This window comes from Xenopus laevis, chromosome 5S (assembly GCF_017654675.1).
Source record: "Xenopus laevis strain J_2021 chromosome 5S, Xenopus_laevis_v10.1, whole genome shotgun sequence".
Taxonomy (NCBI): domain Eukaryota; kingdom Metazoa; phylum Chordata; class Amphibia; order Anura; family Pipidae; genus Xenopus; species Xenopus laevis.
Window position 1 is genome coordinate 83,382,084 of NC_054380.1, and position 72,089 is coordinate 83,454,172.

General features: G+C 38.5%; 1 protein-coding gene across 2 annotated transcripts; it reads right to left on the reverse strand.

The window, feature by feature from the left end:
- Positions 1–6,776: 6,776 nt before the first annotated feature.
- LOC108718019 (1-acyl-sn-glycerol-3-phosphate acyltransferase epsilon) lies at positions 6,777–34,917 on the reverse strand. 2 transcript variants are annotated; one of them, XM_018265562.2, is made up of 8 exons: positions 34,436–34,917; positions 28,080–28,146; positions 25,744–25,859; positions 20,076–20,165; positions 16,634–16,724; positions 15,214–15,375; positions 11,865–11,988; positions 6,777–8,745 (listed from the first exon to the last, which is right to left on the reverse strand). In XM_018265562.2, the coding sequence occupies exons 1-8, from the start codon at positions 34,652–34,654 to the stop codon at positions 8,520–8,522; spliced, it is 1,095 nt and encodes a 364-aa protein (XP_018121051.1). In that variant the 5' UTR covers positions 34,655–34,917; the 3' UTR covers positions 6,777–8,519. The 2 variants fall into 2 exon arrangements, with proteins under 2 accessions (XP_018121051.1, XP_018121052.1); XM_018265563.2 differs by lacking the exon at positions 20,076–20,165.
- Between the last annotated feature and the right edge of the window lie 37,172 nt (positions 34,918–72,089).

Consider the following 72,089-nt stretch of genomic DNA (forward strand, 5'->3'; position numbering starts at 1 on the left):
GGCAGTTTTACTGTGTGGTGATCTGAACTGGAGATGCCAGCGGGATTCCAAGCAATTTGATATGTTTTGTGAGTTATAAACAATCTTCTGACTGTCAGGAAAGTGTTTTATGAATTCTTACAGCTTGGAAAAAGTTTGGTAAATCTTAACTATTCTGTGTTTTTTTTAGCAGCAGGATCACAGCCTTTAAGCTCAGAAAAAATACATATAAAGTAAATCTGCCCCTTTAGTTTTCAGTATAAGCATGTACCCAATACTCTATGTGTATTTACAATTTACAATACAAATGAAAAGCTTGGTTCCTTTCACAGGCATCGTCTATGAATGGCCTGTTCCCTTTCCTTAAACCCTTGATTCATTCTCTCTCACACTGATATAACTGGAATTAGAGGGCAACATCTGGACTGTGTAAAACTGTATTTATGCATGACTGTAGCTAGCAAAGATATTTTGTTTCTGATGACTTTGCCTGAGGACTATATGTATGATGTATAGTACAGCAGGCTTCTGTCTGTCAGACTTACTGGAGAATCCAGCAATCATGTAGAAGGTGACTCACAGGCACTACCCACACAATACAGAGCCCACCTGAATTGTATACAGGTGGCCAGTAAAGTGAAAAGTATGTGGTGAGACTAAGGGGGAATTTTACTAAAGGGAGTAGGCGTTACTTCATTTTGCTACTTCGCCTATTTACTAACAGGCGCTGGCGTTACTACGCAAATTCACCAAGTTTTTGATTTTCCTGACTGTTAGCTCTATCGCCAGACTTGCCTTCGCCACCTCAGACCAGGCAAGTGCAATAGAGTAGATAGGAGTTCCTCAAAAAGAAAAAAAGTTGAACATTTTTCTAAGTCCCAAAAAATGCTGGCGTCTTTTCCTTTTTAAAGGGTGGTAGGCTTAAAAAGATGGAAATTTTTTGGGGTACCCTCCTTCTCACCTACATTTGATAACATATGGCACCTAAACTAAACTGTGGGCACATGTGTAGGGCATTATAACACCTCTATATAATTTTATTAAGGTTCCCTGGCTGTGTGTAGTGTAATGTATTTGCTGCAGCATATACGTCCATTGTACTTTAACTGCACCCCGCATGCAAATTAGCCAACGCTAGCGTAACTTCAAACTGCGGAGCGTATTTTCGCTAGCGCAACTTTGCCAGCGTTTGGTACTCACAACTTCGGATCTTCGTGAATTAGCGTTGTCCAGTCAAATTTACACCTGGCGAAGTGTTGCGATGTGCGCAAAGCCTGCGATGTGCGCAAAGCCAGCGCTGGCGAATTTTCGCCGGTTAATGAATTTGCCCCTAAGCCGGGGCAAGTATCAGTGGGTTCAGGCAGAACCTTGGTCAAAAAGGTTGGAGGCTTGCAGCACAGGCTCATTTTAGAGTTAAGCCAGTGGTCTGGTCAGGCAGAAAATAGCAAAGTCCAACATCCAGGCAATGGTCACAACAGAAAATCAATCAGGAGAATATGGCTAGGCCTCTGGAAACAACCAGCCAATAAACTGGCCCTTCAGTGTCCTTTAAATAGGCAGATTTGGCACCAAAAAAAGGGGGGTGCATTAGGATGCATCACTCCATCACTTGCATAATATCTGACGTCATTGTGCATGTGTCAAACTGTCCTTGAATGCTATAACATCCCTTTTCATACTCAATTTAACGTGCATGTTTAGATTTTGTGGGCTTTTATTAAATAGATTATAACAGCAAGCCTGCAGAATACTAAGCTCCCTTCATATTCCATATTTGCAGACTACCTAACATTCTGAAACTTTTACTTTGTTTTAGCAAGGCAACTGTATTACTTTTCCATAATTTATGGTACATGAAGAAATATCTGTATTCTCAGAACGGAACATTTTCTATTTGGCCATTTGCGAACATGATTATTGTATTCTTGCATGCCATTTCTTATTGTATTTTCTTTTGTAATTCTGTTTTTAAATTGTGGTTGCTCCGTGTGGTTAAAGCAGACGTTAAGACTACAATTAATCACAAACTTTCATTCATTTTCAGACTTGCTCCTTTTCTGGGCCTATTCATTGTGAGCAGCAATAATTTCCGAAGATGAAGATCTTATACAAACACATCGGAGTTGTTGACATTATAAAAATCTCCTCTTTGTCCATTTATTGGTGCATAATCTTGGAGGCAGATGTGTTTGCACATTTGTAGACCACACAATATATCATTACAGGAAAATGACCAAATTACACACTATCCAGTTTATCTGCCTTATATCGGAACTTTTTCTTTTATTATCCAATATTCCATTGATTCTTACTAATTTCTTATTATTTCCCTAACCTAAACATACATTGTGATTTGGTTATGTTTAAATTCCTAATCACTGCAATCAGGCAGAGGAAGCCAAAGAAATACTGTTCTTTCTGTCTCGTGTGAAATGTTTGCTTCTCATAAAAGGCCTAAAATGATATACAAAGGCATTCTGGCCTCCCAGCCAAATCTGTTGTCACATTCTCATGCATTAAAGCATCTTTATTGTAAAGATCATAAAAGCAAACCTATGCTATTTTCCTAAGCCTTTTAGTTGAGGAATCCTGAATGTGTTCGCTTTCATTTCTCTTATCTAGTCACTTAGCAATGTACTGTACTATTTACAATTGATGCTCATCTAAGATTTTGGAATAGAATGTGCAGTGTTCCCAATGCATTTGTGTGTAAGAAAATAAAAGCAATTTTGAGCTTTATTCACGTTTTAAACACACTGCTTTTATTCTGAACACAACTGCATGCCTGTCATTTATAAGTTTAAGAATTTAATTTGTTATATAAAGGCTAAAAATTTCACTGTTTTCTATATGGGATCCTATTAAAAAATGATAATAGCATTAATCAAAACTACAGCATGAAACATTTGAGGTTTTTTAGCACCACTTCTACTTTGCTCCACCTTTGAAAGAATGCCTGCAAAATATACTCATATTGCATCAATAGAATACTTGTGTTTGCCCCTTTATTTAGGGCAGAGGAACTTATCTTTAAGTAATAAAGAGATTACATATGGAACTTTCTACAAAACCGACATGATAAGCTATGGATGCACCCAATCCTAGCACTTTTTGCAAAATTGGATTCAACCGAATCACAAGTGTTTGTCGAACTAAACCAGAACTGATGGCACACCAGGAGGTGAATCACCCGTGATAACTCTAATCTCCTGTAAATGCTTTCGCACCAGCGATAAAGTGAATCGCAGGTGGTAAAACCCATGTGTCGTTTTGGACTGCCAAAATCACTTGCATTTGCCTCACACATGGGTTTTAGCATCAGGGATTCACTTTATCGAGGTGGAAAGCAATTACAGAGATTAGTTGCCCTCAGAAGAGAAAATTTATCGCTGGTTCTCCTTGTGGCCCATTGATAAAAGTCAAGTGATAGTGACCTAACCTGTGCCCCTAGCAATATGATATTCTACAAATCCAAAGCTTTACAGCAGGAGTGAAAAAGTGGTGACAAATGGAAACGAAACAGAATGGCAGAATGAATTTTGATTCATTTCTTTTTATTACAAACCACTTTGTATGTTAAGCACAATAAAATATGCTTGATTACTTGAATGCTAAGATATATGTGTGCATGTGAATATTTCAAGCTTGAAAAAAAGGAAATGTTATGGCACAGTGTACATAATACTATTCATCTTTGACACACGTGTAAATAGATACAAACACATTATTTCAGGATTTAACATATTCATTTTTAGCAAATTGTCTGTTTCCCAAATTATCATACAGACGCCTGAAATTATTTTATTTTTTAGAATGTACAGTAGGCAAAAGAATAGAAAGTCAGACACAATAATTGAATGAGGCATAATATAATGCAGCCAGACTTCCACAAGGTCCATAGGACCAGATATTAATATTTATCCCATTCTCTACCCTGAGTATTCTGTGTAAATAATAAGCACCCAAATTTAAAAAAATGTAATGTTCCTGTTGTGCTAATCTAATTTCTCTGTGACAGTCCCTGAACCATTATATATCAGGCAATTCCTGTACCATTTGCTCATTATGTTTCCTTGTATGCGAATGCCAATTTTTACTCTGTCCTCCCTGGGAGGCAAATGTTCAGATAATATGGAATATCTGCAAAAATATTAAAAAAACATATGTACTAAATATGTTGCAGCGCAGGTATCCATAGCAACCAGACAGCTTTTAATTGTTATTTGGTGGGTTTTCATTATGGAGAAAGGAAAGCTAAAAAAAAAATACTGATAAATCTAGACATTCATAAACACACGGCAGCAAAAAAACAAGAACCCCCCAAAATGTTATCGTCACCGCGTTTGCCAGGGTGGGTAACAGTGACATAACTTGGGCCACATATTTCAGGAACAGTTCAGTGTAAAAATAAAAACTGGGTAAATAGATAGGCTGTGCAAAATAAAAAATGTTTCCAATTTAGTTAGTTAGCGAAACATGTAATGTGTAAAGGCTGGAGTGCCTGGATGTCTAACAGAAGATAACACTACTTCCTGCTTTTCAGGAAGTCACAGATTGGCTACTGCCTGGTAACCAATCAGTGGAAACCAAGTCAGCTGCAAAGCAGGAAGTAGTGTTCTGGCTATTATGTTAGACATCCAGTCACTCCAGCCTTTATACATAACATTTTTGGCTAACTAACTATATTAGAAACATTTTTTATTTTGCACAGACTATCTATTTACCCAGTTTTTAGTTTTATACTGAACTGTTCCTTTAAGAAATCAATTTCAGTTGATTTTCTTGCATAACAGAATTTTCAGCTTTAAAGTTAAAATATGGAAGCAAAAACAGTTATAAATATATCTATATATACAGTATATCTATATAGTTATAAATATATCTTATAAACTGGATACTGTGCAAAGCTGATGAGCCCACCATTTCTGAACAGATGAGTGCATGTATTGTCAATGAGGTTCTCACATGATTACTGTATACTATCAAGATGTTTTTGGGACAGCATAGAAACCCTGTTATACATCCTACTGATTCCAGCATTGACATGAAACTATACGAATATTAAATTATCATCAGTAAGAAACGTTCTCTTTCTTTATCAGCAGTGCATTCCACAACCTCACTGTCCTGACTGTGAAGAACCACCTACGTTGCTTCAAATGAAAATTCTAGTCTAAAGGGGTGGCCTCTGGTAAGGTGATCCTCTTTATGGGTAAAAAGGTCCCCTGCTATTTGTCTATAATGTCCTCTAATGTACTTGTAAAGTGTAATCATGTCCCCTCGCAAGCGCCTTTTTCCAGAGAAAACAACCCCAACCTTGACAGTCTACCCTCATAATTTAAGTCTTCCATCCCTCTAACCAATTTAGTTGCATGTCTCTGCACTCTCTCCAGCTCATTTATATCCCTCTTAAAGGGGAAGGAAACCTAGTCGGCGCAAAAACCCTCCCCCCCTCCCGTGTGTTGCCCACCCTCACTCCTCCCCCCTGGCCTTCCCGTCCCGCTGGGCAAATGCCCCTAACTTGTTACTTACCCTTCTGCCCAGGTCCAGTCCAGGGAGTTCACAGGCGGCATCTTCTTCCACGCGATCTTCTTCCTGCTTTGACCGGCGCATGCGCAGTAGGAGCATTTCGCCGGTACGGATCTACTGCGCATGCGCCAAAAGTCGGAAAACTTCGTGACTTTTGGCGCATGCGCAGTAGATCCGTACCAGCGAAATGATCCTACTGCGCATGCGCCAAAACGCCGTTCAAAGCAGGAAGAAGATGGCGTGGAAGAAGATGTCGTCTGTGAACTCCCTGGACTGGACCTGCGCAGAAGGGTAAGTAACAAGTTAGGGGCATTTGCCCAGCGGGACGGGTGGGGGGGGTGGGGGGGTTTGCGCCGACTAGGTTTCCTTCCCCTTTAAGGAAACTCCCAAGGGTAAGTAACAAGTTAGGGGCATTTGCCCAGCGGGACGGGTAGGCCAGGGGGGAGGAGGGAGGGTGGGCAAAACACGGGGGAGGGAGGGTTTTTGCCCTGACTAGGTTTCCTTCCCCTTTAAGGACTGGAGTCCAAAACTGCACTGCATACTCCAGATGAGGCCTTACCAGGGACCTATAAAGAGGCATAATTATGTTTTCATCCCTTGAGTTAATGCCCTTTTTTATGCAAGACAGAACTTTATTTGCTTTAGTAGCCACAGAAGGACACTGCCCAGAATTAAGACAATTTGTTATCTACAAATTCTTCTAATTTAATGGGGAAGGAAACCTAGTCGGCGCAAACCCCCCACCCCCCCTCCCGTTTGTTGCCCACCCTCCCTCCTCCCCCCAGGCCTACCCGTCCCGCTGGGCAAATGCCCCTAACTTGTTACTTACCCTTCTGCGCAGGTCCAGTCCAGGGAGTTCACAGACGACATCTTCTTCCACGCGATCTTCTTCCTGCTGTGAACAGCGCATGCGCAGTAGGATCATTTGGCCGGTACGATCTACTGCGCATGCGCGTGACTTTTGGCGCATGCGCAGTAGATCCGTACCAGCGAAATGATCCTACTGCGCATGCGCCAAAACGCCGTTCAAAGCAGGAAGAAGATGGCGTGGAAGAAGATGTCGTCTGTGAACTCCCTGGACTGGACCTGCGCAGAAGGGTAAGTAACAAGTTAGGGGCATTTGCCCAGCGGGACGGGTAGGGGGGGGGTGGGGGGTTTGCGCCGACTAGGTTTCCTTCCCCTTTAAGGAAACTCCCAACACATTTAGTGTATAACTTGCATTTATATTATTTCAGTTTAGTTTCAGTTTAATCATTACAACCATCAAGAATGATAAAATGTAATTTGTATTTAACCATTAATTAATTCATTTATTAATATATTTGTAATAGAAAAGTATTCTGCTTTGGCCTATGTACTTACTTATCGCTGCAAAAATCTATGTCCAGCGTACCACAGCACTGTGCCCATGTAAACAATCAAAATTCTTTTGAGAAGAAACTCTCTCGTATATATTATATGATATACATATCCACTATCATATATATACGTGTGTTTTTGTAAATAAATAAGTGTATCTCCACTACATAGGACAATTATACCAACTCTAGAAGGATATATAAAAGATGTATCGAAACCTCATACAGTTTAACTGAACCAGGTCCTAACAATTTCATTAATGAGCTGGGGACATTTGCATGAGAAACACTAATAAAAAGGGATGATTTATCAAAAGTTTGATCCTGATGGAACAAAAATTGTGTTTCTCCTGTAGATTGAGAATTTGAGATATTTATCAAATGTTCTCAAATGTTTTTTTTGCTTTTGCTGGCCTCTTCTAGCTGAATGGAAAGCTTTCTAGCATTCAACTCATGGATTTTTCAGATCCTTTACCTTAAATGTGTAATAAATCTCAAGATGACTCTTACAATCAAGCAAATTTACACAACAAATTATAAATACCTGAGAATAAGAAAAACTTTTTCAAACTTCAATATATCTTCCCCTTAAAGTATTTTCCTCTTAATTACAGCTTAGAACTTCCAATACCTACTAATAATGTGCAAAAATGCTGCCAATTTCTGAACACTATATAAAATTTGACATAGATTATTGCCTTAAATTAAGACATGTTATCTCCTTAATGAACAAACATTGTGAAAATATAACAGGTTATATGTAAACACACAGAGGGTAATTTATATGAACTGCCATCCAATCAATCTTAATTCCTCTATAAAAAATAAACAAACAGAAAAAACCTTCACATGATGTTGAAAACTCATTTATCTGGTCCATACTTTTTCTAGTAAATGGTTTCCATTTTGATTCATCTAAAAACTCATAACTGATGTCATTATATATATGAAGAGTGAAATTGTCGCAAAGGGGCACAAGCATTTATAACTAAATCTGGATAAATTGAATACCACAAAAGGCACAGGCTTCGGTATGAATGGCAACATAACATGCTTGATCAAAAATAAAAACATTTATAAAAAAAATACCAAAGGCGGCATGAAAAGGTCTAATTGCAAGGACTAAAAGTGAAAACTGAAATCATATTCTATGTGAATTGCAAGTCAAAACAATTGTTAGCACAGTGTGCATCTCATTTTGGCAGGAATGTAGAACATTACTCTGTCTCATGGTTGGGTTTAAAATGAAAGTACACTATAGTTCAGAATTTTAATACAGGTATGGAATCTTTTATCCAGAAAGCTCTGAATTATGAGAAGGCCATCTCCATAGACTCTATATGTTCCATACCTGTACCAGAAAAACAAACCAGAGCCTTTGACAAAGTCAGGGAAAGAACCCCCTTACCACGAGACCCCATTCGATGTTCCACACACCTACTGAACAAAGATAAAGGACAGTAACTTTTTTAATAGTAATTAAAAAAAAAAAGCACTGGGAGTGAAAGCTGTCAGCAAAGCTTAACTTGTTAAGCACATTTGCATCCTGTTTTTTCTAAAACAAATTACAAAGGCTTTATGCAGAGGTACTAAATGTACAACAAAAAAAAGTTTTGGTATAATATGCAGCTGATTCAGAGGTAAACAGTTTGCTTAGGCTTTGATGCTGACCCACAGAATCCCAATAAGGGTCCCATAAATCCATGTGTTCAGATAAACTTTTCTTCCTGTTTCTGTGCAAAGCATACCGGCAGTCACTCCAGTTAAAATCAGCAACGATGGCACAGTCCTCCTTAACTCCAGTTTGGCATTATGAGCTACTCCAGGAAATGTATTGGTTTTGTCAGGGTCTGTGGATTCATAGAACTCTGTCAACACCCTGAGAAAGGAGAAATTGCATTCATTTTTGCAGGTTTTACACAGTCTGTATCAGTCAGATCCTTTGCAATTCACTTTACATCCATCATTTTAATAATATATGAGTGAATAGTGTTATTTTTCACACTATTTAGAAAATAAATGATTAAGAAAAAAATGGCCCTGCCAATGTAATATTTTCTGGATACACTCAACAGACACTGCACTCATCAAAGTAACCAAGGATCATCTCCTGGCAATGTTTAAAGATCACTATTACACCAAACTAATCCTTCTAGATCTCTCCAGAACCCTTGACAAAGTTCATCACCCACTCCTAGACATTTTGTACTTTGTTGGCTTCTGTGACACTGCTCTTGCATGGTTCAAACCTTTATCTTTCTGATCACTCTTTTAAAATGGCTTTCTCTAACTCCATCTTATTCCCTTTCTCTGTTGAAGCACTTTCACGCTCTATCTTAGACACTCAGCTTTTCTCACTCTATACTACTTCACTAGAAAAAATTATCCAAGTTTTTGGCCTCCAATACCTTTATGCGGACAATAGCATTATCTACCAGTCAACTCCTGACCTTCCTCCTTTTCAAAAATCACATTTTCTGCTATCTCCTCTTAGATGTCACAGCGACACCTGTATACCTCTCTAAAGCAGAATTCATTATATTCCTGCCATGATCTTCCCTGTACCTCAGTTTTCACTCACAGTCAACATCATCACCATTGGCAACAACAGTCAACTACAAAGGTGCATTACTTAAGATATTCTAGACTCCATATTTTACACAACATCCAAACCCTTGCTGAACCCTATTTTTAAATATGTACAATACTGGCCATATAAGAACATACCACCTCAACTAAAACACTTATTCAGTCTCTTATTATTTGCCATCTTGACAACTCAGTCCTACTCGATGCAGGCCTTCTAAAATGACATCTTTAATAACTTCATCTATCTATCCTAATCTGTTTCTAGGCTCATCCATTCATCTCTCCATATCAGCCACTCTCCTATGCAAACTCCTAATTTAATCCTAAAACAAATTCACTTTACATATACCCCACATTTAAGGTCCTTGACAAAAAACAGACCATCACTTAATCAACACTCTGTTTCTGAACATTGTCTGTCTTCTCCGCTCAACACTTCACAGGAATTCAACTTATAAAGAATCAACAATTTTTCTCAAAATCCTTATGTCTCGGCTGTTTCCCTGTTCTTAAATGTGCTCCACACAAACATAACTTAAGCTTTTTGAAAAGTAAACATAATTTCAAGCAACTTTGCAATATACATCAATTAAAAAATATGGAGACTTTTCATGTTTTTTAATGGTTTGGTACAGTTCCCTAAGCCTAGCCCCCTGCTGATCTGTCTGACTACTTTGTTGAGCTGGCTGACTACTGTTACTTTGTATCAATAGCCATCTGTCCTTAGCCTGCAACCTCCAAATCCCACAATTCCCTGCACACGTGATTTCAATAAGGAATGGAACATCACAGTGCAATGCATCGTGGGTTATGTAGTTTTTGCATGCTGTCTGTAAACTGTGAAGTTGTTTCAATTTGTAACATCAGTGTTTATTCCCTCCTTCCCTGCCAGGATTTCAAATGATGCAGAAAGATATGAACTGTTAAACAGCTGGATTTCAGCACAATGGCATTTATTCATAGTTTTTGAAATAACAGGTAACTTTAATGGATATATCAGGGGTTTCTGTGTGATTTGGGCCTCATTATCAAATTTTGGTTTGAAAAGTTCCACTTTTAGATTGTTAACAGGGCCCTCTAATCTCATTCATATTCTGTAAGTATGATATACACCAGTGTGTGTGTGTGTGTGTATATATACACAAACATACATACATACATACATACACAGACAGTGATAAAAATTATCAGAGCATAGCCCCTGACAGTGTGATGTTTCTGTGCTTAGGATACTGACTAACTAGACATCCAGCATACATGTGTTTCAGTGTGAGTGGAGTGAATGACAGCCCAAGTACCAGAGCTTGCATCCAAAACAGCTGAAATCAGTTCTTGCTAGAGTAATGTAATCCCAGCAAAAATATACAAGACACTGCTGCCTGATAACTGCATTGTGCAATCATCATACAACATGGTGTGATAGAAGGACTGCCTTTACAGACATCAGAGACAGCAATGATAACTATTGTTAGGAAAACAAATCTCTCTGGCAAACCCGGCTCCAGTTTGCTCTATCTGCACAGACAACATGGCATGTAAATCATCCAGTTTCCAAGTTTATATTTTGACAAGAATTTGAATAGAAGCTGAACAAAAGTTTCATGAATGCCAAGTCCAAGAGCTGTAGAACAAAAACAAGTGTTTCCAAAAATACAAAAGTTATTAAATGTGGGCTACTTGCAGTATATGTGGTAAACAGTAATTTTTAATACTGGGCCCCTAAATAAAATTATGCAAAATTATTTCATAGAAATTGTAATTCCTGGAAGACATAAACATGCGGTGTATGACATTTTAAAGGAATTAACTAACTAAAGCTTAACTAAAGAAGTAGGCTAGAGATGTTGTACATTATGTTTTGGGCTTCTGTACCAGCCCAATAAAACCACAGCCCTTTAGCAGTGAAGATCTGTGTCTCCAAAGATGCACACTGGCACAAGATAACAGCTCCCTGGTAGATATGAGAATAGCACTCAAAAGTAGAAATCCAAGTCCCTCTGCAACTCCTCCAGTTAAATTAAGTAGGAGGAACAATAACCTGCCTGAAAACAGTTTCATTGTGGAGTGCTGCCTTTTTCTGAAAACACAGGATCAGGCAAAATGACCTGAGATGGCTGCCTACACACCAATAGTCCAAGTAAAAAAATATACTTTGGTTCAGGAATAAAATTTTATATGGGAGAATGAATTATTTGCAGTGTAAACAATGTAATTTAGAAATAAAAACGACACCATATAAATCATGACAGTATCACTTTAATAATATGCTCCTGCATTCTGCAACAGATTAATATATAGTAACTAAGTATTGACACATAAAGACAATCTTGTCCTGAAAACAAAGACATGCATGTGAAAATACATTTATAACGGTTATATTATTGACAAAATAAAAAGAAATGTACATACTTATCTTTCACTTCAAAGCGCTCATGTAACCATCTTTTCATAAATATATGTTCCTTTGGAATGTCCTTTACACTAATTCGTTCCAGAAAAATATGAATTCTTGGACATTCCTTACACAAAAATTCTGTGAAAACATAAAATACAGATACTCCTTAAAATACATCAATTATAGCAAAATAAAACAATGGATATGTAACAACGTATACAGCACTATACACATACTAAATACAGGTATGAGACTTGTTATACATAAAGCATGGGACCTGGCATTTAATCTCTGTATATTTATTTATTATGAAGTATAGTGTGAGAGTTAGAAGAAAAAGAGAGAGAGGTTTCACATTCTGCATGTCCTAAAAAGATACAGGAACTATTGCATATTAATCTTGGTAGAGCATTTACTAGACATTATAACTTTCTATTAAATGGTTTCCTTTAATATCACTCCATATTTGCTAACGTTTGTTAAATTTGTTTGGACAGCCCCTAATTAAGTAGGTTTAAGTCCCATCCAGCAAAGAACAGGTACAGGTATGGAATCCATTATCATTACACCCAGTATCCAGAAAGCTGCGAATTACAGAAAGGCAATCGCCTACAGACTCCATCTTATCCAAATAATCCAAACTTTTAAAAATTGTTTCTTTTTCTCTGTAATAATAAAACAATAGCTTGTACATGATACAAACTGAGATATAACTAATCCTTATTGGACACAGAACCAGCCTATTGGGTTTATTTAATGTTTACATGATTTTCTAACAGATTTAAGGTATGAAGATCCAAATTATGGAAAGATCCATTATGCGGAAAACCCCAGGTCCTGAGGATTCTGGATAACAAGTCCCATATCTGTACAATACAATTTTAGTCACAGTAAAGCAAAATAGACTGGGCACACAGAAAATGCAGTCATATATTTGCCAGAAGCATTGCATGCTCCTCTTTTTCTCACTGGCTGTGGTCAGTAATCTTTCACAGTAAAATGCATAAATCCATATCGGTGCCATAACAATCCTACTGTTTTTTTAATGTTTAAATGGCTGGCTGTGGTCAGTAATCTCTCACAATAGGCAAACAAATAATAGCCTAATTTGCTTGGAGGACAAAAAGTCACACATTGGACTCATCCAAACCAATTTTTTCTTGAACTGCTATGAGAAGAGAGAATTTGGCTGTAAAGAATACGACATTACAACCCTTGTTCAGAATTGTGTTATCCAGAAAACTTCACAAATTACATGAAGGCCATCTGTCAGTATTTTAAACAAATTATTTTAAAAATAATTTCCTTTTTTTGCAATAAAGCAGTAGTTTTGTACTTGAGGGTAGATGCGGTACATGAATCCACATCAGTGCCACACATATCAGTAGTGTTTTTTTTTAATGTTTATGGGGCACATTTACCTAGGGTCAAATATCGAGTGTTGATTAACCCTCGATATTCGACCGCCGAAGTAAAATCCTTCGACTTCGAATATCGAAGTCAAAGGATTTTGCGATATTACTACGATCGAACGATCAAAGGAATAATCGTTCGATCCAACGATTAAATCCTTCGAATCAAACGATTCGAAGGATTTTAATCCATCGATCGAAGGATATTCCTTCGATCAGGAAATTGTTAGGAAGCCTATGGGCACCTTCCCCATAGGCTAACATTGGCCTCGGTAGGTTTTAGGTGGCGAACTTGGGGGTCGAATAATTTTTTAAAGAGACAGTACTTCGATTATCGAATGTTCGAATAGTCGAACGATTTTTAGTTCGAAACGTTCGATTCGAAGCTCGTAGTCGAAGGTCGAAGTAGCCCATTCGATGGTCGAAGTAGCCATTCAAAATTCGAACTTTTTTTCCTCTATTCCTTCACTCGAACTAAGTAAATGGGCCCCTAAATGTTTTTTTAGTAGCAGTATGCAGATCCAAATGATAGAAAGATCCCTTATCTGAAAAATCCCAAGTCCCTAGAATTCCAGAGATTAGATCCTAGCTATGCCTGCATGGTTATCTTTTCTGAAAATACAGTGTCTGCTAGATCAAGCATCTGCTGGATACACAGACCAAAGCTGACACAACAAAAAGGGAGGTTTATAAGGAGGTACAATACACAAAAATAATTTTTTAATTTAGAGAAAGTCAGAGAAGAAGAAATAAGCTAATAAAGGAGTTGGAAGGGTAATGAAGAAGAGGCAACAGAATGAGCCACACAGCTGTAAAATGACTACCAATAACCTTACATCTGAAAGTATTTGTTGCATTTCACAATAGCTGTGTAATGTTAAGCTGGCCATAGATGTAAAGATTTTTAAAAGATCCGATCGTCATTGTGAGACCACGATTATCTCGAAACGATCGTAGGAATTGTCCATCAACTAAAAAGACCATTTCAGGCGATATTGCCAGGAAAACAAAGGGTAGCTGCCTGCTTGTCCCTGCAAACATAGATATATTGCACTATAAAGATTTTTTAACCTGGCCGATCAGATGTCGGACAAAAAAATCGTAAGATGTACGATCGTTCGAATCCCACTAACTTCATGATAATTTCGAAGGATTGGTCGGACTTCGCTACAATCGGTTGTTCAGCAAGAAGAAGCTGCTTTGTAAATGATGGAACCTGCAGGAGTCATTGCGCAGGGCTGCCTTCAACTCCCTTGTTAGACACTTTGGTATGGACCATAACACATTGACATTTAGGTAGCACAAACGTACAAATCAATGCTATGTGATACTGCAATCCTTGAGGATTTTAACCAAGAAAAACAAAGTACTGTAACTGTACTCTAGAATTGTCTTAATGCTTAGAGACTACTGTAATTCTGAAGAGACTACATAGGTCCTAATTTTCTAACTATGAATTACACCACGATTACCTTTTTGAAAAATAAGCCCATAAAAGAACATATATATTTTTTTGAAATATAAATTATAAATATTTGAGTTTCTTAAGAACATTATAAACCTGTAAATGATATTTATATCTGTTTAAGCTGACAGTATTTCCCATATGTATATCTAATGAAATACCAAATGCCAACAAACACAAGCTGGAGCTTAACTGCAGTCCATAAATAAATGAAAAACTTGGCAGAAAAGTACACATATACATAAGAAAGACTTACAGTCAGCCAAAAAGTGTTGGTTCAACATGTTGTACAATGCAGCTTCATATAACTAATAATTCAACTGACAAGTGCAGAAGTCATGTACGATGAATTGTTTGCTCTGGGAGAAGATATCTGGCAAGCATTCATGAAGTAACATCCTAGTAGACAGCCAATTTTAAACAGTTTCAGTCTTACCCCAATTCTTGGGAAATGCGAATACAGATGGAACAGAAATGAAACGGTACCTATCATAGAGGGAGCTTCTTTTCTTTGTCCACCTTTGCCGATAGTCCTTTCATAAGCAACAGTTATGTCATAAACTGCATCAAGGTAATCTTGCATTACATCAATTGCAACATGAGTTGCCTTTACACGTGGAGTCAGCACATGCTTTAACACTGGAAGCCCTACAATAAGACATGTCATAGATTTAGTATATATTTGAACAAGTAGAATATGAACATGTAAACACTGTTTACATATATGATGCAACATCTTGAGGATATCTGAATGTACTTTTGTCAGTATTTGTTGTGTTCCATTTATAAGGCAGTAAATTACAGGCAACAAATAAATCAGTTTGAATAAAGGAATACAATCTGAATGACCATAAGGTTAAAGGATTCTATTATTTATACATAAAATTACCATTACTGACTGGGGTTTGTTTATAAACACTGGGCACATCTGCACGTGAGCAGTAACCCATAGGTACCAATAAGTGATTGCCTTTTTTCAGGAAGCTGCAGGTTGAACAATAAAAACAAACATTTGATTGGTTGGAAAGGGTTGCTATCCTGGTAGAAATTTGCCCAGTGTTTATAAATGAGCCCAAACTAAATTCAACTAAATATGAAGATGTGATTCTGCAACATTTAAATATTCATAGTATGCAATATAATTTAAAAAAAGGCTCAAAACTGAACAAAATAACACAGGATTTATTATAGTAGAGAGGAATATAATCCTCAGGAAAAAAATCTACAGGTGTGGAAATGTTGCTCTAAATCAGGGATCCCCAACCTTTTTTATCCGTGAGCCACATTCAATTATAAAAAGAGTTGGGGAGCAACACAAGCATGAAAATATCCCTTGGGGTGCCAAATAAGGTCTATAATTGGTTATTTGGTAGCCCCTATGTAGACTGGCAGCCTACAGGAGACTCTACTTGGCACTATACTTAGTTTTTATGCAATTAAAACTTGCTTTTCCAAGCTTGGAATTCAAAAATAAGCACCTACTTTGAGGACACTGAGAGCAACATCCATGGGTTGGAAAGCAACATGTTGCTCACGAGCTACTGGTTGGGGATCACTGCTCTAAATCTTCCCATGTATTTCACCATGCTATTTAATCAACTGATTGACATTTTTTTCGCTACTTTGTTAAAGTCATTTAAAGGTTGCCTAACAATAAATTTGCTTGCGTGTTAGCATTTTTGGCCATAGCACACACACACACACACACAGACCTACATATGTTTTCAGCAATTTAGGACTAGCATATTTCACAGTCATAATGTAGTTACATACACATAAACAAATCATCCCAGTGTGCATGGGAGCTAATATTCTTATACAAGGAAAGATAAAACTCCCAGGGTCATAATAAAACTGAATTGATATGCATTTATATACACACTGTACCTTGCTCATTGTAAATTACCTTCTTTCTTAGCAAATGCTTGACTGTCTGCAATAACCTTTGGGATGCTGGGATTATAACGAGTTCCTTCTGGAAATATGACAAGATACATCTGACAAGAAAAAAAAAAACATTTAGTGCAGAAACAATATTTAATAGCATTTTCAGGAGAGATTCAAGAAGAGTCAACAGCCTCATCTACTTTAAAATGTTTTAACACAGACTGTACAGAGATTTTAAGGCACTTGTACTCTCTCTGTAATTATTAAAGGAGAAGGAAAGGCATTTCGTACTTGGGGGTGCCAAAAGTTAGGCACCCCCAAGTAATTCTACCTTCTTGCCTCACACCCTGGGCTGTTGCTCCTATCAGAAGAAAACTGAACCGGTCCGGGGGTTCACCTAGTGAGCACAAAGGAGCGATCCTCTTCTTTCTTCAAATTTCCTGGGGCAGAAGCATGGACTGTACAACTAAATAGCCGGCTTTTTAGTTAAAGTTCAGCTTTTTGAATTGACATTGCAGCTAACGAAAGAATGTCTTACATGTTGCAAAATGACCTGGAGGCGTACGATAAGATTTGGTTGCCCTGGTTAATGTATGAAAACGACCCCTTGCTTTTCTCAGCATTGCATGTATAACCTGTCTCCTTTCCTTTGGGTCCCCACACTGCATGTGCCCTTGACTATGCTCATGATTATTGTTCTTGCTTACTTTGACACCTAGCCCAGCCGCCGTCTTTACTTTATTTTCTTTTTCTGTTTTCTTATTTATGTGTTTTATTTAATACTGTTACTGTATTCATGCGACAATGTGATGTTTTCTTTATTCTTTTATTTTTCATTTATTGATATTTTTGGAAAATCAATAAAACTTTCAGTTTAAAAAAAAAGTTCAGCTTTTTGCTCTAATGTGCATGAGCAGCACCAAGAAGAAAGAAGAAGCCGCTCCGTGGTGCTCTCTGGAATAACCCTAAGCCGGTGCAGTTTTCTCCTGGTAGGTTCCACCGGTACGGGGTCTCAGGTAAGGGGATGCAATCACTTGGGGGTGCCTAACTTTTGCCACCCCCAAGTACAACTTTCCTTCTCCTTTAAGACAGTACCGTGTACTTGAATGAATAATTAACAGACAAACATTTTATATCCTATTAAAGAAGAAGTAAAGTTGTTTACCATTTGGGGGTGCCAAATGTAAGGCACCCTCAAGTGAATGTATTTACTTACCTAAAACCCCTAAAAATCCTATCATGCCTGGGGTTATTCCAGCGAGCACCACAGAGAAATCCTCTTCCGGCTTCTTCTTTCTTCAAATTTCCCAGGCAGACACATGCGCAGTAGAATGAAAAAGCCGACTTTTTAGTTAAAGTTCAGCTTTTCACTCTAATGAGCATGCACACAAAGAAGAAGCCAGAAGAGAGAGGAGCACTCCATGGTGCTCGCTGGAATAACCCTGGGCCGGTGCAGTTTTCTGCTGATATTCTCTTGGGGGTGCCTAACATTTGGCACCCCCAAGTGGTAAACAACTTTCCTTCTCCTTTAAGTGGCCTATTATTTAGAATATCTGAGTTAACAAACTCAGATATAAATATCAATATATATTGCCAGTTTACATATTTTACCTTGAGCCCCTATTTTATTATATTCTCTGTGCTGCCTCAGAGATCACCTGACCAGAAATACTGCAGCTCTAACTGTAACAGGAAGAAGTGTGTGAGTAAACATTGTCCAATTCATTGGCTCAAGTGACCTAACATATGGTTTGCTTGGTTTCTTTGTGTGCACCATGAATCATAGGGTCCTAAAGGGTGGCTCTTAGTTCTTAAAATGGCAAATTTCTATGTAGCATTACCCAATGGCGCATACTACTAATAAGATATATTTTTATGAAAATGGTCTGTTTAGCTAAAGCTGTGATATAAATATGAGCTATTTGGAGGTATAGTTTTCCTTTAACATGTCAGAACTAAATAATTAAAGATCTTAGTAAAAAAAAAAAAATATGTCCCATTGCTTGCTGATCATATATCGAGGCTTTATTATAAAATACACTAAAATGTAATAATTTAGTAATGGATAATTTAATATATGGAATTAATTTACGAGGGCTTCACATTTCTGGGACACCCATAAATTCACAGAAAAAAGTAAACAACTGTAAATTATCAAACGTTCTCAAGACAAACATACAGCAACAAGTTAACAAAGCAAACAATCAGTTATTAAAATAAGAAAAAAATACAACAATCCCAAGAATTTAGCAACAATCCATTAAGAGAGTCATGGGAAAAATGCATTGGAAAAATTGGCACCAGATATTCTTTAAATGTATACTTACTGCAAATATCTTGTCAGAAGGGAAGAAAGCTTATAGTTTGTTTATATGATTGAGGTTGTAATGTGTTTGAACTAAATGAATGTAGTAAATGTCTATGTTATGTTTAGCAATAGCTAATATATAATCACACCTGCTGAGAGTCTCTGCTTATTCTAATTATTGGGTGAATATTCAGTATATTCAGTACTATGTTTGTGAAGATTTTCATTCATCCAGGTCATGTATATATATATATATATATATGTAGTAAGCCAAATTAACTGGACTTGCTGAGCTGCCAAAACAGCATCGTATGTGATAGACAATAGATTTTGCACCCATTTATGTCTTCTTTAAAAACCTCTTTTGAACCAGTCTTTCTCACGTTCTAGAATCTGGACTAGGCAGTCTTCAAACTTGTGTCCTTTTCCCTTTAGATGTAGGTACACAGGCAAACATGTACACATGGAAAAAGTTTGAATAGAGGGGGGGGATGCAACATCTATTGTCTGCCACATACAATGCTGTTTGGCACCTTAGCAAGTCCAGGTGGTTTGACATATTATTACAGATATACCATGACTTGGATGAATGAGAATATTCACAAACATAGTACTGAATATACTGAATATTTACCCAATAATTAAATTAAGCAGAGACTCACAACAGATGTGCACAATTCTGCCAGTTTATAAAGAAACAAGTTTAAGAAGAGGGAGAGAAACAAAACTAACATTGAGCGCTGTCTCTAAATACTAAGTGAGCTATGAAAAGCTACCTTAGTATTTTGCTTTAACTTGAGATGACAATTTGTTTCTCATCTTCTTTTCATTGAATTTGGCTCTTCTTTTGACATAAATTCAACAAAAAAACTGATTAGTTTATTTTTTAAATTGCCACCCACCAGTGCTAGGACACTCAAACCAGGAGGGAGCTCCCAGTGCAAGCAACCATGTCAGTCAGACCGCATGCACAAAACAAGCAAATGCCACAACTTGCTCATTATGAGCATCCCCCAACATGGCTGCTTGCAACCAGGAGCTCCTTCCCGGTGCAGGTGGCCTAGCGCTGACAGGGGAGTTTTGAGAAGAGGGAGTAAAACACAACTAACATTGAGCTTTGTCTCTAAATACGAAGTGAACTACGAAAAGTCACCTTAGTATTTGCTTTAACTTGAGACGACAATTTGTTTCTCATCTTCTCTTCATTGAATTTGGCACTTCTTTTGACATATATCCCACCATGCTGTGAAAAAATATGTACATAGTTACATAGTTAAATCGGGTTGAAAAAAGGCAAAGTCCGTCAAGTCCAACCCCTCCAAATGAAAACCCAGCATCCATACACACACCCATCCCTACTTTCACACAAATTCTATATACCCATATCTATACTAACTATAGAGTTTAGTATCACAATAGCCTTTGATATAATGTCTGTCCAAAAAATCATCCAGGCCATTCTTAAAGGCATTAACTGAATCAGCCATCACAACATCACCCGGCAGTGCATTCCACAACCTCACTGTCCTCACTGTGAAGAAACCCTACGTTGCTTCAAATGAAAGTTCTTTTCTTCTAGTCTAAAGGGGTGGCCTCTGGTACGGTGATCCTCTTTATGGGTAAAAAGGTCCCCTGCTATTTGTCTATAATGTCCTCTAATGTACTTGTGAAGATGAGAAACAAATTGTCATCTCAAGTTAAAGCAAATCATGTCCCCTCGCAAACGCCTTTTTTTCCCAGAGAAAACAACCCCGTCATAATTGAAGTCTTCCATCCCCCTAACCAGTTTAGTTGCACGTCTCTGCACTCTCTCCAGATCATTTATATCCCTCTTAAGGACTGGAGTCCAAAACTGCACTGCATATTCCAGATGAGGCCTCACCAGGGACCTATAAAGAGGCATAATTATGTTTTCATCCCTTGAGTTAATGCCTTTTTTTATGCAAGGCAGAACTTTATTTGCTTTAGTAGCCACAGAATGACACTGCCCAGAATTAGACAACTTGTTATCTACAAAAACCCCTAGATCCTTCTCATTTAAGGAAACTCCCAACACACTGCCATTTAGTGTATAACTTGCATTTATATTATTTTTGCCAAAGTGCATAACCTTGCATTTATCAACATTGAACCTCATTTTCCAGTTTGCTACCCAGTTTTCCAACTTAGACAAATCACTCTGCAAAGTGGCAGCATCCTGCATGGAACCTATAGTTCTGCACAATTTAGTATCATCTGCAAAAATAGAAACAGTCTTTCAATGCCCACCTCCAGGTCATTAATAAACAAGTTGAAAAGCAAAGGACCTAGTACAGAGCCCTGTGGTACTCCACTAACAACACTGGTCCAATTAGAAAATGTTCCATTTACCACCACTCTTTGTAGTCCATCTTTTAGCCAGTTCTCTATCCAGGTACAAATACTATGTTCCAGGCCAACATTCCTTAATTTAACCAGTAACCTTTTGTGTGGCACTGTATCAAATGCTTTATCAAAGTCTAAGTAAATCACATCCACTGCCATCCCAGAATCGAGGTCCCTGCTTATCTTCTCATAAAAAGAAATTAAGTTAGTCTGGCAAAATCTATTACGCATAAAACCATGCTGGCACAAACTCATAGTATTATGATTTGCTATAAAGTACAGTATCTTATCCTTTAATAACCCTTCAAAAAGCTTTACTACTACTCACGTCAGACTAACTGGCCTATAATTTTGAGGCTGAGAACGGGATCCTTTTTTTAATAGAGGCACCACATTAGCAATTCGCCAGTCTCTCTGCACTATGCCAGACCTCAATGAATCCTGAAAAATTAAGTAAAGAGGTTTGGCAATCACAGAGCTAAGCTCGCTAAATACCCTGGGATGAATACCATCTGGCCCCGGACCTTTGTTTATCTTAACATGTTCTAGTCTCTTTTGAATTTCATCATGTGTGAACCATGCATCATTAGTTGTATTACTAGAATTGGGACTATTAAGAAGAAAACTGTCAATAACTGGTTCCTCATTTGTGTAGACAGACGAAAAATATGAATTCAGAATCTGCACTTTTATTTTGTTTTCATCAACCAGCTGACCCCCCTCTGAAACTAAAGGTCCCACCCCTTCCTGCTTAATTTTTTTACTATTAACATATTTAAAAAATAATTCTGGATTCTTTTTACTGCTTGCTGCAATATCCTTTTCCATATCAATTTTAGCTTGCCTTATAGCTTCTTTGCATGATTTATTGGCCTCCTTGTACCTTATAAATGATACGGCTGTCCCAGCTAACTTGAAAGCCTTAAAAGCACGTCTTTTGTTACCAACCTCAACACCAACGCTTCTATTGAACCAAAAAGGTTTTGCTTTGCAACGTCGTTCCTTGTTTACAAGGGGAATATACTGACATGTATATTTATTAAGCAGCATTTTTGTTCCGTGTTTAGCCCTGTGAAAAGCATTTCCCACTTAATATGTTGCAGAGATGCCCTTATACTGTCAAAGTTTGCAAGTCTTAAATTTAGTGTTTTAGTTACTCCCTTATAGAATTGCTTCTGCAACAGAATCTCAAAGGAGACCATGTTATGATCACTATTCCCTAAATGCTCACCCACACAAATGTTAGAGATGAGTTCAGTATTATTAGTTATGACAAGGTCCAAAAGAGAGTTATTCCTAGTAGGTTCTTGAACGAGCTGGAATAAAAAGTTGTCATTCAGCATATTTACAAACCTACTAGCTTTTTCTGTCTTAGCAACCCCATTACCCCAGTCAATGTCTGGATAATTGAAGTCACCCATAGCAACAACTTGACCCAGCTGTGAAGCCGCTTGTATCTGCAAGAGTAGCTGGGCTTCATACTCGACACTTATACAAGGTGGTTTATAGCATACACCAATGATAATTCTCTTTGTAACCTTTTGCCCAGTCAAAATCTCTACCCAGAGTGATTCTACACCCTCACCAGTGCCAGCTATTGTTATTTCTTTAGCGCATGGCTTTAATTCAGGCTTTACATACAAACACACTCCTCCACCCTTTTTAATCCCTCTGTCCCTCCTAAAAAGGGTGTAACTATTTCAATTCACAGTCCAGTCACATGCACTTCTTTTGACATATATCTCACCATGCTGTGAAAAAATATATAGTTATTTATATATTTAAAATACAACCAGCAACACTATGGGGCACATTTACTATGGGTCGAATATCGAGGGTTAATTAACAAGTTCGAGAGAATATCGAAGTCAAAGGATTTACCGCATTTCCTTCGAATCGAACAATTCGAAGGATTTTAATCCATCGATCGAACGATTTTCCTTTGATCAGAAATTACTTAGAAAGCCTATGGGGAAGGTCCCCCTTTGCTAAAAAAACATCTAAAAAAGTCAGCACAGTTCTGGAAAAACATTCTTTGGACAGATGAAATAAAGATCAATCTCTACCAGAATGATGGCAAGAAAAAAGTATGGAGAAGGCGTGGAACAGCTGATGATCCAAAGCATACCACATCAACTGTAAAACGGCGGAGGCAGTGTGATGGCTTGGGCATGCATGGCTGCCAGTGGCACTGGGACACTAGTGTTTATCCATGATGTGACACAGGACAGCAGCAGCCAAATTAATTCTGAAGTGTTCAGAGACACTGTCTGCTCAAATCCAGCTAAATGCAGTCAAATTGATTGGTAGGCGTTTCATAATGACCCAAAACATACAGCCAAAGCAACCCAGGAGTTTATTAAAGCAAAGAAGTGGAATATTCTTGAATGGCAAGTCAGTCACCTGATCTGAACCCAATTGAGCAGCATTTCACGTGTTGAAGATTAAACTTGGGACAGAAAGGCCCACAAACAAACAGCAACTGAAAGCCGCAGCAGTAAAGATCTGGCAGAGCATTAAAAAGGAGGAAACCCAGAATCTGGTGATGTCCATGAGTTCAAGACTTCAGGCTGTCATTGCCAGCAAAGGGTTTTCTACCAAGTATTAGAAATGGACATTTTATTTTCATTTTTTTTTCCTAAGAAAATGCAGATCTCACAATAAAATTATAAATTTTTACACACACACAAAAACACGTCAGTAGCTTCTTTAATTCTCATATTATGGGTAGGAATAATGTCCAAAGCTACTTCATATGAATGTTTTATGGTTTGATTTAGGGTATTCACAAAGAATACTAATGACCAGGTATAACATTGCAGCTCCCGTTGGTTTTAGTTAGGAGCAAAACATTCTATTGTGCCATCAAATTCAGTCTCACCTAATACCCAGGAAGTTTAGCTTTTAATTTAATGCCCACTGATGCTTTTTGTCACCTCAGTGTTTTTCTGCACAATTAAAGAACTAGCAATGCTAAAAACAGTAAAGGCATTTCTGTGCATTTAAATATACAGTATGTTGCCCTGTTTAGCTGGCCATACAAGTACAGTTGAAAAATGACTGGTGGCCCACCAATCTGGATATTCCTGTACAATGGATATTGGTCGGTTTGGGGACTGGGCCTGTTTAAAATCTTATCTTCTAGTATATGGGGCATCAACGACTGCTGAATGACTGGAGCCATAAAAAAAAGCAGCTATAGTATACAGTACATGCCCCCTCTTACACTATCTGACCATAGGTCAATTGCCTAAGGATCAGAGAGTGAACACTGGGGGCCACCTTCACCTTTCACTAATACAAATGGTGTGTATGCTTGTAGTGTTTAGTGCACATGTTTACATAGCAAGAAATCTATTACACTACCCGCCCTTAGAGGAATGTTGTCCAGAGTGAGGCTATATACGTAAATTATGGCTGCAAACCTCGTGTATTCAGGCAGCTAAGGGCAGATTTAAAAAAACATGAGATTAGAACTCACACCATAAGAATTCACCCACTTTCTATTCATTCTTATGATATTTATCAATGGGTGAAAGTTCACCATTTAATAAATATGCTTCTAAAAATCCCATAGAAATACATAGAAAGTGGGTGAATTGTTATGGTGTGAGTGCTAATCTCACGTTTTGATAAATCTGCCCTTTAATTTCACTAAAAGAGTGACAGGAGATACGGAGGGGCTCATTTTGTGTAGAGCTCACTCTCTTCAAATCACCAAAATTCTAGTTTTCCTTCATGCAGGATTTGTTTTAAAGTTATTTTTGCTGTGTAAAATAAATGGCAATTTATCAAGGTGTGTTTTATTTTATGTTATGAGAACACCATTATTTTACACTGCTTCAGACCTTTGTAATTAAGTTTTGGTGAAAGTTATACAAAGAAAAAGCGTGTGAAAACAATTACTCCATTTTTACACTGCTTTTTACACAGCAATGTCTGACAAATTATTCTGCAGTTTTATACAAGACATAATAAATCTTTTGAAAAATTTTCATGAATCCAGAATAACATTCACATTGATTTGTATACAAGCATTTTGTGAATAATGCGCAAATATGTGCAAAATTATGAATGTAATGGTGGCTTTTAAAGTTGCAATGGCGGCTTTTAAAGTTGCACCGGCAGGAATACACAGTATGAACTAAAGTTAAAGGGGTTTGGCCCTAAGCAGTAAGGAAACTCACTCAAGATATATATATATAAAAATTGGTTAGCAGATATCTCATTATCAAATATATGGCTCATTACCCGTTTGTTATAATCATGATGTGTTGCTTGCACTTTGTATTACTGAATATTTTGAATATCAACACACTGTGCATTTGGAGGTGATATTGTATGGGTATCTGATTTATCAAGGCAGATTTTCTGCTCTGGTCATAATGGAGCCAATATGACTCTCAATGAATTAACAATATACCCATATTTCCTTTTTAGAATCCATACCAAATTACCTGTGAAAAATAAAATCCATACAGAGGAAGAAATTTCAAGCCATCCTTGAGAACATACCGTACATGACCCAAGGCATTCTGCTGAACAGCCAACATATCTGCAACTATCCAATCAACTGTGAACAGGATAAAATATTATGTTAAATTAGTATTACCTCTAACAAGAATGCTAAAATAACTATAGATTTGCAATTGTCTAGGTCATTTCATACACTAAACATAAACAGAAGCAAAGAGTTCCTTAATTCAATAACCAAAGAGTCAGATGTTTCTTATTTTAACTGTTCTAAACCAATTTTAGGTAACTTGCTATAGGTACTCAGCCAAGGATACCTGCAGATTTGCAACACTGTACTTCTTTACATTTAGAAATACTCAGCAAACTTTCACTTACATATGCAGGTGAAATTGCTGATTTATTATGTAGCCAGGGTGACATAGCATGAATCTTTATATCCCCCCTCACTTGCTAAAGCCTGTCTAGAGTTGATGACATTGGTAGTAAAACAGCTGTAGGGCCAAGGTATGGAAAAGCTATCAAAGCTATTAAAAACAAGCTAGCCACAAGTTAGGCTAGCCATACTTATTGAGTGTACTAATCAATATATGACTCCTGAATTAATGGTCTATACCAGAAGGCAGACATTCCAGTTGTTCTGGTTACATATCTGGAAGCAATTTTGGGGACACCTAAAACTTAAATGTAATTTGGGCAGTGATGATATAAATAGGATAAAGCCTGATTAAACAATTCGAAGAACCCCACATCTAGTATTTATTTGCAGTAGAATCCTCTGGAATGTGTAAGATAAAATACATTTCCCACAAATACAGGGAACAGCCCAGATGTTTAGTAAATACACAAGCCATACCATACGATTAGGGATGAGTGAAATATTTGGCCTTGTTTCACCAAGATAAAAACACCCATAGACTATAATAGATAGTAATAAAAAAATGTTGTGCGGGTTGAAATTGTTGCAGAGTTTGCCCCCCCCCATTTTGAATTCAATGCATTTGGCGACATTTTTGCAGTTTTGTTTCGCTGAAACAGCAAAAAATTCACCAAACGCATTGAAGTAAATCAGATTTGCCCATTACAATTTACTTGGCAAGTAATTTTAAATACTGCAAATGACTAAAGCCTCTACAACTAATGCCTCAGAACACCCAACTAGGGTTATGTAATAAAAGACCCAGTGGGGCTCATTTATCAACACTGGGCAAATTTGCCCATGGGCTGTTACCTATAGCAACCTATCCGTGATTAGCTTTATAAAGCCAGCTGCAAGAAGAACAATGAATGCAGCAATCTGATTGGTTGCTATAGGTAACAGCCCATGGGCAAATTTGCCCATTTGTTGATAAATGAGCCCCACTAAATTTGCCTTGGTCAAGTAACCTATAGAAAACCACTTAGGCCAATTTTACTTGTAACCTGTTTAAAACTATACATCTTATTGGCTGCTACCAATGTACCTGGGCAAACATAGTGCCTTTTTAAGATATAGGGGAATTTATTATAAATGAAGATAAAAACACAAAAATTTAAAACACACAAATATACGGATTTATAGCAACATAAAATATAAGTGAGCATTTCCTTAGGTTACAAATTACTTTCAGATGGGAGTAACATGTTTATTTAAACAAATAGTCTAACTTTCTTTTATCTATTCATGTCTTTGTTTTGCAATGCAAGGAAGATAGTAAATAATATATCTTACAGTGAGCCAGGTGGAATGTGGGGAGTGGATTCCTAGTGCAAGTGAATGAAAACAGGATTACAGTTTTTGGTTTATCTTGAAAAAGGACCTGCAGTGCTAGAAAGCTAACATATTAACATGTTCACTGGATATTAGTGATGCACTGAACTTTATGCTCCTTAAAATATAGAATATCCTACAAATCACAAGGGATGAAGAGTTAACATTAAATGGATTATGGCAGTGTGCTAGCTGTGAGTAGGATCAGGATGGGCAACAGGGTATGTAACAAGGGAGAAAGGACTTCACAATGACAACCCTATGTATGAGAAATTTATTCAAAAGGTATGTCTTTGTAAAATGAAGCAAATACTTCTGTATTTCTATGCAGATAAGGCCTACTGTACAGAAAAGACTAAATAACAATATAATTTTGCAAACTTTTATAGAAAAGCAAAATGAACATAAATCCTACTTATAAAGATCGATTAACAGCACCATTCAGCTAGAGTATTCCACTGGATATAAAAGGGTTAACAATTATAATAATGTTTCATCAAAATGCATAAGAAAGAATCCACATAAACCATATTTGTATATGTATCTTGTCTATACAGATGCCACACAAACCTGTACACTGATGATTGGAGATGTATAAGATATTCTCCTTCGTTGGCAAATCCCCATAGATGATTATCTAGGCAAAAAAATAAAAAAATCAGTAGGATGAAGAATAATTTATGCAAACAAAAAATTACATTCCATGAATCTGATGGCATGTTCGGGAGTGGGTTTGGAAGCCGTAGTATCTGTGCTGTAAGAAACCCATACAAACTCATTGTCTGGAAACAAACTTAGTACCTTCCACTGTGTCATTGTACTTCTGGTAACATTCATTTTTTATTTATTTAAAAAAAAAAGTTTGCAAAAGTTACTATGATGCAATACAGTATTTGTTAACACTTTAATTTCCACATTTATTGTAACAATGTGAGCATAACAGTGTCAATTTCAAAGGCCAAACATGTCAACACAAGATCAAATGGGAAAATGGTATGCATTTGTTGAAAGGTTATATAGTAAGCATGAAAAGCACCCAGTTCCTCTATGATATGAAAAAAACAAATCAAAAATGGAGAAGCAATCATTAATAGTGGGATAAGAAAACCATGTGAAGGATGTGTGAGCAAAGCCAGTTTTTTGTGTAGCAGTGGTTCCATGGGTATTTATAATCAGGTAAATAGCCATTATGCATATGCCCAAACTCCCCAAACTGTGGGCTGCTCAATACAGCTAAAAGGGTCCCAAGTCCAAAGGCCAATGAGATTAAGATTTTTGGTATAAAGGTGATTTGTTCTTATAGTGTATGGAACAATAGAAGGATGGTTGTTATTATTGTATTTTCATTTCTGTAAACATCAATGATGCTGGAAAAGAAATCTGAGGCTTAACCCTGTACTGCCAGAAGGTTTGAACTTTTATTGCCAGACCGTTTTTGAGCATTTTCGCTTTAAAGGCCTTTCCTGAGGGGGGCGCTTTTAGTTAACCCCGGAAAACAATATATCGTTTTTTTTAAGGATAACCCAAGCTTTCAAAATATGCTAGAAACTTGGTGTAATTCCACTTTTGTAACAAAATATAGGCTTCACCACAGAAAAACTCACTCACTTGAGTGCATATTTATGAAATGGTGAATTCCATTGATAAATATGATTTTCTGTGGTGAGTTCTAATCTTACATTTTGATAAATCTGCCCTTAGTGTCTAATAAATAAAAAAAAAATTAAACCTTGTTTATTATAATATAAACAAATATATCAGAAACATAATTTTTTTTATGCACGAAAACACAGCAGTTTGGAAAGTTCCATGTCTCCTTAATGCGCCATTAACAAATATATACAGGTATAGGATCCCTTATTTTTCTAAGTCCCAAAAAACACTGGCGTCTTTTACTTTTTTAAGGGCGATAGGCTGAAAAAGATTGTACATTTTTTTGGGGTATCCTCCTTCCCCCCTACATTTCCTAACATATGGCACCTAAACTATACAGTGGGCACATGTATAGGGAAAAATAACAACTGTATTTTACTTTATGAAGGTTTGCCAGGCTTGTGTAGTTTAATGTATTTGCTGCTACATATACGTCCATTGCACTTTAACTTGGCGCCGTATGCAAATTAGGCATCTCTAGCATAACTTTGCTTTGCTTGACCAATTAACGCTAGCGCAACTTCGCTACCTTTTGCCTCCCTGAGCGCAACTTTGGATTTTAGTGAATTAGCGGCGCCCTGGCAAAACTTCGCCTGGCGAGGCGTCGATAGCATATTTTCGGCGCTTAGTGAATTTGCCCCAAAGTACTCCAAAGTTCCAAGGTGCAAAGCTTTCCTGAATTTGGTGATTTTGGTGACTGCCAAAAATCACCTCAGAACTTCCACTTTGCAGCATCCTCTCCCACATGTCATTAGTTAACCAGATAAAGCACCCTAAGTATGCAAGCCTGGGGTCTACTGAACAGTTTGATACCCAATGTACATACAGTAGGTTTATCGAAGTACATGGCATGTAAAGACCCAAAAATGTACCTTGTGCATACTTATTTGATAGCTCACATTTACCCTAATTTATGAACACACTGCCTGTTTTATGTGTTGTAAAAGCTACAAAAAAGTATGGTGGTCACTGGAAAAAAACTCTTTTTTTTGGAAAGTACACATTCTGACAAATCCAAAATGAGTAATTATGTCTTTCCAAACTACCAAACTGCAAAGCTACGCTAAAGGCAACAGTTTTTATGACATTTCTGAAAATCGGCTTGAAAATGTTCGCATTTATCTCACCCAACTTTTACATTCAATGGTAAGCCACCCTATATATATGAATGCCACTGGTCTACTGAACAGTTTGATGCCCAATATGCATAGCTATAGCAAATCACCTGGCATATACAGACTCTAAATGAAAATAGTGTACTGTATATGCATTTTCTTGGCTATTTTCTTTGCTGTCAAATCGCCTTATGTGAACAAAGCCTCCTGACTGCATATTATGTGCCTTAAGACCCCTTAACAGTACAAAGACCCACTGAAAACCATATATTTTTGGAAACTACACATTCTGACGCATCTAAAATTGGTAATTATGTCTTTCTACTCCAAACTACCAAACTGCAAAGGTACGCTAAAGGCAGCAGTATTTTATAACATTTCTGAAAATTGCCTAAAATTGTTGCAATTTAACAGATTTATCTCACACAATTTCTTACATACAATGGCAAATCACCCTAGATATGAAAACCAGGGTCTACTGAACAGTTTGTCTCTATAAAAATATATTGCATTACACAGCTCATATGCCAACCCCTGCTTCGCGTAAATAATCAATTTTCATAATAATATATTTTCTTAGTAGTATGTGCCATTGGGTAATCCTAAATAGAACATTTTGCGAAATAAGGACAGTCCCTGGATCCTACAATTCACGGTTCCTATAAAAAACGATCTGTTGCTTAAAGGGAACATATACCATAGTTTTTTTACTCTTTCTTTATCCATTCCTTATGCAATAAAACTAAATAAAACGTGTTGTATATATCTTTTTGGTCAACTTTACTTGCAATCACTTCATATGTTATGTTGCTCCTCCCTTTCTGTACATTTCCTGTGCTCCAATCAATACAGCCTGCCAGAGGAGCCGCCAGCACTCTCATTTTTTTTTAATTTCTCTTTTCCAGCGAGCCACAGCCACTGAGAAGGAACAGGCATGGAGATCTGGGAGGCTCTGTCTTCTGAAATCATTTTGGGGCCACGCCAATCACACTTGGGCCCTTCTCAGGGATGCTGTGCTCGTCCCTGCCTGTTGAATGAAGAATTTTTAGGTTGCCAGTTTATTGGCAGTTAATAAATTTATGTTTGTACTGCTGCCATAATAATACTCATGGCACTAGTGTATGTAAGACCTCTCAACATATTTTTCTGTAACTCCTTCCAACCAATAAATTAGTTTTTATCTACGTTAGGATTTTGTGGTCAACTTCTACTTTTTTTAACAACTGCATCCAATTATATAGTGTCTGCCCATCAGTATTTAATAACAACTCACTACATCCAAACATGTAGTGTTTCTACACATAACTATACAGGCATAGGAATGCCGCATTGGGTGCTTTTTTACCTCCGTCCTCTACCCTCCCTTCTCAGCCATCCGCCCTCAGCCTTCCGCCCTTCCTGCTCAGCCCTCTACCCTCTTCCCTCAGCCTTCTGCCCTCCCTGCCCAGCCCTCTACCCTCTTTCCTCAGCCCTCCGCTTTACCTGTTCATCCCTCTGCACTTGCCCTCTGCCCTTAGAACTCTGTCAGTCTTCTCTCTAAGTGGTGAGCAAGCATTTTCAGTCCGAGAAAGAGGAAATGTGTTTAAAACATCTCTATAATAATACTGGTGTAGTGCGGAGGGATAAAGAGGTAAAGCGGAAGGCTGTGTGCTGAGGGTAGAGGGCTGAGCAGGGAGGGCTGAGGAAAGAGGGAGGAAGGCGGAGAACTGAGGGCAGAGTTCTTATGGCTGACGCTGAGAAGAGAGGGTAGATGACGGAGGTATGACTGCAGATTTGGAGGATGAGTCATGGTAAAAGCACCCGATGCGGCATTCCTAAGCCATAGGACATTGCATGGAGGACAGGTATTTTGCCAGAGGATGTCCTAAAATGCGTTCCGTAAGTGTGAGAGGGGAGGGGTTCTCCGTGCTACAGCTGCGTTCAGCCTGTCAGTCAGTGCTGTGACTACTTCCTGTGAGAGAATGAAAAGACACCCCTCCCACTGCTCATTTCAGCCTAGACTCTCAGCAGTTAGCATCTTTCCGCAAAGAATTTGCTTTATGAAACTGAATAACATAAGTCTAGGGCCAGGCTGGCGACTTGGTTAGCCAGAGAGAGAAGGCAATCCTTTAACACATTATGTGAAGGATTGTTGTGCTTCATTGTACCATAAAATATATCACAGTGTACTAAGGCAGTTTTGGTCCATACTCAGTGCTATCCATAGTAAAGGCTCATGCACACTGGTAGTTATTCTTACATTCATATAGCTTTTTATTCATTGCACTGCACAGGAAAGCAAAAGCCCATTGTTTTCTATGGTGACTTTAACAACGGGACCACATTGAAATGCTGAACACACCTGAGACGCCATGTTATGTCTCATGTGCACCAAGCTCATCACCACAGTCCTGTTGCTACAGGTCCCCATAGGAAAGAATTGGCTCTGTTGGCCCATGTGTTCCATGAGTCGGAAACCACACTGGAACAAAGGAATGGATGCCCATGTGTAAAGGCCCTAACACTAACAAAATTCTGGGAGTTATCCTGGGTCATTGTGGACCTGCTTGAATATAGATGGTTGGATTTTTAGTGTAATTCCAACTTCCATAATGTGACATTAAAATAAAATTACCAGAATAGGAACAGAAAACAAACAACATATAGTTTTCCTAAGAAATAACTAAAAGAAATAAATAACAGAAGCAATATAGTAAGCAGTGATGTTGAAAGGAAATGTTGTGGTGTAATTCAAATAAAGGAAATACTAATGTGAGAGCTGGCACATACATAAATGCTGCATTTAAAGGAGAAGGAAAGTGTTTTTCATACTTGGAGGTGACAAAAGTTAGGCACCCCCAAGTGATTGTATTTACTTACCTGACACTCCGGGCCAGTGCTCCTATCAGCAGAAAACTGCACTGGCCCAGGGATCTACCAGCGAGCACCACTGACTGATTTTCTTCCTGCTTCTTCTTTCAGCTTGAGGATGTGCATGCTCAATAGAGTGAAAAGTCAAACTTTAACGAAAAAACTATTTATTTTGTTCTATTGCGCATACGTCTGCCCCAGCAAATTTGAAAAGTGAAGAATATGATTGCTCCATGGTGCTCGCTGGCAGAACCGCAGGCCGGTGCAGTTTTCTGCTAATAGGCCTGGAATGTCAGGTAAGTAAATATAATCATTTGAGGCTGCCTAACTTTTGGCACCCTCAGGTGTAAATGACTTTCCTTCTCCTTTAAAGAAAACATTTATAAACAAATGTTTTTTTATAAACACATTTTATAATGCACAGTGCATAAACCTACTAGAATTTTAAAGTGGTGATTTAAGTTAATGTTTAGTATGTTATAAAATGGCCAATTCGTTGCCACTTTTGAATTGGTTTTCATTATTTTTTTTATAGATTTTCAATTATTTGCCCCTTTTCTTCTGACTCTTTCCAGCTTTCCAATGGGCATCACTGACCCCATCTAAAAACCAATGCTCTGTAAGGCCCTCTCCTATACATATTCCAGTCTTTTATTCAAATCAATGCATGGTTACGAGGATAATTCGGATCCTAGAAACCGAAATGGCAGAACTTGCACTACCCCTTTAAATAAAATGTGCAAACAGCTAATACGGCACTGCTAATCTCCTGGGTACTTTATCAGTTGTGCCAACTACTTTGTCAACCAACAGTGACTGCACTTTTACCTAAATGTTAGGGCGAGGGCAGTAGCAATGACTTGCTTCAAGGGCAAATGCAACATCCCCGCAGCAGTGTAAGGGAATAGACACATGCAGTGACCATCAGTCCAAGGTCATTTACATGAGGAAAAGCATGATAGACTGATTCAGTTCATGTGACCAACTATGATGCCAATGACAAAAGACAGCACATACAATGACATGGCAATGCTTTCAAGCAACCATTTATCAAGTGAAGGCAATAAACAGAACGGAACAGTCCATTTTAATCAAAGAGGGTAGATGACAGCAGTTGTGTAGGTGCACTGCACTTCTTTTTCTTATAATAATGAGCAGCTACTGTAAATGGATGAGTTGAAACCCAAAGGCAGAAGTTGAAACCCAACTCTTCATTGGCTGGAATTCACTTGAGCCAGTTTCCTCTTATATTTCCCACTCAGTGCCCCACTGCACTGGCCCTAATGTGCACACCCTGAATAAACTGACCTCCACCCCGGTGTAATGCTGGAAGAAGAAGAGCACCATGCTCTGGTACAGGGTGTACAGCCTGTCATCCCCACTCCGGTAGATTCGCTCGGGTAGAACGGTGCTCAGGGCCCTCCAGCAGCCCCAGGCCAGTAGGTAGGTGGGCGCACTGCCCAACATGACAGCCGTGGGCACCATGTAACGCAGGGAATACGTATAAAGCACAGCGGAAAGCAGCATGGCTGCGACTCATAGGCACTCACACCGGCTGACAACCGGCAACACGTGAGAGGTGCAGTGGGTGGAGCGAGGGCTGAGACCCCGTTCTCGCATCTGACAGGGAGAAGGGGCGGAGCTTCTAGTCCTAAACTGCCTAAGTGAGTGTGTGTGGTAAGAATTCAGACTGCATGGGGCGAAAACTTCATAAATACATAACAATATCTGTGGTCTCGACTCTGGGAAAGGAGAAGAGCCGAGATATGACGGGACCGTACCGGGGCGCCAGGACGTAAGAGCACGAGTTCGCTGACACCATGTTTATTGTGGGCAGGAGCTAACTGCACATGTGCTGGAATGGGAGGAGGAGAAGGGAAGTAATACTTACCTGCTATGTAAGGGAGGCTGGGAGTGATTGCTTAGTATGGAAAAGGGAAGGGGTCAATTGGAATCTTTTATAGTTTTGTTGTAGTTTCTTCTTTGGTCTGGGGACTACCTGGTATTGACTAGTGCCATAAGTAATTGTGGGCCCTGTAGGACAAAATGGGCCCGGCTGCCACCTTTTTGGGAAAAAAAAACAGGCTAACTATATTCTTGCCATTTTTCCTATTCATAACATTGGCATCAATCTTAATTGTTACCGTCCAGGCCAGGTGGCAACCCTAGCTCCCGTACACTTAAAAAAGATTGGTGGCCACTCCCCCCCCCCAAGTGAAAAAATATATTGGTAGCCAGGGCCCCTTACAAGTTAAAAAATTGGTGCCAGAGTCCCCTACACTTTAAAAAAAAAAACATTACTGCCAGGGCCCCCTACTAATTCAAGAAAACATTGGTGCCCCCTACAAAAGGTCTGGACTGGGAGTCAAAATAGGCCCTGGCATTCCAAGTACATTGGGGCCCAAACAGCCCCCACCAGCCTACTAATTAGTTATTTTCTATGACATCTTACAGGTTAAGCAGCCACTCTGGCATTTGCCAGAACCCACACATTGCCAGTCTGGGCCTGCCCTACAAGTTAAAAAATACATTGGTGCCAGGGCCCTTTAAAAGTAAAATTAGAAAACATTGGTGCCAGGGCCCCCTGAAAGTAAAATAAAAAAACAATGGTGCCAGGGCCCCCTACAAGTTTAAAAAAAAATTATTTCCATCTCTGGCTTCTTTATTCTTTTCCCTTGCTGCTTCTTCTTCTCCAGAGCTGCTTCTCTGTTCTTCCGGAGGAGCTTCTTCTGCAGCATGGCCAGGTTCACCCGAGAACCAGAAATCACCTGGACCCGGGATGCCGGTCACCCCTGTGCCGCCTGATGGTGGCCCTGGAGGCAGGATGCTGGGACACACTTACCTACGGTGAGATCTAATTTTCAGTGTAGCCAACCCTGCCCCATGGAAATTTAGAAGTGTAGTGAGCGACATATGCAAGCTATCTTCATTTCTAAGGCAATAAACTTAATATGTGAGTGTGCTCATGGGTCAGGCATTATCAATCCGAAGCACTGACTGTGAGTGCAAGCCATCAGCGTAGAAACAAATGGGTTGGACTAACAGCCTTTCTTCCCTATTGATATTACTGGAAACACATTTTATCAGCCAGGTGGCCACCCTTGGTGGCACCCATTCGCAGAGCTGGGAAAATGGGACATCAAAGCTTTCTGAATCCTCCCATTCAACTTGCAGCATCCATTTCAAGCAATAATTGTGTGATTCACCCATGTATAACACTAAGCACTTAAAAATGAATCAGGGCAGCTCCTACCAGTACCTACCAGGGGCATCAACACCGTGGGTCTATGCCCCCCTCCTTGGTTTATAACATGACAGGATCCAGTTCACCACACCCCATGGTTTCTACACACCCTGGCTGGTAGGTGGCCATATTAGCATGAACAGTGGAGAAATCGATGTGCGTGATGTTGAACCTGTTCTGGTTACTGGTTAGCTCACCTGTCTTGAGCTACTGATAATTCTGAAGCTCCCTATGCTGGTTGCACCTACACATACTGTACACTTGTTAAGTAAATCAGATTCTAAAGCTGTTATGGACATGTCTATATGTGGTGGAAATAATGCCATCACAGATACAAAGAACTTGCAAAGCTAGTTGCAGCTATTTAGTGGGCAATTTGTGAAGAGTGACACCTGGGAAAATTAAAATGGCTGTCTGGCGCATTAGTTCTTTCCCTGGGCTTGTGTGTTTTTTTTACTAAAAGGAGCACTATCCTGGGGAACTTAGTGATTTGATTCATTGACCATTACCTTATATATTGTTTCTAATATATATGGCACCGTTTCCATGTCTTTTAAAGAGAAAGAAATAAAAAATATTCAGGTTGCCAATTTGTTAAAAACTTCCCAGTGATTATAATCCCTAATCTCCTACCTACCAGTTGCCAGCACTCCTCCTTTGGGCCGGCCAGGCACCCTAGGCAACCTGGAGGTTGCGGCACCAACTGCGCGGGCATGCATGGATAGATGAGCATGAGAAAATAGACATACGCAAATCAACGCAATGGTGGAATTCATGCAGAGAGGAGAGAGAGGACCGGACTAGGGGTAGGAGGCAGATGCATTGTTATTATAAAAATAAAGGGATGGGCTTCCCTAGCACTCTTGGGGCTTAATCTACATTAATGTACCTCATTTTGTGTATCCTCATTTTGGTTTTTTACTTAAAGTGATACTGACACTAAAAAACTCTAATGTACATTAAATGTTACCTACAGATCATGTTGATCGTTTTTTTGCTGAGAGGTTTGTTTTGTATGTAATTTTTAGTTAAAGTTTCTAAACCTGACAGTTTTGCCAACCTAATGCTAAGGGACTGCTGCTGCACAAATATGGCAGCCCCATCATAGAGGAACATGGGGCATCAGACAGGCAATGTAAAAAGCATTGTGCAAATACTTTATGGCAAAGTTATAAGTAGCTTTCAAAGGCAATATTATGATAGATGTAAAAAAAAGTTTCTGGTGTCAGTATCTCTTTAAGGCATTTGTACTGTATATCCCTTGATATATTCTTGACTTGCCATACTGGGTAACCTTTACAGAGAATATACATGTTTCATAGCCTTTTATGTAAGGTGTTCTGAACCTGTTTAGCAACATCCCTGCTCTAGCTGTAACAGTGGCCATACACTTGAAGATTGCTCATTTTTTGAGGACAACGAACAAGTGGACCTTTACCAACAATTGGATCATAACAATGGGAATATAGGCATTTCAATGAGGTTCTTATTTTGACAGAATATTTAAACCTGTCTAAATGATAGCTGCTTGATTTTCAGCCAGATATCATTTGGGAAAGTCTGTTGGAGGGCCCTATACAAGGGCCAATAAGGCTTGTTATCCTTCATGTAATCAAAGGACAAATACAAAATCAAAAAGGAGTCAATGTAAGTGTCAAGTGGTATGATGGCTTTTCTAAAGGGGCTACCCCATTAGAAAGGCAACAAATCATAGTTTGCTACTTTCCTTTTTTTTTTTAAAAAAAAGTTACAATAACTTGAAATAGGAGCTAGAAACCACCAGGGACCCAATGGTGTGTGCACATACTGTATAAATGCACTTGTTTTTTTAAAAAGCAACTCTCGTTAAATGATGTCAAATGTCATCTTTGACAAAGCATTCCTCAAACTAGTCAGTGGCTGACTCAGGATATGGTTTTATTTGGATTTTGCCAAAGCGTTTGATACCGTGCCCCACAAACGACTGCTTTCTAAACTAAGGTCTGTTGGGCTTAATGAAGTCGTTTGCACATGGATATTAAACTGGCTACAGGATCAGGTACAGAGGGTGTTGTTAATGGTTGTTAATGGTACATTCTCTACCTGGAGTAAGCTTTATAGTGGGGTCCCACAGGGCTCTGTATTCGGCCCACTGTTATTTAACGTGTTCATCAATGACTTGGGGGAGGGTATTGTAACTAATGTTTGCAGATAGAATCCCATTGTATGCTATAGAATGTTTCTGTTATCTACTACTACTACTGTATTCTTTTTGCCTTTTTTCAAACTGAATGACTGCTCCAAGTTCATATGTTTTTTGAGTGGAATAAATGAAAGGCAAAGTCCAAGGTTTCGCATTTTTGTCTCTCATTTCTGCATGTCCCTCTACCATTACAAAATCTAATTTTTCCACATAACATTTTGTTGAAAAAATTTTTGTTAAAGGCATCAGTTAATAGTTCTACAGCAGAATCATGCAGACATCCATTTTCCATTTTTTAAAGAGAATATATTTACAGCCACGTGACTTGTATTCTGATACTTCAGTCTCTCGACACTGTTGAGCTATAAGAGTGATTTTTCCCCCCATACTTTCTCCCCAGTAGCCTATCAACAGAACAGTGAGAAAGTAACCAAATAACAGCTCCCTGACACCTGCATTGTTAAAATACTCTTATGCCCAACATAGTGGTACATATGAGAATACATAGAATTTATATGACAGATTGAATTATTTGCAAGGTAAACAGTGTAATTTAGAAATATAAAATTCAACCTAAAAATCACAGCAGAAATAATTTAAAGGAGAACTACAGGTTAACTAAGAAGTAGGGCAGAAATGGTGTACATTATGTACCAGCCCAAGGCAACCACCACCCTTTAGCAGTAAAGGGCCTCCAAATATGCCCCAGTAGCCTCCAAATATGCCCCAGTAGTTCCCCATCTTTTCTGCTAATTCACTGCACATGCTCTGTTCTGCTGTTGGTTACTGATCTTATAAATGTCCCAATATAATCTGATAATAATTCAGATTATTGGGGAAACCATCAAAATTATCATCAGAATGTAATAACCAATCCTGTATCAGCTAAGCATTGCTGCTCAACAGTTGCTCAAAGCACAGTGAGTATATGCATCGCAGACGCTCCTAATGAAATCCAAGATGGAGAACTCCTGTGAAACATTTGAAGGAGGTTTGCTTTAAAGGAGAAGGAAAGTCGTTTAGCACTTGGGGGTGCCAAATGTTAGGCACCCCCAAGTGAATGTATTTACTTACCTGAAACCCACAGACGAGCACCACGGAGCACTCCGCTTCCAGATTCTTCTTTCTTCGCACAGCTGCGCATGAAGAAAGAAAATTGAAGAAAGAAGAAGCTGGAAGAGAAGTGCTCTGTGGTGCTCGCTGGAATAACCTCGGGCCAGTGCCATTTTCTGCTGATAGGAGCACCAGCCCGGGGTTTCAGGTAAGTAAATACATTCACTTGGGGGTGCCTAACATTTGGCACCCCCAAGTGCTAAACAACTTTCTTTCTCCTTTAAAGGGGTTGTTCACCTTTCAAACACAACAAAAGTTGAGTTGTTTCTGAAATTGTTCACCAGAAATACAGACTTTTTTCAAATGCTTTCCATCTTTTATATTTTACTGTTTTTCCAAAATTCTCTCTGACCTGTCTCTGGTGTTTCAGTGTGTCAACTCAGTAATCCAGGTGCAGAATCTGAACTGATAGAATTTGCTACATTAGTTGATACATTTTTCAGCAGCATCTGTGTCATATTAGCAACTATTGTATCAATTCTAACAGCTGCCTGTAATGAAACTCAGGGATTCTGGTCAGCAGGGCCAAAGATAAAAAATGTATCAACTAAATGTATCAATTTAAAACAGTTACAGTGTCAGCAACCCCCCTCCCCTGCTTTAAAAAATTGAAAAATGAATTGGAAAATGTCTTTATTTCTGCTGAACTATATGAAACCAACTGAACTGGAAAAAGTGTTTGAGTGTGAACAACACATTGAAAATAGGTGACATTAGATTGGCTGCTATACATGAATATACCAAACTTGACACCTTTTCAAATAAACATTTCACACTTTCTAAAAAAAATTGCATTGACAAATTAAAAACATTTACTGTTTTAAAGGGTTTTAAACAGGGAGGGATGTGGATTGATGACAACATGGGGCAATGTGATAGTATAGAAGGCCGGGGTGATGACATAGGGATTGGTCGTATCCACGTCAATCTAGGGAATTCTGACTGTTTTTCCTAATTTGGAAGACAGGCAGGCAGTTTTGACCTGGGCAGCCCTTCTGAAAATTGTGCTGTCTGAGTCTGGATGTTGGCAGCCCTAGTTTCAGAAGCATAAAAAAACCTTTTAACAAGGCCGTTAATCAAAAATGCTTTATCCATTCCTCTTCCCACCTTTTTATTTTTAACCCATGACTGTAGCTGTATTTAGTTCAATTAATTACAAATCTGTTTTGGTGTCATCTTAAATATTGCAATTGCCTTCAGTTTATTTGGAAAAGTCACACTGCTTGTAATTCATATTTAATGAAATTGGCTAACTCTCTTTTTGGTTGCAACACTGATTCCATGAAAGCATATGGAAGTTCCCGATCCAGTTGAGGTTGTTCCCAGGAGCTGTCTATGAAGGGAAATGGGGAACATGCTTTGAGAAACATGAAATGGGAACGTTCTACATACTGTATTATTTATAGAAGCAGCACCAATCGCTGGAAATCCCAGACACAGCCATCTAATAATAGTTGTCCAGAAGGCTCAAAGGGCTCAAACTGGTTACAATGAAAATCCTGTTTACTTGTGGTTTGCAAAATCGTAGCAATTTCACTGGTCTCAGAACATTTCACTGAATTCTCAGGAGGACTTAAATACGTTTATATATATATATATATATATATTATATATATATATATATATATATATATATATATATATATATATATATATATATATATATATAAACATATATCAATGTTAGCCTTTAGCTGATTATTACAATTTTATACTACCAACATCAATATTTATTGTATTTAAAACTGACATGTCATTAACACATTTTAGCACATCCCCCCCCCGTTTTTAGCGTCAGAGAGGGAAACCACTTGTCATTCAAGTAAATGAGGAGGAGCTTTGTCCGGTTGATTTACTAAAGGTTAAGGTGGGCGTCGCTACTGAAAATTTGCCATAAAGCCCATCTGCGGGGGCATTGCCAGTTAACTAACAGGTGTAGACGACAATTCACTAGGCGAATTTTCACAAATTCACTAAAGTGTGAATTTTACAGAATGTTACCTCTTTCGACAAAGTTTCCTTCACCAGCTTAGACCTGGCGAACTGATAAGATGCAGCTACATCCGCCTCAATCTTATGTCAGTGACATCATATCCTGTATGCTGGAAAGTCACAAAAGTTCTAAAAAAAATGCTGTCGTTTTTTCAGGTATTGAAGCAGGATTGCCTTCAAACGTCCTGACTATTAAAGATTAAAAAAAAAAAAATTCAATCATTTGAGGGGCATGCCACATTTGTTATGGGCTCATGTCTAGGACATTAGAGGATCTCTTTTGCTTCCTTGGACATTTTTAATAACAAGTGGCCAAGCATTTGCACCAGCATCTGTAATAAAGACATATATACGACCTATATTTACCTGCCCCATTCAAATTGACCTAACCATAATGACGTTTCACTAGGCAGAAATGAAAGTAAGCAAAAGTTTGCTATGAAATGCTTGCACTGACTAATTATCACTAGCGAAACTTCGCCATCATTCGACTACCGAGATGCAACTTCGCATTTTAGTGAATTAGCAAAGTGGGACAAAGTGTGGTGAAGCCTTTGCTGGTGAAAATTTGCCCTTTAGTGAATTTTCCCCATGGTCTTGTCTGACATTGCCCTTATGGTAAGTTCTTTGGGCTAATTTTTTATCTCCTACAAGGCTGTTTAACTTGCTATATCTATAAAATGTACTGCTTTGATTTAAAGAAACTGTTACTACTAATTAGTTTAAAGACAAATCTACTGATATATATTGAGCTTAAATTGGTAATATTTGAATAGAAACAAAATATATATGCTGAATAAAGGACTAGTACCTACCTTTCTCAATAAAAAGATTTTTATTTTTACAGATACTTTTGTTGATGACACAACAGCCCACAACCATGTTCCGAGAGATAAAACAAAGACCTTAGGAGAGAAAGAGAGAGAAGTGTAATAATTCATAAAGCTTAACACAAACAATTTCTCCCAACATGATCCAGAAGCGTTTAGACAAAATTATTATTATACTGGACAGGGACTGATGAGTGTAAAATGCATTTGCACTATATAAATAACAGATAATAAAATAATCAATAAGGTTTACATGAAAGAAGCTCCTGGACCAGATGGAATACACCCAGTCATCCTTTAGTATACAATAATACCATTATTTTCACATTAGTGCTTCAGATTTCATATATTTAATGGTTGAATCTTTATCTCATATGCTTCTATAAATAAATCTGACACAGACCTTTCCACGCGGTCAGACATTAATTGATTCTGTGCTGCACTTAAGGGTCTGCTTTAAATGTTCTGCACTGTTGTGTGTTTTATTAAGGCAAACTTTAGCTCCTCTACTGAATGAAGTGTGTGCTCCAATGAATATATTGCAAAGAGTACTGTAACAACTTTATGTTTGATGTCTTAAAGCCATGCCTGGTAACCTTAAATTCATGTTTTTTAAACGAAAAATTCAGAACTTTACTGTGGAGAGTGAACCATATGTACTAGTTTTCATGTGCTCTTGAGTGCAAGAGCAGTAATCATGGCAGGTGATGGGCACGTGGCATCAGTTCTAAAGGTTCAGGGCAACAGGAGTGCAAGAAATATCCCTTTAAAGGAACAGTTCAGTATAAAAATGAAACCGGGTAAATAGAAAATATAATTTAGATAAACTAACTGAACAGTTATGTCCCATATTCTCCCTAAAACCCAAAATCAGTGCATCCGTAATTTCAAGTCACAGATTGGTTACTAGTAACAGTTTAGAGAGTTGCAAAGCAGAAAGTAATGTTCTGGCTATTTTATCAGACATCCAGCCTTTATACATTACATTTTGGGTAAATTGCAGTTAGAGAAAGGTAGAATGAAGCACATAAAGAACATAAAAAAAACACTAAGTAGGAAAACAATACAAATGTGCAAATGACTAATCTAAATATGAATTGGAAGCAGTTACATTATATGGAAATCTCCCTTAAAGGAGAATTCAACCCTTTAGCAAAAAAAAAAATCCCTACCCCCACCCCACATAGACCCCCCTCCCCCCAGCCTAATTGCCCCCACCCCGGGGGAAATGCCCCTAACTTTATACTTTCACCTCAGAGAAGATTAAGGGCTCTTACACATGAGCGTTTTTACCTGCGCTCCCCTGCGTTCCGTTTTTCGGTGTTCAGCCGCAGGGGAGCGCAGGAATAGACGCATTTCATTATTTCAAATGGGGCTGTACTCACACAGGCGCGTGTAGGCGCCGAACGCAGGAAAAATGCAGCATGTTGCGTCTCAACCTGGGGGAGCGCAGGTAAAAACGCTCATGTGTAAGAGCCCTTAGGCATTGGAGTTCACCGCAGCCATCTGGAGGGAGAGGGGGTCTACATGGGTTTTTTTTGCTAAAGGGTTGAATTCTCCTTTAAAGCTGCAAACATATTGGCATTATGGAAAAAAAACACTTGCATTCTTGGTAGAAAAACATCCTGCATTGTCTGAAATGGCTTTTTGAACGTGTATAGCTAAATGCCCCTGTAAAATAAATATTTTCCAATTTTCCTTTTTAACAAACTACTCTTGCTACTTTATTGTAAAAAAAAAAAAACCCCAGTGACAGTATTTATAAGAAGTCAGTACATTTATTTTAATCTGATACTTAGTTGCTTGACATGTTTACATAGATAAAGCTAATGAGAATTTGATTACTGACAACTGTAAACTGAGCTATTTTATGGGCCAGTCAGCATTGCTCCCATGCAGCGGTCACATTTATGAGTGAAGGGCAGTTTGATTTCTCAGCTCCTGCTTCTCTGGCCTGGGTTATACAGGTGGCATACACATGGGCTTACAGGCTTATTACTATAGATGCCTAACACTGTGTCATTGTGTACACACTAGCAGTTTGATGATGATTTGCAAGGATGTAGAATGAAACATGGCAGGGGGATATTTGTGCAATAAATAACTTTATCTTAAAAAGTCTTCCCTGCATTTAATATGCTGAATACAATGATACAGCTGCTGAGGTCTGTGTTCAGACCTCCAGTAAATAATGTATGTATAAACAAAACCACAGTACCACACAGTGAGAAATGATTTAGGTTACTTTTAATTTGTCACATCTGGAAACATTACGTAACTTAACTCAAAGCCATTGGTGCTATTTAGCTATGCCACATGTTTCCAGGGAGGTTTGGATTTAGGCAAGCTCAGTTTCACTGGAGACATTGGGCATAAAACCCAAAAATGTAAAGTACTAATACATATAAAGGTGTTGTGCACCATTGACTTTACTTTTAGTATGATGTATAGAGTAATATTTTGACGATTTGCAACTGGTCTTCATTTTTTTTATTATTTCTGGGTTTTTTTCAATTATCTCACGTTTTGTTTAGCAACTCTCTAGTTTGGAATTTCAGCAGCTTTCTGGTTGATATGTTTCTAATCACCTTAGCAACTAGAGAGTGGTTTAAATGAGATACTGGTATATGACTAGGAGAGGACCTGAACAGAAAAATATGTACAGTTATAGAATCCATTATTCAAAAAGCGGCTAATTACAGAAAGGCCATCTCCAATAGACTCCATTATAATCAAATAATTCAGATTTTAAATTTTTTTCCCCTTTCCTTGTAGTAATGAAACAGTACCTTGCACTTCTTCCCAACTAAAATATAATTAATACTTATTGGATGCAAAACCAGCTTATTGGGTATATTTAGTATTTAACTGATGCTTAGGGATTATTTACTAAACTCTGAGAACAATCCTGAAAAATGTGTTATTTTTTAGTATAAAATTGGACTTTTAAAAAATCATGAATTCTTCGGAATTTATTAAACCCAGAGGTTGGAAAAAGTCTTAATCAGAAAATCCGGCATCTCAGACCTGTTGAGGCTGCATATAAATCAATGGGAGAAGTCCCAATGATTTTTTGATTTCGGAATTTTGGGGGGAAAAAGCATACACAATCTGAGTTTTCAGGTGGAAAATCCGAAAAAAAACCCACGAAATTCGAATTTTTTTTATTTTTATTGCAAGCCAGATTTTCTGGAAAATCTAAAAAATAAGCGGTAAAAACCCATGCGGATGTAATCTGAGTTTTTGACAGAACATGTTGAGCAAAATTCGAACTTTGATAAATAACCCCCTTAATGTATGGCGATCCAAATTACGGAAACATTGCTTATCTAAAAAAAACCCTGAGCATTCTAGATAACAGGTCCGCAGAAGTAGACGCACTGAATTCTTTTAATGCGGCTGTACTCACACAGACACATGTAAGCGCCAAACGCAGGTAAAATGCAACATGCTTTATCCCAACCTGTGTTCAGTGCTTACATGCGCCTGTGTGAGTACAGCCGCATTGAAAAGAATTCACAGCGTCTACTCCTGCACTCTCCTGTGGCTGAACGCATAAAACCGGAACGCAGGGGAGCGCAGCTTCAAGCATCCGTGAGTAAGGGCCCTAAGCCCTATGAGCTCCCAATTTATACCCATACCACAGCCTACATGTAACCTATATTAGCCAATGCCATCAACGAATTAAAATTTGCCCTATCTAATTCAGCTGTGTGTCTAATTTACCAGTCAATCTAAAAACAGCTGTGCAATATTTAATCTTAAGGGTAGGACTCCACGAGCGATTTTGTCGCGATCCGACGTGCTGCGACAAAACGCATGTTACAAGACAAAAATAAGGTAAGAGATAGACTTGTCACATGGTGTCGCTGCGTTGATCCGACACGACTGTCGGATGCAGACGCAGCGTTCTCCACTACAAAGCCATTTACCACTTATAAATAAAAGTGGGTGCATTTACACTGCAGGTTTGTATCACACGTGCTACACAGAAGTATTGTGGTATAACAGCCTCTGACTGCCACAGCAGCTATACAGATACCTATTTTGACAGAAGACATCAGGAATGAATTAGAAGTGAATGAAAAAAGAATTTTCTGTTCTTGAGGAATGATTCAGAGGCTGTGAGCACAGCACTGAGAGAGTTAACGCCAAGGGGCATATGCAAGGCTCACTGCTCATTTTAGGGGTTTCACAGACTGATATGCCAAACTGTGTGAGCAGAACACTGTGTTTTCATGTTGTAAGATGCTAATAACGCAGCACTTGGATTTTGTCACTGATGCAGACCTCCTATTAGCAATAATAAAGAATCGGAGCTTGTGTTAATTATCAGTAACACTGCATTGATTTCATTTGAAGATTAATGTCTATATTTTTTCTTTCTTGGGTTTTAGGATTATTGGATTAAAAATCATTCTATGCAGTCTCACAGCCATGTGACATTTCTCATTTAACAAGATGCATTTGTCGGTTGTATTAAGCGGCAGACTTACCAACATTTACATCAACTATTTTTTTTTCTCTCTTGCAAATTCTTCAGCAAATTAGCTTCTACAAAGAAGGTGCCTCTTTATTGGGTAATAACCAAGTCCTGCTCAGGCTCTCATAAAACTGACATTTGTGGGTGAGCACTGACTTGCTTTCCTAAATATTCTTGAATTTATAGCAAAGTAAAGCTAATAGCGATGTCCTGCTTCTCACAAATGTGCTGCTATTATAAACATTCTACTAATTGTTGGTGTAAAATTAGCAATTATGGAACTGTTTTTAATAAATGTTCAGATTAGCAGGATCACCAGCACACACATGTTGATTTATTCTTCTAGTTTATGTCAAAGATAAAGTGTGTGGTGCCTGCAATAAAATTAATACTTTGCCAGAGCAACTTCATGTAGTTGTCAAAATGGTAAAATATATATGAATATATAGAAACACAATACAATAGATAGGGATGCACCGAATCCACTATTTTGGATTCGGCTGAACCCCTGAATCCTTCATTAAAGATCCGGCTGAATACCGAATCCGAACCCTAATTTGCATATGCAAATAAGGGGTGGGAAGGGGAAAACATTTTTTACTTCCTTGTTTTCTGACAAAAAGTCATGTGATTTCCCTCCCCACCCTTAATTTGCATATGCAAATTAGGATTCGGTTCGGCCGAATCCCGAACCAAATCCTGGATTCGGTGCATCCCTAACAATAGATCAGTTTCAATACATCAAAATACTTGAAGAGGTCAATTTGCCTTATGCAAAAAAGGAAATGCCCTTGAAATGGGAGTTTCAACAAGACAACGACCCCAAACACACCAGTAAATGAGCAACATCTTGGTTCCAGACCAATAAGTTTGACATTATGGAGTGACCAGCCCAATCCCTGGACCTTAATCCAGTATAAAATGTATGGGGTAACATCAAAAATGCTGTTTCTGAGACAAAACCAGGAAATGCAGAAAATTATGAATTGTAACAGGTGCCAGAAGTTGGTGGACTCCATGCAAAACAGATGTGCGGCAGTTCTTAGAAACACTGCTTTTACAACTAAATATTAGTTCAGTGATTCAAAGGAAAGCAAAATCTTGAAACATTTTTCAGTTTATACAGTGAATGTTTGAGTTTGTAAAGAAGAATGCAGACACCGCTATTTTTTGGAACAGCCTACCGGTAATATTCCATTTTCTTCTGTATTATCCTGTAAAGGAATGACATACATTTATAATTTTTTTCTTTATGTTTTTATTTAAAATAGAATGTGCAGTGCTTCCAGTGCATTTGTTTGTATGGAAATAAAAGCTATTGTAAGTTTTTTTCACTTTAAACACACTGCAAATTTTCTGAATACAACTGTAAGTTAGATATTGTACCCTACACAACAAATCTTCTCACTTATAATTTACCATGGATGGTTGAATCATTTGTTCAAATGATCGTTTAACCTATAGGATCATGCACAGAGCGTTGACACAATCTGCTCATGTATGGCCAGCTTCTAGTGATGGGTGAATTTATTCGGCAGGCGCGAATTCGCGCAATTCGCCACCAGCGAATAAATTCGCGAAACCCCCGTGAAAATTCGCATCAAAAACTGTGACATTTCGCAAATTTTTCGCAGTTTTGCGAAGAAAAACGGCGCAAATTTGCCCATCACTACCAGCTTCACATTTGCTTGCTTTGGCTGCCCACAACCTTATTTGTTACAGAAAGTCCTGCACCTGCATTAAAGGAACAGTAAAACCAAAAAATGTAAGTCTTTTAAAGTAATACAGATATAATGTACTGTTGCCCTGGCTGCACTGGTAAAACTGATGTGTTTGCTTCAGAAACACTACTATAGTTTATATAAACAAGCTGTTGTGTAGCCATGGGAGCAGCCATTCAAGGAGAAAAGGCACAGGATACACAGCAGATAACAAATAAGTTCTGAAGTATACTACAGGGCTTATCTGTTATCTGTGTATCCTGTGCTTGAATGGCTACATAGAAACTTGTTTATACTGTATAAACTATAGTTGTGCCTCTGACACCAGTGCAGGGCAATACTACATTAAGGGGCAGATTTATCAAAGGTCGAAGTGAATTTTCGAATGAAAAAACTTAGAATTTCAAAGTAATTTTTGGGTACGTCGACCATCGAATAGGCCAAATTCGACTTCGATTCGAATTGAAAAACCTTAGAAAATTCGACCACTCGAAAATTGAAGTTCTGTTTTTTTAAAAAACTTCGACTTCGACACTTCGCCACCTTAAACCTGCTAAATTGCTGTTTAGCCTATGGGGGACCTCCTAGAACCTATCTGAGGCTTTTGGCCAAGTTTTGAGAAGTCAAAGTTTTTTTTTCAAGGGTTAAATCGTTCGATTGTATGATTTTACTTTGATCGTACTTCGATCGAATACGGCCTTTTTCGCTGGAAAAAATACTTAGACTATCGAAGTACTCAAATTCGAATTTCGAAGTTTTTTTACTTCGAAATTATATCCTTGATAAATATGCCCCTTTATGTCATTCCTTTAAGACACTTTCAGTTTTTGGCGTTATGTTTATGGTAATGATTTCATTTTATACAAGTAAATTCAGGAGCCCAATTACAATAAATATAATTCACATGTATCATCTCTTTGTCACAAAGCTAAAGTACTGTATCTCTATATTCACAAGTTCACACATATTCATACTGATCGTCCTTAAGCCTCTTTTGTGTCTGTGTGGTTGGCTGCTTATGTTCTGGTGAACTAATCTAAAAGAAACCATAAAACTTTCTGCAGACGGACATGAGGACAGAGCTTCCAGTTTATGGACTATGCTAAGCCTTCCACGCTTCTTCAAACATACAACCATAAACATATGGTCCATGACAAAATGTTCTGACACAAGCACGTTTCTCTGGTCAGTGATAACAGAAGCATTTGTCTAAATTATTTTGTTTAACTCGAAATGTTTCAAACTTTCTGTTTATTTTATTGGTCGGTTTCTCGGTACACTGCTATATAAAACACTGTTTTGATTTATTTGAATAGCACGCCATGCCAAATCTATTTTTTCATAAATCATTTGAAGGGTATGGGGACCCCACAGGCCAGTTATTTCTGATTAATAATACTGGTGGAAAATGTCCCTGAAAGACACCAATGCAGGGTTGAAATACAGTACAGATTGTATGTTATAGCTGCCTATTGTCAGGTCTTTGTGACCTTAAACACTGCTCTCCTAGCTAACAAAGGTCATCCAAACATAGCTATCTCAATGCAGAACTGCTGGATACAAACACTGCATAGAGCAAATATACGAAGTACGTCTTCTTGGTCTAGCTCCCTGCAATCAGGACCTCTATATCGATATTGGTAAAATCAGCCTACATATGAAACATGACTTTGATACTCTCTTATTAATGCAGTAAATCTTCCCCCTCCCCAGAAATCACTACACAAGACTTTAAGCCAGTTCTCTGTATTATTGGTTAAAACGCAGCACAAAGAAAACATTTGCACATTCTATACTTAATACAACTTATTTGGTCTAACTTCTTACAATCAGAGCTTTGCTTCAATTTTGGGGAAAACAATAAACCCATATACCACATAGCAAGAACGAAGGCCAAGAATCTGCTCCTTCTCTGCTGATCTTTGTACCTGCACCTGGAAACATTGTGGTGCAGACGGAAACAACAGGTTTCAGTGCCAAAACACAAGCTTTTGTAATTCGCACTGAAATCTGCCGCTTCTACATGTACCTGAGTGGAGGCAATGTTTCCGGGTGCAGACAACGACTGTTTCTGGAGGAGGAGCAGCGGAGGAGTGGATTTGTTTCTCCACAGGCCACATTGTGTGGCACTAGACTAAAGGAGTTTCCATGAATATGAGATTCTAATTTCTTATACCGACTGGTTTTCAGGCCTGTCAGCTACTTGGGGTCTCAGTCTTGAGCTTGAGGCTCCTGATTTCATGGTCCAGGCCCTGTGTAAGCTCCCATACTGTTTTGTACCAGTGCCAAATGTTCAGCCCATGATGTAGAGGTACTGCCAGATATCAATCCTGCTGCCCCCAGCATGGAAGTCAGCCTGACTGTAGTCTCAAATTCACGAAAAAACACCTTAAATGTCACCTGTTGAATGCATATTTTTTAACAAATCATATTGCCACCCAACAGATTTTTTTGTACACCAAAGAAGATAAATATTAAATTATTAATAAGAAAAAAAATCAACATCTAATTTTCCGTGAGTAGCAGCATTTTCATATAACCATTCATTCATACCTTTGTGTGAGTCACATGATAAAGAAAGTTCTAGAAAAAAGTAATATAAAACATTTTTAGACTTCTAAAAAATGATTAATTGTCTTGTAATAATATTTTTTGAGATTATGCAGAGCCAGTTTGCACTCAGTGCAAGATAAAGGAAAGATAATGATAAGTTAGGAGTGAATAAGTTGTTTATAGTAAAATAAATAAAAAAATACTGTCATGGTGTGTGTTCAGCAGTCATGACACAACTCTTCATTGGTAATTTGTGCTGTCTAATTATTTTCTTATTTCTAGAATATGTATAAACAGAATGTATTTGCAAAAACACTGCGCATCCTTTTCTACTTTCCAAGCTACTCTCTGTTGGCCCCATGTGGTCAGAATTTACCCTAGAAAGAGGCAAGTAAGTGAAAATATAAATATTTTTTCTAGCAATTGCAATGTTTGCATGAAATCAAGGTTTGCAATACAAACATACTTTATTATAACATGTTGCAAACACAACTTACAATATGCAAGTGTCTCGGCAACAATGAATGCACATCCCTAACACAGCTGTGACACACATGCTTCATTCATAGTTGGCCACGCTTTGTTAACATAAATAAAGCTATAGTAACATTTCTAGTAACTTTTATGCGCTCATTGTACAGACTATATACAGATTTATACTGTATATAGTGAATACCCTCATTACCGGTTTGCATAGATTGTTGCAGGAAAAGAGAATTGCACATGAAAGGATTTACAAATTAGTGATGTGCGGATCAACTTTTTGTCAACCTGCTCCCAACCCAGCGAGTCACTTATTGCTTAGTATTAATAGACCTGCGCTGACCTATCTCTATAGACATTAAGGAGGTGGGGCAGAGCAGACATGTGCTTGTAAATACAGGCTGCTGAAGGCAGAAGCCAGGTATTGGGAAGGAAACAAAAAGTTCCTCCAGAAACCATCTGTGACCATGCTTTGCAGCCAGGCAAAAGGCTGGTGCAGTAAAAACTTTAATGGCACATGGCCACTTTGAATGGTCTCTGGTGAAGAACAGTGACAGTCACATTACTCCTACCCACCTGATTGTGCTGAAATAAACAGCTAACTCATCACTGGACTACTGTACCACCAGCCCCATTTTATACTTTTTTTTAACCATTCCACGAGTTCATATCCCTAAAATGTCCTCTACTTTGTCTCTTTTCATGTTTCCGTTGCCCTTAAATTCCAAAAAACATTTTGCCAAAAACTCTGTCCTCATAATCCTGACCATCTACCAAAATCCTTCCATGCTAATCACTGAGCTAAAGTTGTTATTGACCTTGTATTCAAGTTCAATACTCCAGCTTGACTGTGGCTTTTGATGTTGCTGTCACACAAATGCTTTTCATTCTCTGAAATCATCACCCTTATCATACTGACCTCGCCAGGCCAACGTTATATCATGTGCCAAGTTCCCATTCAATTCCATGCACATTCTGCAGATGACTATAAGAATCTTGCATTATGGTATGCAATAGTTAAAATTCCCTAAAACATATCCAGTGACCTTATATGACCACTATGAGTCTTTTCTTTATGCAGAAGTTTGCTCTTCTAACACTTTTCATAATTCCTATTCCAAGATAACGTTCCTTCACTCCAAGTAGCAATGTTTGTCAAGTTATAAAACAGCAATAAGATCACAGCATCCTGGGGCTTATTTTCTCTGGTGACAACAAACTAGTCTTTCTACCCTCTATGCATATCAGGTCCCTCTATGCATATCAGTATTAGCATTAATTTGGGAATGATTGAAAGGATTTTCTCACACTTGGCACCTAAAGGAGAAAGCTGCTCACAGATCAAAAAAATCTCAGTGTGCGTGTGTGTCTGTCATCTGAATGCCCACCCCTGGGCCAGAGACATCCTTAGGACATGGCAAATAATGGCCCTAGGCTTGACAACAACAACATTTGTTGTTATGGTCAGTGCCAGAAAAATCAGATCAGGGGAGAAGCAAAATATACTGATTTGCAAGATGGCTATATTCCAGCTGACACAAGGTCACCAATTCCGATTAGAAGAAAGGAGATTTCATCTAAATATTCGGAAGGGTTTTTTACACTGTGTTTTGCTGTGAAGATGTGGAATTCTCTCCCTGAATCAGTTGTACAGGCTGATATATTAGATAGCTTTAAGAAGGGGTTGGATGGCTTTTTAGCATGGGAGGGAATACAAGTTGATCCAGGGACTAGTCCCATTGCCATCGTGGAGTCAGGAGGGAATTTTCCCCCCCTCTGAGGCAAATTGGAGAGGCTTCAAATGGGTTTTTTTTTGCCTTCCTCTGGATCAATTAGCAGTTAGGCAGGTTATATATAGACATAAAATGTTGAACTTGATGGACATTTTTTTCAACCTAACATATTACTACATTTACAGTACTTGCTATTATGATCTGCAGCCATACAAATGTAACTGCATGTCAATACCAATCTGATTAGGACTAGAAACTGGATTATTTTGCTGCAAACAAAGGGGAAAGCACAGTGGTCCAAACTGGCCAAAATTACAAATTTTATCTGCCAGTGACTACAACCATTACACCTACTGCTATATATTTTTACACTACAAGCAGGTTATTTATCAAAATCCAAATTATTTTCTGAAATATACTTTGATCAAATCTGCACAGGTTATTTCCAGTTATTTATCAATATATTTTCCAGAAAAATTCCAGTTCGGGAAAAAACTTAAAATTGTCTGAAAATTTTAATTTTTCTGATTTTTATGTCCGGATTTTTGCCAAAAAAACACTACATTTTCGGATTTTTGCACGAAACCCAGTGCAGATCAGGATATCGGAACTTCTAGCATTGACTTATATACAACCTCGGCAGGCCTGAGACGCTGGATTTTCGGATTATGACTTTTTCTATCCTCAGGGTATAATAAATCCTGAAAATTTTTTGTAAAAAAACCTAGAATTTTTCGAGTTTTTGGCATTCGGACTTTAATAAATAACCCCCTAAGTTCAGGCCCTCTCCTATTTATTTTCAAATGTCTACCAGGTTGTTGGGTCAGTAACTTTAGCAGGCCATATTTCTATATAGGCACCCGGGGCCTGTTCATAGCGTGGTCTCACTGTATACCTGCAGTGAGAAAAAAAGACCTACACTTGGTAAAAAAAAATCCCCAGAGCCTGCCAAGCATGAAACAGTTAAATAGTAAAACAGAGAGTAATAGAATTTTAATGGGAATGCCACAAAAAGGACAAATTAACCCATCCATCAACCCCAGGCCCATTCCATCAGTCCCCCTATTTATTATAGCCGCTATAAAAATGCACAGATTAGCATCTCAGATGCTCTTTTGTCAGATCACCGACACTGAGCAGGCAGGAGCAAACTGTGGAAGCAGCACGAGAAGCAACTCTTCAACCTCGCTGTGGAACTTTGCATTTTTATTGCAGTTCCAAAGTTAGGGACACTTTTGACAGTAATGGATGGCATGGGTTGATGGAAGGGGCCTAGGGTTGAAGAGAGTTTAATTTCCCTTCCATCTGTTGGTGACAAAAGTGAATTGCTGTAAATGAAATGTTACTTTTAACATATTCTGCTTATTTTATAAATCACCAGGTAAATGTATATTACTGCATTCAGAAACTTCTAGGGTAACACTTTAAAAAATGAAAAATCATGTAAAAGTGAATCATTCACATTTCTCTGTCATTTCCAAACAAAGTCACTTGCTTACTTAAAGGACAAAGGAATTTCTGAGCAGAGAGGATCCTTCTAGGCAAGCAACATTAAAGCGAATGTACTTTGTGGCTTGAATCTTTTATTTATGGCACCCTGCACCTTACCTACCAAGTAACCATTTTCAGAGATTGTGAACATCAGGAGCTCTTTTCTCATTGAATTCTCCGATGCAGGTCTTGGCTTGCCGTAGTGCCTTGCAAACTTTTCCTCCACCCAGCTGCACGACTTCAGAGAGCTTGTCACAAGATGGCTGGCTGCTGGGGGAGATGAACACTGCGGGGAGGCTGCAGAGCAGGTCCTGATGATGTTCTCCTGCTGATAGGTGGCGTTGTAATCTGCAAATCTGTTTGGAAAGAAAAAAAATCTTTTAACAGATGGTTATATCTAGTCTGCTAGGTCAGAAGGAAGTTGGATTCTTTCATGCCCTGTCATTACAAAATAAGAGATTTCCCCATTTCAGTCATTAAGAACTGTGATGGTACCATAACAAAAATGAAACAACACATCTCTCCAGCATTTCGGCTTCAGCAGATACCGTATGTCAGCTGGGAAGCTTTATATACCTTAGGATTTCAAATGAAAACTTAAATCCCAAGTCAAAAGAGTAACGCTTCAATGTTAAAGAAATGATTGGCAGTTTGTTGCCCATAGCAATGAATATAAGTTGATGAGCCCTATCATGTGCATCTTAGATATATATGACTTTCTATGGTAAAACGTTTGGGTTTATTTAACAGAAGAAATCATATTACCAGCTATATTGCGATATCTGCATGTAAACCATTCCAATGCTTTAGATTTTATGTTTATGCTTTCATATTCATATATCACACTGCAGACGATTATCTCTTCCAGAGGTAAAGTCCTGATTGCTCTCTTATGGAGTAAGGGTTGTTAGATATTATCATCACTGGGGATAACTAGGTTTTATTTGGTCAGAAAAGGCTGGACCAAGAAATGACAAGTGAGATGTGAGTTTGTATGAAATGTTCGTCGTACATACCAGAGTTCTTATCTCATTGTACAGGTATTGGATCTGTTATCCAAAAAGCTCCATATTATGGGAAGGTCATCTCCCATGGAGGCCATTTTAATCAAATAATTCATAAATTTAAAATACATTCCATTTAAAATCCCAACTCCCAAGCATTCTGGATAACAGATCCAATACCTGTAACTAGTTTACCGGTACACCCCCTTCCTATTATTACCTGTGCACTAATAATTTAATAGTCTACCTAGCAAGGACCAAACACGTTCAGTTTTGCTGTTTGCCCTGTTTAGCTCAAGATAACAAAAACCATAGATTTCTTAAAGGGGAACTCCACAAAAACATAACTTAAGCTTTTTGAAAAGTAAACACAATTTCAAGCAACATTGCAATATACATCAATCAAAAAATATTCAGACTTTTCATATTTTTTAATGGTTTGGAACAGTTCCCTAGGCCTAGCCCCCTGCTCTTCTGCTGATCTCTCTGACTACTTTGCTGAGCTGGCTGACTACTGTTACTTTGTATCAACAGCCAGCTGTCCTCAGCCTGCATCCTCCAAACCCCACAATTCCCTGCACATGTGATTTCAATAAGGCAGTGCAATGCATTGTGGGTTATGTAGTTCCTGCATGCTGTCTGTAAGCTGTGGAGAAGTTGTTACAATTTGTAACATCAGTGTTTAGTCCCTCCTTCCCTGCCTGGATTTCAAATGATGCAGAAAGAGAAAAACTATTAAACAGCTGGATTTGAAGCCCTACTGAAGCCCTACTGAAAATAATGTAATAGGCACGATAGCAATTCCCATTGGGTGTTTGTGAGCCAACATCCGCCACAAGAGGCCAGCATTTCCTTTTTTTCAGCAGAAACACCAACACGCCAAGAAATGCCATATTATTGAACTCTATAGGACCCTCAGGTTTGGAAATCCACTTTGCTGAAATATGGCGCATATTTTCAATATGGCGGCCAAACTCTAGAGAGATGGAATGCATATATACTTGTTTGTACCATTGTGTGCTGGTGGCGTAATTATGCTGCGTATTGACAATCAGTCCGGCTACTTTTTTCATGTAAATTGCTTTTTCGCTTAGCTTTTTTCGACAAAAGTTTAATAAAATTCTTCCGAGCAGAGTTGTGGGGAATGAGAATGGCATGTTGGGAAAACAAAAGTACAGGCTGAAAAATGCACATTATCATGCACATGTGGTTTCATTGGCGTATTTAGGTTCGACTGCGCAAATTAAAAAATGCCACATAAAAACGCCTCGTGTGACCTCACCCTGAGAGAATAATTGCTCTTCATGACTTCAGCTTTACAAATATATGAAACAAAGTCAGATCTCACCCTCCACTCACACACTGGTAATTGGAATAATGTAAATTGTGGCGTTTTTGAATATAAACTATAAATCAGGGATTTCTGAACGTATGATTAAGAGACGTGCTAAAACCTTCTAAAAACTTGCCAGCATGAGAATGTGCATTGAGGCTTACATGAATAATGTTTGGTTTGGACTTGTAGCCCTAATAACTTTTTCACCGCGGGCCAAGTAAATGAACTGTACTAATAGTGCAATTAATCAAATCGAAATGAAATGATCCCTCAATTTACGTAGTGGGTAGCTAATCCATTACATATAGGAAGGTGAATATTATGAAAGACATGCATGTTTGCTTTGAAATCCTCTCTCGTAAATTTCTGCCATGACTTCACTACCATTGCTAGTTGCAGAAAAGCAAAAAATATTTTGACTGTTCATACTGTAACTCAGGGGGTTTATATCTGATCCTATACAAGCAGCCTGTATTGATTGCTTTTTATTTTATTGTATCAGAAAGCAAAAGAACTCAGGGGCTTCAGCCACGCTTGTGGACTCGTATGGAGAGCATGGTAGAAACAGAATTTTCTGTTCAAGGTCATGGCACTAGGAAGCACTTTAGGTAAACGCATGCAAAGGTGTTGTGTTTTCTTACTTTTGAGACTTTTGATTTGCTATTTCTATTGCATTTTAAATCAGTTTTTATCTGAGATAAAAAGTTAAATAGATGGAAAAAATAGGCAATATTTTCTGGGCATAAATATGTTGTTCCATTTTAAAATAATCGTACTTTCCGTTTTCAAGTGATTTTAAATAAAACATCAACTGAATACATAAAAGTTTGCAAAGTTGAATTAGGCCTTTGTTATTTTCTTGGAATCAGCAAGCCTAAAAACATGAGTGGAGTGGAGCAGCATCTGTGAAACCGAGGCCCAGCCTCCCTTGTGTGGTGAGGCCAACTTGTTCTTCATTCTTCTACAGAGAACAATGGTTAAAGTGCTGCACAGTGAAATGGCTTCTGACTCAAGACTCTGTACTAGACTGGATAAAAGCAGTATTTTGTATTTCTATGATAACATATTGTATTTGAGTTTTTCTGTTGAACAAATAAACATTTATGGAAGGCTGTCCAATCACAGATGTTTTACTATGAAAGAAGACACGAACAATGAGCACCGAAAAAGAAAAAACATTATTTCTGCATGCTGGTGTTCATTGCAGTGGCTACAGACCAAAAGATTAAAATGAATTCAATAAACACTAAGGTGCAATACATAAAAACGTGCCACACGACAAACAAAATGCCCATGGGTATGTGTCCTTTTTTTCTGACAACTAGAGAATGTACTGTAGTTGTCATTTTGGCTGTGATGTGTGAAAGGGGTGCGGCCCAGGTAATAACTACCTGGGCCACACCCCTTGAGCCTGTGAAATAAAAATTGCTGAACTGTGTGCTGTGGTTAGAATTAAAGTCATTCAGCTTCCAGAGTTGAGCTCAAGTGGGTGCACCTGTCATTGCTTCATATCCTTAATCTTTGATTCAATAGCATTAGCAGCAAAGGACAATTTGACCGTCATTGTCAGTGGCCACACCCACACCTTTGCATTGCTGTTCTGGATTTGATACCATGCCAGGTACAGTATTTAGGGGGCTCCAGTACCACTGCAAACTTGTTGCAGAAAATCCTCAATATATTTATCATCAGGTTATGATAATAAGATAGAGCCTGTGGCTCAGCTGACTCTACTAGACATCCACAAGAGGCGAGGGGAAGGGCAAGGGGTGGTGCCAAAATGTTTTTTTTTAATTTGAAAGGCATGCTAAAAATGGTACTACCTTCAATTTCAACATATATGATAATTTGGCATCAATCAATGTATACTGTATGCCTCCTTTAATTGTCATTCTTGAGTATGCACCTATACCCACAAGCTCAGGAAGCGAAAGACTTATTTGCTTTGTCTCGTCCTCACTTTGCATTTGACTTGCTTTCAACCAGTGTGGGGCCAGGATTCTTTACATTAGAAAGAAAAACCTAAAATAAATCTAGGGTTAGTTAATTATTCATATGAAAAGTATAACAGTGAAGTGATGGTTTATAAAATGTTTGAAGTCTACATTTATAGTTTGACATAAGTTCATAAAACGGACAGTTAGATACCGTAAAGAATTACATGTTTCTTTCTCAGATAAAGAAAATGTCCATTGTTAAAAGAAGGAAAGGCACACACAGGAAAACTCAGTCTCGGGAACCTTATAGTAGCAGGGATTATCATAAGGAAACCAGTACCTTATGCATTACACATAAACCAGTCTTAAAGTATCAAATCAGTTGATATGGAGGCTTCTGAAGAAATCAAATATTTTATGTACCATTATATGTGGGTGATACCTACAGTATATGCTAAAGGAGGAGTTTTTTTAAAGCCACTACGCTGTTGTACAATAGGGACCAAATAACAAATATGGCTTATTTAAAAGATATTTAAAATGGTTAGGTAAGCGATCTTGTTTTCAATTGGAACCTTGCTTGGCTGGGTAAGTACTGTCTTTGAAATATATATATAATTGTTTAAATAATAGTCTTTATTGCCTATACATTTTATTTCGGCATTAGGGATAGCATAGCAGCATTATATAAAACTACAAACAACACCATTAAGGCAGAATGTTAGATTTGTGATCTCCCATACTTGTAAATAACATACAAGGGTTAATTTATCAACACTGGGTAAATTTGGACCTGGACAGTAACCCATAGAAGCCGATCAGTGATAAGCTTTTTCCAGCCAGCTGGAAATAAAATAATGACATACAGCATGGGATTGTTTATCTGGAAATCCAATGTCCAGAAAAGTCTGAATTATGGGAAGGCCATCTAAAAAAAGTTTTTTAAAAGTAATTTCCTTTCTCATTGTAATAACAGTAACTCGTACGTATGCTGTATACATTGTTTTGGTGGCAAAATGATTTTGGTTTTTTTTATTGTTAAAATGTTTCTTCATAAGGTGTTCCTAGCATTCTTTAGTGCATTGGACTGACGGTTGGGAGTGGAGATCGAAGGAGCTGCAGAATAGTTTCATATACCACAGTGTGGACTCTCTGTTTCCATTTTCTCTTTAGAAATAAGGGATTGCAAACCAAATTATGGAAAAAAATTCCCTTATGTAGAAAACTCCAGATCCCAAGCATTACAGATGTTAGCTCCAAGCCTGTAGATGTTAATGTCAGTCATAATTATTTTTTCAAAAAGGGACCCACAGGGTTAAATCCCCTTCTGGATTAAGGAAGTCCTGGTTACTGTAACCTAGGGCAGATGTTTTCCCATTTGGCGCAGGGATACTATTACTAGTTCCTGTCTATAGTTAACATATTGGGAGGGAGCAAATAGCTTTTTTTCAATTTGCGCTCCACTTGTTCTACAGGGTAAATGCTCCTGGAGAGCCAGTAAAGAAGAGGCAAGGGAACAAAGCCCTCAGTAAAATTTTGGGGAACTGGGATCCTGTGAACAAGGTATTTAGATAGAAATAGCACCTGTAATGGTACCGTGTAACATAGACAGGCAAGAAAAAACAGCACTTGGCTCCAACTAGGATGGATAGATTGGAGATAGCTCTCCCAGGGGATACTCTGAATAAAAGTGAATGAACACCCAACTGGAGAGAACACAAGGCTAATATCTACTCCCTGAGGCATCCACTGGAGAGGATCCAGACCACTAAAGGGTATCTCCATAAGGCAATTTCAAACCATCCCCACAGTTTTACCAATGTATTTTTAGATAATATGTTTAGAAGTTCAGTATTTTCAGAGAAACCATTAGTGGAATGTTTGGATGTATTTTGTAACTGTATTTAAAAATGTATGTCTGGCCTACAATTATAGACAGCAATATGCTGCACTGTAGCAAAGGAATGTGGCCTTGGTGCTTAGTACAGAAGTGATCCATTTAAAAATGACCCTACTAAATTTATTTAGCTGGAAAGGGATGAACTTGTAGAAGACAGGAATGCCTGTGATATATTTCTGGAACTAAGGGGAAACGTGACTGGAGAGAAAATAAATTAAGTTCTGCAATGCCCAAATTACTTTCAGGAACAGACCAACCAAGGCATGATTTTGTATTTTTCTATGCAATACTACAAATACACTGAATATGTGACAACTGAAGCCACATTTGTAGGATAGTTAAGATGTTAACAAATGAATTAAGTGGAATGTGTATGTTTTAAAGAACAAGGAAACAATTTCCAATAGCTTTTAATCATATTAAAGATAACACTTTCTTATACCTAATTACTAATTTAATTTATCAGAATGGTTTTCCTGTGTAACTGTAAGAACCTACCCTGGTGGTCTAGTGGGATGGGGTTGGCAGGGATGCCTGCCGCCCTCTCAGCGGGGACACCTGCTCCGAGCCGCATCCTCTCTCTTGGTGCGCTGATTGCTAAGGACGCGCGCGTCGCGTCTCTGCTGTGTAAATTGCTGCATGCTCGCTGGTGTGACAATGTCAGTGTGCAATGGCACGAAATTTGAAAATATTTAAAGGCCCATTATGCAGATTTGTTGTGATCCCTGCCTGTTCCTGACAATTCTGACCTCTGTATCCTTATCCATTGCCTGAATTTCGACTATCTCTGTCTAACACCTTGTACCACAACCTTCTGCCCAAAGACTTTGTTAACAGTCATACCCCTCTGCTTATCCAGAACCTCTAGCCTTGCACCTCTCGTTTAAGTCCTGGTGGCATCCAAGTAGCTGAGGGCTTCTCCCAAGGCCAAAGGCGGTCACACTACAGGGGAACCACGAGCCGAGACCAGGGTGCTTGGCATTTGTTCTGGTGTTGGGTGCCGACCGTGACAGTAACATTATCTAAAGCTGATCTACTACATCAACACAGTGGGTGTCATATTGGCAGCTCAAGCATCATTAATATAGACTCTTTGTGCTCAAAACTCCTGGGTTGGACAGTATAACTGATGCTCAATTTACCACAAGAGGCAGGAAGGGATGGAACAGGCACCTGTGTATCAGTAGCAACCAAGTATGACAATGGTGTTAGTGGAAGGGGAGGCAAGCTTTTGGGGTCACGATGATGCATGCTAACACTGCCTTCCTAAAAAGCTTGTTCCTGATGATATTCAACACACATGCTTAAAGGAACAATAACATCAAAAAATTAAAGTGTTTTAAAGTAATAACTGGGAAAACTGATGTGTTTGCTTAAGAAACATTACTTTAGTTTATATAAATAAGCTGCTGTGAAGCAATGGGGGCAGTCATTCAAAGGAGAAAATGCTCAAGTTACACAGCAAAAAGCAGATAAGCTTAGTAGAACATAATGGTGTTATCCACTATTTAACCTGTGCCATATAGCCTTTTTTCAATTTCCGCCATTGCTACACAGCAGCTTGTTTATATGAACTATAGTAGTGTTTCTGAAGCAAACACATCAGTTTTACCAGTGCAGGACAACATTAAATTATACTTTCACTACTGATTTTTTGGTGTTACTGTTTCTTTAAGTTTCTGCTCCTGTCATTGTCTGACTGCAGTATTGCTGTAGTTCAGGGTTCCAATGCATCAGTGGGTCAAGCTATGTAAAATTTGGAGCAGGTGACCGACAGCGGCACCAAGTGCAACGATATGGAAGTGCTAGAAGCACATGATAACACAAGAACCTGAATGGGATTTATTGCTCAGTTGATTGTCAGTACTTTCGCTCCACAGCTACACTTGCAGTCTTGGCCCCTTAGATCATTTCATCAGATGGACTGAACATTGTTTTAGGAGTCAGAGCCAGGATTGCAGAGAATATAAACAACTAAAAAAATGTGTTTTTTATGCCAATTATATTTTCAAACAACTTCAAAAACCACTGAAATCTGTAATCAACACATCATAGAAATTTGCTTAGAACTACAATTTCATTCACGGCAGAGCCCTTTAAACATGTTGTTCATTAAAACTGCATAATAAAATATGTTATGTTTAAAGGGACAGTTTTATATTTTAGTGTAAGCACTAATAAGCAGGTCCCTTTATGTATTGTATCAGTCACTATTTGCATGTACTCTGAATATTTGATGCATGCACCCTTCAGTCATACAGTGCTGCAGAATTTGTTGATGCCTTATAAACATGTGCTAGTAATAGAAATAAAAACATTTCCTTGTTTTAAACAGAGATGACCATAAGTATGGGGTGCCGTTTGTCCCAAATACATTCTGTATACAAAACTATCCCTAATACAAAGAATGAATGTCTCTCATGTTATATAAGAATTTGTGACCATACACAGAGAAAGAAAAATATACAAAATACTTATTTCTATGAAAGAATGAAAACAAAATCTGGTTAGTGCACAAAAGGATGTCAATATATCACAAACTCCATTCTGTACAGTTTAACAAGCAATCTGTCTCACAAATGTATAACCTCCATGTAACGGACACACTTATGTGCAAAGTTACTTACAGAATGAATTATGTAAAAACAAAGTTCGACATAATATATAATACTGTAACTAACTAGTGCTTGTCAAGCTAGATTTGACTGACAAAATAGATATCTGCGACAGAAAGCAAGATTTTGTAGCACAGGATTCATTCTTTCCACAAAATGACAGTTTGTTTCACAAAACAGATAAAATAACCATTCTGTGAAGCAATACTGTCAGTCACATTCCTGAACCAAAAAGAACAAAGCTAAATGCCATATACAAAGAAGATGAGAAGTGTCCAGCTCTGCTCCACATGGCTAAGGCAAAGTATCTGACCTGCTATAGAGGGCGCCCTCTAATGTCCCCTGTGCTGCATAGTAATAAACATGAACAAACCTTTCCTAAAAGAGCTGCTGATTAACACTACAGGTTCATAAATGGAAGTTATTACACATGGCTGAGAAATATAATGCTGCACTTATAATGATTGTAGAGAAAGAAAAGTATGCAAAACATATATATGATCATTTTAGGTGATATGGCTATTCTTATTGTAGTAACCTGCTTGTGTGGCCATTTTGGTTAAGGGCATGCCTGCTGTTTTGCCATTATCTTATGACTCACTCCTGTTCCTCTTCCTGTCTAAGCTGAGAGCAATAATGGGACAGGCCACACCCACCTGCCATGTTGTATTAAATGTACCAGAAGTTACTGTGCTTGTCTGGCTGCTTTGCCTGACTCTCAGAGACAGTTATAAGTTTTGTATATGATAGTTAGACTCCAATTTCTCCTTCTAGCTGTAATCTTGCACCAATTATCTTGTAGTAGTCTCTTAATAATGTGCTTACCTATAGTTTAACTACTACATAATAGCTTTAGTCAGAGACTTGGGACTGATCATGTGCATACATACCTCCCAACTGTCCCTTTTTCAGAGGGACAGTCCCTCTTTTGACAGCTCAACCTGAGGTCCCTCATTTGTACTGGAAAGTCCCTCTTTTCTCTGCACTGAACAGCCAGAAAAAGAAACAAAGTTTCTAACTTAATTGGCTTTTGGCAGAGAGGCCAGTACAGCTAACAGGCACCTAAGATACTTTTTAACAATTTTGAGATAAGAAAATAACTAATTTTAACAGTTTAGATAAGAAATATTTTCAAATTTTTATAACCAGCCAAACTTTGTAAAATGAACATAGTAATTACGGGGTGTGGCCACAAAAATGGGTGTGGTCGAAAAAAATTTGCCGAGGTACATGACAAAAAATTTTTTGGCCCTCTTTTTACTTCCAAAATGTAGGGAGGTATGACCACGCATTCTGTATAGTATGATGTGTAGGTTATATGAGCAGCCACTCCTGAGTACTGTGTGTAAACAAAAGGGGGTCATTTAGGCAGGGGCAATTTTAGGGGATCATAATCTATTTATAGAGAAGCAACAAGCTATACAATGCTTTATATTTATTTATAACAAAAGACTCAAATGATGCCGTCCCTTTACCTGCCCAGTGCTTAACCCTTTCACATCAGAGTGAGTCGAGGGGGGCACAACACTAGAGCAGAGAGCACAACTGCGCCCATGTCACATGCACATGAAGTGCTGCATTTTTCAAAGAGCCGGGTCCCCTTTACGAGCGCCCGAGCCATGCGGCCATTTCGCATATTACCGAATGTGGAAGTGACGAAAAGACGAAGCTGAAGTCCCGAAGCGGCGAAAAGACCCGAATTCACGAAAGGAGGTGAAATTGAAGTCCTGAAGCCTTTTGTTTACACACAGTACTCAGGAGTGGCTGCTCATATAACCTACATATCATACTAAACACAATGTGTGATGCACATGATCAGTCCCAAGTCTCTGGCTAAAGCTATTATGTAGTAGTTGAACTATAGGTAAGCACATTATTAAGAGACTACTACAAGCTAATTGGTGCAAGATAACAGCTAGGAGGAGACATTGGAGTCTAACTATCATATACAAAACTTATAACTGTCTCTGAGAGTCAGGCAAAGCAGCCAGACAAGCACAGTAACTTCTGGTACATTTAATACAACATGGCAGGTGGGTGTGGCCTGTCCCATTATTGCTCTCAGTTTAGACAGGAAGAGGAACAGGAGTGAGTCATAAGATAATGGCAAAACAGCAGGAATGCCCTTAACCAAAATGGCCACACAAGCAGGTTACTACAATAAGAATAGCCATATCACCTAAAATGATCATATTTGTGTTTTGCATACTTTTATTTTCTACAATCATTATAAGTGCAGCATTATATTTCTCAGCCATTTGTAAAAACTTCCATTTATGAACCTGTAGTGTTTAACAGCAGCTCTTTTAGAAAAGGTTTGTTCATGTTTATTACTATGCAGCACAGGGGACATTAGAGGGCGCTCTCTATAGCAGGTCAGATACTTTGCCTTAGCCATGTGGAGCAGACCTAGCCACTTCTCATCTTGTTTGTATATGGCAATAAGCTTTGTTCTTATTGGTTCAGGAATGTGACTGACAGTATTGCTTCACAGAATGGTTATTTTATCTGTTTTGTGAAACAAACCTGTCATTTTGTGGAAAGAATTGATATCGTATAAAAATGATCTTTCGTCTTAATGGACAATCGATCCGGAAACCTTGATGAATCGTGTGGTGATGTTGCGCAATCCCCCGGAAATAACGTCACAGCAGTCGTTCTTAGCTGGGGTCCAGTATTCTGCCTCCTTCTACAATGGCCAGTGGTTTATTATACACCAAGACAAAAGGTGGTCTTACAATATATCCAATCAATGAGCATGTTACGCTATGAATCAATTGGTGGAACCAGCACACAGACACATGTCCATAGAAGAGGGGGGGGGAAAGGTAGACTTCCCTAGGCAAACAAAAGACACCAGGACAAAAGGCACTTCCCCCGGTAATATATATATACACAGACACAGGCCCGTATTCCTCAATCCCAACCGGCGCCACACCCGGCATGCTGCAGTCATGCCTGATGAACACAAATCGGATGAGAATCGGAATGATGGGGCGACTGTGCAAAGGTCGGTCATAAAGACGATTATCACGCATCGGTGGCGGCCATATGGCGAAATATGAAAAATTTCCACGTCAGAATGAATCCTGTACTATAAAATCTTGCTTTCTGTCACAGATATTTATTTTGTCAGTCAAATCTAGCTTGACAAGCACTAGTTAGTTACACTATTATATATTATGTCCAACTTTGTTTTTATATAATTCATTCTGTAAGTAACTTTGCACATAAGTGTGTCCGTTACATGGAGGTTATATATTTGTAAAAACAGATTGCTTGTTAAACTGTACAGAATGGAGTTTGTGATATATTGACATCCTTTTGTGCACTAACCAGATTTTGTTTTCATTCTTTAATAGAAATAAGTCTTTTGTATATTTTTTTCTCTGTGTATGGTCACAAATACTTATATAACATGAGAGACATTCATTCTGTGTATTAGGGATAGTTTTGTATACAGAATGTATTTGGGACAAACGGCACCCCATACATAAGTGATACCAGCCATAAAGGGTTTAACATATTTGAAGCATGATATGGTATATCGATTGGTACCCAAGACTGGAACATTTCAGACTTTTCCGTTCCATGCTAAGTTTGATTTGTATATTTTAACACTGGTTATATTTTTGTCCAATTGTCAATTTTGTGTTCAAGTAAAAAATGCCCCTCCTCAGGGAGAAGGGAGTTTTGCATTGTGTGTTTACAGTGCTGCCTTATCTGCACTCAGGCTAGTTGGAGTGATTCACACACTCCCTCTCCTCCCCTCTTATCCAGAATGCTCCAAATTGCAGGTTATCTCTCATAGACTCCATTTTAATCAAATCATTGAAAATGTTAATGTTTCTCTGTAATAACAAAACAGTAACTTATACTCAACCCCAACTAAGATTTCTTTAATCCTTATAGGGGGCAAAACAATCCCACTGGGTATTATTAATGTTTAAATGACTTTTAGTAGATTTAAGGTATGGATAATTATGGTAAGACTCCTTAGGAGGAGAAAGAAAGGTTAAAACTAAGTAAGCTTTATCAGAAAGGTCTATATAAATACACCAGTAAACCCTCATAGTAATGCTGCTTTGAATCCTCTGTCTAAAGAAACTCCACATTTCTTTCCTTCTGTTGTGTATACATGAGCTTCTGTATCAGACTTCCTGTTTCCAGCATAAACCTCCAGGACATGGGCTTGAGCATGCTCAGTTTGATCCTTTTCACCCCTTCCTCCTTTAATCCGAGACCAGATCTGTGAGCGAGCAGGGAGAGATTCAGGCAGGAACTGATGTCACACCAAGCTAATATGGCAGCTGCTATCCTAAACAACTAGGTAGAACTTCTAGAGCTGTTTACTCTGGTATGGTATAGCATTCTACAGAATAAATATAGTGTTATAGCTTGCACTATTGCGGTTAATCTATTGCCAATAATCTGCCAAAGCCTAGGAAAACCTAGGAAATTGTAGTATTATCTTGCCACAAATTACCATTTACTCTGCCCCATGCGTTAGACGATGTTTACACAGGCAATTTTATTTCATCTTGGATACCAAATGTACTTTCTTATTAATAATGGAGTGATGGTCGGCCTGCCCCATCTGCACCAGAGGCTATAAGCTTCATGTGCCCAGCTCAGAGGGTAATGTCACCAAACCACCCTTCCACTAAGTAGTGTCCTCCCCCCAGCCAAAAGTGTCCAGCTCAGAGGGCCCAGCATTAGAGAGTAAGGCCAACCAACCCCTTTCCCATGTTACTACCTTAGCAACCCCACCCAACTAAATAGACCTCCCTCCAGCCGCAAGTGCTCAGTTTAGAGGGCCCAGCTTAGAGGGTAAGGTTTCCCAACCATTTTGCCTATAGTCTTGATATCATGGTCACTGTAGTGACAATTAATCATAAAGAATACTGATAACCCTGTCATGACTGGGATGGGGGCCAATAATTTCTCGCTTGTGTGTTCTCTCATTCACCCCCCATATAACCCGAGTTTTCCCAGTACCCTATGAACTAAAACCTAGGGGTTCCTATAAGAGTGGTAGTAACCCTAAAAGTATTTCCGGTCGTTAGATGCTCATTGTAACAAATTTCCAGCTATGCATTAATTTTACTGTAGATGTGGCCTCTAAATGTGTTAGCTGCTGTACTACGTTACCTTATTCCACCAAGGGTAGCATAACATATGCAGGACCCATAGTAGCCGGCCACCAGCCACATGTACCTTCCAGCATGGTGGGTAAGCCCGATTGTATGCTTCGACCCAAGTATCTTAATGTCCCACCATGGGCCACTGTAGCCTACTGTATGCAGGAACCAGGTAACACTTGCAGGATCCATCTTACCGACAACCAGCCTCTTGTGTCTTGTGTCCTCCAGCATGGTGGGTTCAGCTGATTGTATGGTTTCGACCCAGGTATCTCTATGTAACATAACTCCTTCCAGAGACCAACGCTCTTAGAGAGGAAACATCCATCCATGGGCCACTGTAACACATTCATGATCGATGCACACTTGCAGGATCCACCGTACCAGCCACCAGCCCCCATTTTTCTCCAGAATGGTGGGTACGCCAAATAGCAGGTGCCCTGCACTTTAGCAGCCCTTCCGCACTGTTGAGCCCCGTGCTTCTGCAGCCCTTCCACACTGTGGAGCCCGCGCTCCAGCAGCCCTTCTGAACTATGGAGCCCTGCACTCCAGCAGCTGTTCCACACTGTGGAACCCATAGTTCCACATTGTGATGACCCATGCTCCAACAGCTTTCTACCCAGACAAAACTAGGCTCTTTGAAAGTAAATATAATATGATATAATATTGGGGGCTGTTAATTCTTTATACTTGCCCCAAGACAGTGAAATTGCCTCTAACCCCCAACTGTTATGTTAGCTGAGTGGAGTGAAATTGCCAGCGACTTTTTGCTAAGTGTACAGTAGTTTTATTATTGTTTTTTGCAGGCGTTATGGATTTCATGTAAACTTAACGCATGAAGTGAAATGACCACTTTTCCCAGAGAGAATGCTTGCAAACACCATCTGCCGTCCTGGACTACCTGACATGCTGGCCACTCAACCGCTAGCGGTCAGTTGGGCAAGTGTAACCTGCCAGCCACTTGTCCCTACTACTGCAGGACCCCGCCCATCAAGACCCTGTCTCTCTACAATTTGGCTACTCAGCCCAATCAACTCTGGCCATAGCCCCCCAAGGCAAGCATCCCGACATTGTTCTAGTTGCAAGCCACAGGCACTGCAAGACCTATTGTGTGTTGGAGTTGTCTGCTATAACTACATATACTGTATATTCACACACCCTTAAATACAGTAATCTACATCGAGTCCTGGGTCAAGTAACTTTATATATAGAAAATACCATACAATATGGAGATTTCTGAAAGCAACACCCAGAAAAATTATTGTATTCCGGTTTTTCCTATTCCTGACTAAGCCCCACCACTATCCCTGTATACTACAACTACATCTCTCCGTATCCTTTAAATAGTTGCCGTAGCAGCAGGTCAGTGTCACAGCCAGGATTTCTATATAATACAGAGAGTACCTCTTTTGGGCCCCAGGGTGACTTCCATGCTGCCTGAGTGACTACAGTGTGATTGACTGCTGTAAAACAGCAAATAAACAGTAAGAGACTAACACCTCCCCCCCCAAAGCTAGCAGTATAGCGAGGAGTGAATGTGTATATACCGCAGCTAATAACTTTATGTGAAAGCAAGAGCTCTGCAACATATTCTATGACAAACTGCCTTAACACCTTAGAACTACTTTGCCCTATGCAACAAGCATGAGTGACATTGTTCAGCCTCTATAGGGTATGACAGGGCAGCTGGAATGTTGTACAAATAAATATATAACTAGCCTACAGGCTCAATCATGTATATATATATAGATGACATACGTAACTCAATAAAGCCCAGTAAAATTAGAGGTGAGACTCTGAAGATAGGCTGCTGAATCAAGTAACAATATCTATAGAAATAATGCCCACTGCCCTCTCTGTATAGTCTAACTACAGCTCTTGGTATACTCTAATGAGCTGCAGTAGCAGAACAGTATCACAGGCTGGATTTCTATATAATACAGAGGGTGCCTGTTGGGCCCGGGCTGACTTCCATGCTGTCTCAGTGACTGCAGGGAGATTAACTGTTGTAAAACAGCAAATAAACAGCAAGAAACAAGCAGCTGCCAAATAGTTCTACCCCCAATGCCAGTAGTTTACTGAGGAGTTAATGTGTATATACTGCAGTTAATAACATTATATTACAGAGAGAGCTCTGCCTCATGCTTCTCATTCCTTCTCACCTAAACACAGCTACATGTGATTCTGCACTACTCTGACCTAGACCAGTATAATTTGGCTGCTGGTCATTCGGATCCCTTGTCATGCAGCCCCTGCGCTTATAGCTCCATGGCTTTCCTTTCCTTCTTCTTTAAGTCATACAGTGGCCATCGTCCATATGAACTGAAAGGAGTAGGATTTCAGTGGAGACTGAAATATTTGATTGGGGTTAGTGCTTTGATTAAACATGGGTGGGATTGCAAAGAAGCGAGGCAACCAGAAAATGTAAATATCCTGATACAGGCCTGGACTGGGATTCATAATAAGCTCAAACAGAGGCCCAAACAGAGGCCCAAACAGCCCCCACAGGTCCAAGAAATACTGACTGCCTATTTCATCTTACGGCAACCCCTTTGGCATTTGCCACAACCCACAGACTGCAAGTCCATGCCTGCCCCGATACAAAGATATCCTAGCTACTTTTAATATTCTTGTATATTTCTCACTAATACATATATTCATTAAACATGGATACAAACATGCAATATGGATTTGATTCTATAAACCGACAAAAGGAAAAATGTTAGTGGCCTAGTTGAAACGTACATTTGAAAACAGGAAGAATGTAATCATCATACTGTTCCAGAGAGAGAAAACTTGTAACACACTACTTTGGTTTTGCACCACAAGGTGTTTCTGTCCTCTTTGGAAGGAAAGTGTAAAGGATGCCAAATGGCTAAAGGAAAAACTTCCTTTTCAATGAATAAAACTCTCATCAGCAAAGAGGTACCTGGCAGCATGCAGATGAATAGTGCAACGATAAGAAAAACAATTCTCATTCCAGCAAAAACAAAAAACAGTGATGCTGCTGAAAGGGAAAGTCTGGAAAACACACAAGGTCACACAGATAAAGACAAGAGGGGTCATGCACAGATAAAGATTGAGATAGTTTCCCAAGACACATTCTTTTCCTATCTACAAACTAATCTAGCACAACACAAATACTCCTTCTTGATTTATCTGGCTGCACTTGTACTAAGCTGAGATCTCATTATCCAAACACAC

Excerpts from the sequence above, each read along its gene's own strand:
- LOC108718019 (XM_018265562.2), bottom strand. The coding sequence starts at position 34,654 with ATGCTGCTTTCCGCTGTGCTTTATACGTATTCCCTGCGTTACATGGTG. Across the intron at positions 28,147-34,435 it reads AGCATTACACCGGGGTGGAG|ATAATCATCTATGGGGATTT; the intron begins GTCAGTTTATTC and ends TTTTTTGCCTAG. Across the intron at positions 11,989-15,213 it reads AGAAGCTCCCTCTATGATAG|AATTTTTGTGTAAGGAATGT; the intron begins GTACCGTTTCAT and ends ATGTTTTCACAG.